This window comes from Dermochelys coriacea, chromosome 1, assembly GCF_009764565.3.
Source record: "Dermochelys coriacea isolate rDerCor1 chromosome 1, rDerCor1.pri.v4, whole genome shotgun sequence".
In the NCBI taxonomy this organism is placed as follows: domain Eukaryota; kingdom Metazoa; phylum Chordata; order Testudines; family Dermochelyidae; genus Dermochelys; species Dermochelys coriacea.
The window spans coordinates 157,792,553-157,858,634 of NC_050068.2; the positions used below are offsets into that span (position 1 = coordinate 157,792,553).

The window sequence follows — 66,082 nt, forward strand, 5'->3', positions numbered from 1 at the left end:
CAGGATGCCAAACATCCTCAGGCTCACTCTTTTTTACCTCTTCTCTTTCTCTTTGTGCTGCTTGTTCTGTTTCAACTGTCCTGTGACTGTTCTTGATGAACACCCCTTGCAAAGCCCAGAAGAAGGAAAGCACCATTAACAAAGCAGTCTGTTATTACTAAGTAATCACAAATGTGTTAAGAGCTATTTTTCAATTTATTTAAAATTATTCCATATTATTCACATTGAGGACAAAGTTTGAAATATGGCATGGGAACACAAAAAAAAAACCAAATCACAAAAAACATACACTGCAGCTTATTGAAAACCCAACAATTGGATCAACTGATTTGGCTGCCAGCCACAAATGATGTTATAGAAGATAACCAACAATTTGTGCTGAAGACAGCATCACAGAGAAGTTGGGGGTGTGTCTGCATTACATTCATGCAGGTAATGTATTCACATTCCACATTTTTGCAGGTATTTTCCTAATATTTTCTTCTTCAGAGATATGCAAATCCCTGTCAGAACTCAGAGGAAATCTTTTTGTTTAAAAAAAAATACGTTTCCCTCAATCTTATGACCTCTGCCTCCTTTTTCTGTCTTTTTTGTCCAAATTTGTCATTGGGTGCAAAAGCAGCCTTTGTAGATTGTATGTTTTTTAATTGCTTAAGTTATTAGAGAACATAAGTATTGAAAAGGGACATCAGGCAAAGGATTCAGATTTTTCGATAAACTTATTGCACATAATATAGCTGTGCCATTGTAGTTCGGTAGCACAGATGCTTCCTACATCAGTGGAAGGAGGTTTTCATTCCTCCGTTTTGAGTGGTGGTAGCTAGCTCAATGAAAGATCTAGCCATATTGATCTAGCCATGTCTGCCCCAAGCAGTTAGGTCAACCTAACTATGCTGTACAGAGCATGAAATTTTTCAGTGCCCTGAGGGATGTACTTAGAATCTAGTCTTAGATCAATCTAATTTTTAAGCAGAGACTAGGCCTTAGAAAGAGGTATTACAGGCAGTAAGATCTCTGTAAGCCCTTGGGGTTGTCCTTTGTTTGCTTTTGAAACCATGCATGAAAGATGACAGGTAACTGATTAGAACTTATCAAATAGAAATCTAGCCACCGATTCTGAAGGCCAGAAACCTCTTTGCCTCAACATTCAAACACGTTTTCTATTTGGTCTTCTGTGCAGATCTTACTGTTTGAAACAACCTTCATCTTTCTGCCTCACTCTTTTCTCATTTCAACTAGGATCATCTTTTTCTTCCCTTGCCCATCCTTTTATAATTTATCTCCTGCTGCCATTATTTAACTCTGATAACCTAAAGCCTCTTAGGAATTTACAATGGGTATGACAGAAGTTACCCAAACTACCTGCAATTTATTACAGGACTGGGGCATCAAGTTGCACTGTACAGAACAGGGATATAACAAAAGCAAAAAGTCTCAGCTGGGAGAGAGCAAATCCTATGTATTACAGCGCCTAGCACAAGGGGGTCCGGGTCCATGACTAAGGCTCCTAGGCGCTACAGAAATAGAAATAAAAACACTTTTCAAATCACCCCTCCACGCCAGAGCTCGAATTCCACTGGTTGCACTACGGCCCAGATGCTGGTCTAGCGGCTGGGCGCCTGCGCACTGGGAAGGGGACCGTGCTGGAATCAAAAAAGGAATCCTCGAGCGACGCACGAGCGCGGGAGGGAACGAGGACTGCGTGCGCCCAGCGCGTGCGGCTGCCCCGCTGCCGCCAGCCTCGCCCTTCCCGTGCGTTACTGCGCAGGCGCCGCCCCCTGGGCCCCCGCGGCAGAGGGGAGGAGTCCCCTCCACGTCACTAGCCAGCGCGCCTTGTGGTGTGACGTCCACGCCCCGCGTCGGCTACTGGGTAAACCGCGGTGCCCGCATGGAGACGGCAGCGGCGGGAGGTCGCGGCCCGGGGCTGGCGCTGTGCGGAGCCCTGATGGCTGCCCGCGGCGGGAGCCGCTTCCTGGCTGCTCGCTACCAGCAGGAGCCCAGGTCAGTGCGGGCCGCGGGGTCCCGGCGCTGCCCGGGGACGGGGGGGAGGCGGCCGAGAGGATGCTGAGCGCGGCTCGCCGTCCGGCAGCGGGAGAAGCCCGACCCGGGCAAGGCTCGTCCCCTCCCCTGGGGGGGGGGGCCGCGCCCGAGCGTGGAACGAGACGCGGCCTCCCGCTGCGCGTGGCGGGCTAGGGAGCCTGCGGGGTAACGTGTCCGGTCTTTAAACCCCGCCCCGTCCAATGAGATGTCTGCGTAAGGGCCTCCCCCTCTTCCCTGGGAGTTCAGCAGCATCCGCCTTGGCTCCAGGTGGCCTTTCAGTCCCTTTAAAGCCAGTTGAGGGCGAATTCCCGGGCCGAGTGCAGATGAACGTATCGTTATTAACTGTGTAACTTTATTTGACTACCCTGGATGTTGCTTATTTTTGCACCTTGCTAATTATACATATATCTGGGCATTGTTTACAGGGATACTGCTGACGTTACAGTAGCAGCTGTGTTAGTCTGTATCGTTAAAGAGGCGCTATCCGCTTGAAACTTAATCACTTTAAAAAATTGGTTATCGGTACTGTCGGGTGATAAAGTATCCTCTGACTCTGCTACTATTTTTGGTAGTTTTATATCACACTGCATCTTAAATGTTTTTCTGCTGTTGCTATGAGAGAGATACTTCTACAGCAGGGGAAATGGTGAAACTGATTATACGCACACTGTTGTCATGCTCAAGGTACATCCCTGATCCTGCAAATGTGTACACACACATGCTTAACTACATGTATCACGAAAGCTGATGCTCAAAGAAATGTGTTAGTCTCTAAGGTGCCACAAGTACTCCTTTTCTTTTTGCATATACAGACTAACAGAGCTGCTACTCTGATACATGTATATAATTAGTTTCACTGACTTCAGTGGGTACTATTCATGTCTATCCAATTAAGTCTGCACTCAAGTATTTGCAGGATTGGTATCTAAAACTGAAAAAGCAGTATTTTCCCTCTAATTTCTCAAATTTTAGGTATTACTTCTAACCATGAAAGGTTAAAAATTCCTACTTACCTCTTTTTTTAAAGTTGAAGGCATTTCTTTTAAAAGGCCCAAAATAAAACCTTGATAAGACTTAAACATGTTCTGAATAAGTATTATCCGTGCAACATTGTTACAATAACTACACCATTGGATTACCCAGCCACAACAGAGCCAGCATGCTTAGTTTGTTTGTGTGCTTTTTACACCATCCTTCAGTAGAAGGATCTTCTCCCAAGGGCTACGCAGATAGCATGGCAAGATGAGGTAAACAAGCATGCACATGTGAGACAAAGCAAGGCCTTGATTTCTCAATCTCCAGTCACAGGAGTATATGGATATTTGTTACACAAATTATTCATGTACAAAGAATAACATTTTAAACTTACCAGTTTTTATGATTCCTGGCAGCTTGTACAGAACGACGTTATGCTTGCAACATTGATTTCTGGAATCACAGTAAATGCCAAAACAGAGATTCAAAAGCAGATGGCAAATACAATTGAGAGACTAGTAGAAGTGTAAAATTCAGTTTTTCACCGGAAAAAAAATTGCAGTTGCTTTCCTATTGACTAATGGCTTCTGGTTGGTTTGCATGTGGGATATGAAGTGCCAGACTTCAACAACTGATGAGTACTCTGGGGATGCCTTTGAGGTGCCAGGGAGTGTTGGCAGCTGAGGCAAGGAGACATAATAAAGTATATAATTATGGTGCATTACAAATGAATCAGCACCCTTCATGGGAAAACAGTGATTTTTTTTTTGTTAACCCTTTTATTTCCAGTGTTGATGATCTCTTCATGTATGACTGCATCGCTGCAGGCAAGAAGTCTCAAGAAGACGGAGGGTGAGAGATTTTGTATAAACTCTTTATTACCTTTTCAGAGGATGCATCATTCCTCTGATGATGTGGTGTCAACTAGAATAAAGTGAATAAATTAGGAATGCCTAGTGATGTGAGATGACTGGCTTAATTTCTAGTTGTGTGTCATCTGTTTTGCTAACTTATGTATTTTGAGTCTTACTCTTGCTTAGAGAGGGTATGATGGTGAAAGATTGTTTAAAAGGAACATGGGCAACTTAATCAATGTTTCTATGTGATTTTATCTAAACCAGGGATCAGCAGCGTTTGGCATGCGTTTGATTACCTGTAGCATCTGCAGGTTTGGCCGATCGCAGCTCCCATTGGCCGCGGTTCGCAGTTCCAGGCCAGTGGGGGCTGTAGGAAGTGGTGTGGGCCAAAGGATGTGCATGCCAAAGGTTGCTGACCCCTGATCTAAACTTACAAGAATTGAAAAGAAATTAGGGTGGGGGAGAAATCTATCTTTCAGTTGTACTTGGAGCATTGGACAGTACTTTACCTATAGTCAGTTCCGATGTTTCCCCTGGATGCTTAGATTTTGATCCTACATCAAGGTCTGCCAGCACAGACCTCAGCACACATGTAAGCAGATATTGATGCAGGGACTGGACCCACAGTCTGTTTCCTCATGTTTCCTCAAGTCTTTTCCACAGAAACAGGAGAGAGAAACTTTCAAAATAGGAAAACCTGATTATAAAGCTACAAAACTGAAGGTAGATATTTAAGTGCAGGTACAGTGCTTCAAAGTCCTGTTTTAAAATTAGATTTCTACTTGACTATACCCCTCTAGATAGTGTTTTAATTATTTTCTTTTGAATAAGTGGAATTTAGATCTAACTTTCTAGATTTAGTTTAGGTGTTAGGGCAGTCAAGCAATTAAAAAAATTAATTGTGATTAATCAGGCGATTTATCGCGCTGTTAAACAGTAATAGAATACCATTTATTTAAATATTTTTGGATGTTTTCTACATTTTCAAATATATTGATTTTAATTACAATACAGAATACAAAATGTACAGTGCTCACTTTATATTTATTTTTATTACAAATATTTGCACTTTAAAAAAAAACAAAAGAAACAGTATTTTTCAGTTCCCCCATTACAGGTACTGTAGTGCAATCTCTTTAGCATGAAAGTGCAACTTACAAATGTAGATTTGTTGTTGTTGTTGTTGTTGTTATATATCTTCACTGAAAAATAAAACAGTGTAAAACTTTGGAGCCTACAAGTCTACTCAGTCCTACTTAAGACAGACATGTTTGTTTACATTTTGGGGGATATAATGCTGCTTGCTTCTTATTTACATCACCTAAAAGTGAGAACAGGCCTTCGCATGGCACTGTTATAGCCGGCATCGCACAATATTTCCATGCCAGATGTGCTAAAGATTTGTATGTCCTGTCATGCTTCAGCCACCATTCCAGAGGACATGCGTCCGTGCTGATGATGGGTTCTGCTCGATAACTATTCAAAACATGCGAACCAATGCATGTTCATTTTCATCATCTGAGTCAGATGCCACCGGTAGAAGATTGATTTTCTTTTTTGGTGGTTCGGGTTCTGTAGTTTCTGCATCGGAGTATTGCTCTTTTAAGACTAATGAAAGCATGCTCCACATCTTGTCCTTCTCAAATTTTGGAAGGCACTTCAGATTCTTAAACCTTGGGTCTAGTGCTGTAGCTATTTTTAGAAATCTCATATTGGTAACTTCTTTGTGTTTTGTCAAATCTGCAGTGAAAGTGTTCTTAAATTGAACAACATGTGCTGGGTCATCATCCGAGACCGCTATAACATGAAACATATGGCAGAATGCGAGTAAAACAGAGCAGGAGGTATACAATTCACCCCAAGGAGTTCAGTAACAAATTTAATTTACACATTATTTTTTTATGAGCATCATCAGCATGGAAGTTGAAATGGTGGCCAAAGCATGAAGGGGCATATGAATCATTTTGTAGCCAGCATTGCAAGGTATTTACATGCCAGATACGCTAAAGTGCTATGCAAATGCTTGTTCTCACTTTCAGGTGACATTGTAAATAAGAAGCAGGCAGTATTATCTCCCATAAATGTAAAGAAACTTGTTTGTCTTAGCGGTTGGCTGAACAAGAAGTAGGACTGAGTGGACTTGAAGGCTCTAAAGTTTTACCTTGTTTTGTTTTTCAGTGCAGTTATGTAACAGAAAAAAAAATCTACATTTGTAAATTGCACTTTCGTGATAAAGAGATTGCGCTACAGTACTTGTATTAGGTGAATTGAAAAAGATTATTTCTTTTGGTTTTTTACAGTGCAAATATAGTTTCAAAAAGAAACAAAGTGAGCACTGTATATTTTGAATTCTGTGTTGGAATTAGTCAATATATTTGAAACTGTAGAAAAACATTCAAAAATATTTAATACATTTCAATTTGGATTCTGTTATTTAACTGCGATTAAAACGGCGATTAATCGCCATTAACGCTGTTGGCATTTTGATAAGTTTCTCTTTTAAGTAAATATGTTTAAAGCTGTCTGTTCAGGAATAAACCATTTTCTCCTTTCTGTATTTTAGACAGGATGGACAGCCAGGAGTTAAAGCAAGTGATGATATTCTTGCTTTTGCCTTCTCCTCATCAGGAGGCTATTTTGCTTTGACTGATGACAACAAACGTCTGGTTCTTTTTCGTACTAAGCCTTGCTGGGAATGCCTGAGTGTCAGGTAAGGAAGCAGGATATTGAGTGTCCGTGTATTATAAATTGGAATGACTGCTGATATTTAGAGTGTTAAAATGGCAGAATTTGGGGCACAGCTGTTTGTTACTACTGGCTTCTCCTTCTTTCCTTTAACTTGCTTGAGTGAATTTAATGCTGGTGGAACTGAGGGCCTGTGTTAAGAGGTTAAGCTGGAAATGGTGTCTGTACTCTACAAGCTTCCCTCTAAAAGTTTTCAATTTTCCTCCATTTTGACTTTCATCCTCCCTCCCCCCCCCCCCCCACAAAAGCCCATTAACCACACTAGCTTTGGGAAGGCAAGCTTTTGTCCAAGGGTATAAGAAAAAAAAATCTCTTCACTTGTTACAAAAAGTATCTTTTGGATATTTAAAAACTGAGCCCCTTTCTGCTCTGTGTGAACACTAAATCTTAAAGAACCACACACTCATTAACCTGAGCACTACTCCAGCTACCGACGTAATCCAAGACAGGTTTGTGGGAAAGAAGATGTTAGGGAGCTTCTGGAGACTGTTCTAAAAATCTGTTCTTATGTACAAGTTATGCATTGCATGCTTTCTCTTCTCTAATCCCCTCCTTTTGAAAGAAGTACAATCTCTTGCTGTCCACTAGAGGTCCTCCTATAATAAATCTTTCTCTGTTGATTGTGATAGTTTTCTATATGAAGACACGTAGGACTTTTCAAAAGCAAAGTCTTGGCTAATGAAGTTTCCACTTTTATTGATCTCTGAAGAATGCTAGATTCTTATCCCATCTACAAAGCAGAATGGAACTATATTATTGGATTCCCCCCTCAGTTCTACCTGTAGATGATGGACCTTTAGTGTTTTGCCCAGTGTCATATAGGAAGTCTGTAGAAGATCTAGAAATAATAGAAAGGAACTCCTATTATTGTGCGTTAACCTCAAGGTCATCCTTCTTTTCTTGTGATTAGGGTTATATGCACCCTAATAAATTAAAGTAACATCAGCTTGCAGCAAAAAACAATCTTTTATAAAGGATTGAAGTAGTTTCAAGTACTACATCTGCCCTCGAGTCCCCTGCTATTGAGTCGACCTTGAGTCCCCGTCCCCCCCCACCCCCCCGAATCCAACTTCCTGTCTTCTGACAATCACATTTTCCCATTTTAAAAATATTTGTTCCCTCTTGCTGCATTGGAGACCTACACAAAGAAAAGGAGAAATGGAATAATTGCATGGTGCAGTCGTGCACAGGTAAACAAACAATGCTCTAATCTCTTTTGGTCAGTCTTATAAAAAGTAAATATACGCATTACAAATTGAGAAGTGATAAGTTGTTGAGATCCTGCATCACTTTCTGATCAGTACTTTTTCACTGTGGAAAACCATGGTCTCAGATATCTAATTAGCATCTCAGGGTATGTCTACACTGTGATTAAAAACCCGCAGCTGGCCTGTGCCAGCCGACTCAGGCTCATGGGGTTCGACCTAAGGGGCTGTTTATATTATGGTATTAAAATTTGGGCTCCAGCTGCAGCCTGAGCTCTGGGACCCGCACACCTCGCAGGGTCCTAGACCCCGGGCGCCAGCCTGAGCCCGAACGTCTACACTGCAATTAAACAGCCCCTTAGCCTAAGCTCTCTGAGCCCGAGTCAGCTGGCAAGGGCCAGCCGTGGATTTTTAATTGCAGTGTAGATATACCTTCAGAATCTGTGACTTTGTTGCTGGCACATAACTCTGCAGTTTTAAATTACATTTTACTGCGTGAATTTTGATTAATCTCACCACAGAGCCTACTTATCTCTTGTCGTTGTTTTAGAGTTTCTGCTTTAGCTCTGGTGAGAGTGATAACCATTCTATGCAAATATTGCTGCTGTTGTATGCAGTCAGACCCCAAGTCTAGGCTGACTTTAGCCAGAACTATTGTGATTTTTTATCTCTGTTTCCTCATGCATCCACTTCTTCTCACTGCCCCAAAGGAATAGTACAGTCCTCTGTCTTGTTTTTGTCTTCTTTAACTCTGAGGAGTACAGTATGATTCCTGGATTTTCAGTTTTCTGCTAGACTGTCAGCCTGGAACCCAGGTGGAGTTTGTCAGGAATTCTGAAACAGCACTTTCTTCCATTAGGAAACTGGGAATACCAAAAAAACCCAACAATCATTGCATGGGAAGATAACTCTAAAATAAATTTGAGCTCCACATTCTGGTGTGAGATGAAATCAATATTGGCTGTTTGTGGCTATATATATATATATATATATATATATATATATATATATATATATATATATATATATATATATAGCAAGCCTAATACAATGCTGGCACCTGCTGGAGAGTCATTTAAACCCAAGAACTTCTGTATCTGCTGCATAGCAATAAAGGTAGGGCCAAAAAAAAAAATCCCATATGTTGTAGTAAGTATCCAGCTAGTCAGCAAGCTAGAAAGTAACCTATTCCTATACTGGTACATCCTAAAGCTGTAATGAACTCATAGTTGGTAGCGTCTTATAAACCATAAGGATGTGAAAAACAGCTTACTTTAAAAATCCTAAAATGACAGTGGAGTATATTGACTTAAGCCCTATATAATGCTTTTTTCACCCTAGGGGTCATTGCATTTCAATAGTGGGTGAGGTCCTTATTTACCCAGGAGTCTTTAAGCATAAATTAATGCACAGTTGCACTGAGCAATTTGGATGAAAAGTCATCTAGAAATAAAAAAATAATAGCAGCAGTAATAATTATTAAACTATAAATACAGTTTTTAAAGCAAAATAACAGTGAAATCTGTTTTCAAACTCACCTGCCAATTATCAGGTAGTTGTCCATGATCTTATCTGCCTTGTGAAAGTTGACAAAATCATAATTAAGGCTACGATATAGTTACAGATGTTACAGATTCTGTGACTTTACTGGACCTCTATGACTTCTAGGGCTTCAGGAGGAGAAGACAGGACTGTGTGCCCCTGCTCTGCAACTGGAGCTGGCTGAAACCAGGACCCTGCTGCTCCATCCCTGTGGCTTCCACTGGGGGGCTGCAGCCGGGGCTGTGCGCCCCAGCTCCTTGGCATCCTATGCTTGGTGGGGACTGCAACTGGGGCTGCGTGCCTCAGCCCTACAGCGCCCCTCGCCTGGTGGGGACTGCAGAAGGGGGCCGCACATCCCTCGCCTGGTGGGACCTGCAGCCAAGGCTTAGCAGGGGCTGAGGTGGGGCTGCGCACCCCTGTCCTGCAACTGCAGCCAGCTCTGGAGCAAGGGCTGTGTGCGGCCCTTGCAGGCAGCATCCTCTCCTTCCCCCCCCCCTCCCCCCACCAACTCCATTCCTCCCCCTACCTAACCCTGCCCCCTGGTTATTTTTAGTAAAGTAATGGACAGGTCATGGGCTCCGTGAATTTTTGTTTATTGCCTATGACCTGTTTGTGACTTTTACTAAAAATAACCATGATAAAATCTTAACCTTAATCATAATCACAAATTAGTGATCCTGTATTGGGCTTAAGTGGCGATCAGCTGTTGCAAGGGAAACTCTGAACTTAAATCCTGGTGACTAAGTGTACTACAAGTGCATAGCTGAGCCCTTGTCTTATTTCTTGCAAATCTTCATAAGAACCTCATAAGGTGCAAAAGGGTGAGGGAGTCTGCTGTGTGTAAGGTTCATCTGAGTCTGCTCCCTTCTGTGCACCTTAAAACCTGCACAGATGGGGATGATGCATATTTATCTAGCTATGATGCTCCTAAGGCTCACATCAGAGGGGCTTCTCTTGCAGTAAGATGCATGAGACAGGGTGTTCTGGTGGTAGCTAGCCAAATAGCACCAGTACATGGAATTTACACGTTATTGACAAGATATTGCAAATCAGAAGAGCTTCCAAGTCTCTCTCCCCATAGTTTTTATGCACGTTTTATTTGTGTGGTTTTTATTTTATGTTAGGCAAGTCCATCCAGTTTTATTTGGAAAATAAGAACGGCCATACTGGGTCAGACCAATGGTCCATCTAGCCCAGTAACCTGTCTTTCGATGCTAGATGCTTCAAAGGGAATGAACAGAACCGCGCAATCATCAAGCGATCCATCCCCTGTTGTCCAGACCCAGCTTCTGGCAGTCAGAGGTTTAGGGATACCTAGAGCATTGGGGTTGCCTCCCTGACCATCTTGGCTAACAAGTTCCACAGGTTGATGGTGTGAAGAAGTACTTCCTTTTTGTTTGTTTTAATCCTGCTACCTTTTAATTTCATTGGTTCCTCTATTGTGTGAAGGCATAAATAAATAACACTTCCTTAGTCACTTTCTTCATATCATTCATGGTTTGGTAGACATCTACCATATCTCTCCTTGGTAGTCTTTTCTCTAGTTTGAATAGTCCCAGCCTCTTTAATCTCTCCGCATATGGAACAGCTTCCATACCCTTAATCATTTTTGTTGCCCTTCTCTGTACCTTTTTCCATTTATAATGTATCTCTTTTTTTGAGATGAGGTGACCAGAACTGCAGGCAATATTCAAGCTGTGAGCATACCATGGATTTATATAGTAGCACTTTGAAAGTTACTCTCTTATTATCTATTCCTTTCCTTTTGGTTCCTAAGATTCTGCCATTTTTGACTGCCGCTGCACAGTGAGCAGATGTTTTCAGAGAACTACCCCAATGACTCTACAATCTCTTTCTTGAGTGGTAACAGCTAATTTAGACTCTGTCATTTTGTATAAAGAAAAGGAGTACTTGTGGCACCTTAGAGACTAACAAATTTATTTGAGCATAAGCTTTCGTGAGCTACAGCTCACTTCATCGGATGCATTACTCACGAAAGCTTATGCTCTAATAAATTTGTTAGTCTCTAAGGTGCCACAAGTACTCCTTTTCTTTTTGCGAATACAGACTAACACGGCTGCTACTCTGAAATTTACCATTGTGTTGCTCAGTCACCCAGTTTTGTGAGATGCCTTTGGAGAACATTAAGCCTGCATAGTTAAACAAGGAAGTCAGGAAATGCCAAAATTAGGTTTACACATACAACTTTCATTATATCTCTTCATACACATGGTCATCCAATTCACTAAATGCCCCAATAACAATGTGGGTGAAACCAAAGTATCGCTATTCTCTCAAATGAAATCTCAAAGAAAAATAATAAGACGAAAACACCATTTCACCTGTGGGCGAACACATCACAAAACGATCATTCTGTATTTGACCTCTCAGTCCTCATCCTCAAAGGAAACCTGCACAACACTTTCAAAAGACAAGTATGAGAGCTTAATAACTTTAGTAGACACTAACAATTATGGTCTTAATAAAGACATTGGATTTATGGTTTATTACAATAAACTGTAACTCACTAATCCTTTTTTTTTCTTTTTTTTTTTAAGTCCTATGACTGCGGAGGTGTTAATAGGCCACTTCAGTTTGATGTTCTCTTACAATATGTGTTAACTACTTACCGTAAACAATCTGTTTCACTATTCTATTTAGCTGTGATACCAAGACCTTTTCCAGACATGAAGAAGATAGCTCAAAAGCTTGTTTCTTTCACCAACAGAAGTTAGTCCAAAAAAATATGATCTCATTCACCTTATGTCTCTGATCATACTGAATGTGGTCACAATATCTATCACAGTATCTGTGGGGACTATATCATATTAAATATGAGTGTTCTGTGTATCACTTGGCAAAGAATTGTGTTCAGTTCCATGTGGGAGGGTTTCCACAGCTCTTTCTGGAACTAAAAACAGCATGTGTGAGGGTGGGGGGGAGGCATGGTAGCATAGAAAGGAGTGATAATTGCCGTCCCTTGGATTGTAAACAGCTACAGAAAAGTGTCTCCCTCTGGGATGGTTTGCATATATTGCTTCAAACAGGTATCAGGTTTCAGAGTAGCAGCCCTGTTAGTCTGTATTTGCAAAAAGAAAAGGAGGACTTGTGGCACCTTAGAGACTAACAAATTTATTTGAGCATAAGCTTTCGTGAGCTACAGCTCACTTCATCGGATGCATTCAGTGGAAATACAGTGGGGAGATTTATATACGCACACAGAGAACACGAAACAATGGGTGTTACCATACACTCTGTAAGGAGAGTGATCACTTAAGATGAGCTATTACCAGCAGGTAGGGAGGGTGGGGGGGAGGAAGAAAACCTTTTGTGGTGATAATCAAGGTGGGCCATTTCCAGTAGTTGACGAGAATGTCTGAGGAACAGTGTGGGGGGGAAATAACATGGGGAAATAGTTTTACTTTGTGTAATGACCCATCCTCTCCCAGTCTCTATTCAAGCCTAAGTTAATTGTATCCAGTTTGCAAATTAATTCCAATTCAGCAGTCTCTCGTTGGAGTCTGTTTTTGAAGTTTTTTTGTTGAAGAATAGCCACTCTCAGGTCTGTAATCGAGTGACCAGAGAGATTGAAGTGTTCTCCAACTGGTTTTTGAATGTTATAATTCTTGACTTCTCATTTGTGTCCATTGATTCTTTTACGTAGAGACTGTCCAGTTTGACCAATGTACATGGCAGAGGGGCATTGCTGGCACATGATGGCATATATCACATTGGTAGATGCGCAGGTGAACGAGCCTCTGATAGTGTGGCTGATGTGATTAGGCCCTGTGATTGTGTCCCCTGAATAGATATGTGGACACAGTTGGCAAAGGGCTTTGTTGCAAGGACAGATTCCTGGGTTAGTGGTTCTGTTGTGTGGTGTATGGTTGCTGGTGAGTATTTGCTTCAGGTTGGGGGGCTGTCTGTAAGCAAGGACTGGCCTGTCTCCCAAGATCTGTGAGAGTGATGGGTCGTCCTTCAGGAAAGGTTGTAGATCCTTGATGATGCGTTGGAGAGGTTTTAGTTGGGGGCTGAAGGTGATGGCTAGTGGCGTTCTGTTATTTTCTTTGTTGGACCTGTCCTGTAGTAGGTGACTTCTGGGTACTCTTCTGGCTCTGTCAATCTGTTTCTTCACTTCAGCAGGTGGGTACTGTAGTTGTAAGAATGCTTGATAGAGATCTTGTAGGTGTTTGTCTCTGTCTGAGGGGTTGGAGCAAATGCGGTTATATCGTAGAGCTTGGCTGTAGACAATGGATCGTGTGGTGTGATCTGGGTAAAAGCTGGAGGCATGTAGGTAGGAATAGCGGTCAGTAGGTTTCTGGTATAGGGTGGTGGTTATGTAACCATCGCTTATTAGCACTGTAGTGTCCAGGAAGTGGATCTCTTGTGTGGGCTGGTCCAAGCTGAAGTTGATGGTGGGATGGAAACTGTTGAAATCGTGGTGGAATTCCTCAAGGGCTTCTTTTCCATGGGTCCAGATGATGAAGATGTCGTCAGTGTAGCGCAAGTAGAGTAGCGGCATTAGGGGACGAGAGCTGAGGAAGCGTTGTTCTAAGTCAGCCATAAAAATATCAGAATCCCAAGGGGGAAAAGTGTTTTTTATATAAAAGGCTGAGTTTAAACAGACTAAGGGGACTTTTTTGACTCAAATAACCTTTGGGCCAAAGGGTGACCCAACCTGCTGGAGTGTTAGACTGGAACCTACTGGGGTCTCTAGAGGACTGATGGGTGATCTCAGGTAAGTATTTAGTATGCATGTAGGTGTTTTGTAGTATGCATGTAGTAGCTGTGTGGTCACTGCTGGCTTATGCTGGTCATAGCCCTTGGAGAGAAAGCAAAGCACAGGGGCTGAATTGAGAGCTTGTCTGTAGTGAAGGTGCTACTATGCCAATAGGAGAGCTCCTCCCGTCAACATAGTTATTCTATCTCCATGAGAGGCAGTAACTGTGTCAGAGGGAGAAGCTGTCTACACAGGGGGTTAGGTTGGTATAACTACGGCACTCGGAGGTGTGGATTTTTCACACCTCTGCTTGACATAATTATACCAATATACATCTGTAGTGTAGACCTGGCCTCACTCAGACCTGCTTGCTGGGTAGAATTGCAGTGAACAGCAACCTAAAGCTCTGATATGGAAAAAGGAGGGACATGAGTTTCTGCTCAGAGAGGTAAAGGCTAGAGGCCTGAGATCTGGGGGGACATTTCTGGAACGGACCACGGAGAGGGGTTAAAGATGCTGTTATCTTGAAACTGATGTGGTGGAAGTGTGTGAGATCTATGGTGGTGTGAATTGGTGAGTGCCAACTGCAGTGAAAGCAAATGCTGTAGGAAAGGAATAGTGAAAAGAGAGAGAAGAAAATGAGTTGCGAACAGCTGAAGAATGCTCAGCAGTTGATCTTGTGTGCATAGCAGGGACTGACTTTTTCTGATCAGAAGAAATCTGAGTTGGCTGCACTCTTATGACTCAAGAGGAAGAGATACCTGTCGCAAACAGGGACCGAAAGGCCATGTCAAAATCTCTCTGAATATCTCTAATCATGACCATTTTTTTTTTCTTTCAGGTCTGTTGTTAGAAGATGCACTTCTCTGATTATTACAGCTGCAGAGGATAAGATTCTGGTTGCAGACAAGTCTGGTGATGTTTATTCTTATTCAATAACAGAACCACAAAAAGGAGGAAAGGTTGAGCTTGGGCACTTGTCCCTGCTCTTGGATGTGGTATGTTTGTTTGTTAACTGGGTTTTCACGCAACCTGTTTCTTTTCCCTTAAAGAAGTTTTAGCATTATGTTATTCATATGCTAAGTTCAGGACTTTCAAAAAAACCTCATTTCTTTGTATAAGCTAGACTGAAAAACAGCATCTTTTTCCCCTCTGAGTTCTTATCAGAACACAAACGCAGGAGGCAAGGAGAACAGTTTGCAGAGGGAATGCAGTGAGTAGATCTTCCGTTAGTGTAATTTTTAAGAGCTCTTGTTTTTATTATGGAATCATAGAATTTAGAGATGCAATTCACTTATGAGGTCTTCCAGTCTAGCCTGTCAATGTGGCACTGCAATATTTTAGTGCTTAGTCCATTTTTAAATGCAACAAGGCTTCCTTTGTGCGCCTTCTGGAGGTTATTGGCTTTGATAAACTCAACAATATTCCTGCCTTTGGCTACTGCTTCTTTACTACTTATCAAAAAGGCTTGGGGCTTGCATTCTAAATGTAAATTGTGGCTTTCTGCTTGCACGATACGTTCAAAATCATGAAACTAATGTATTTGGATTTATTGCTTAATCATTAGTTATAAAGCAGCACATCAAGAGACATCCTGAGCTGTCTGTGCTGTGTGCTTATTTTGTGCCAACAGGCGCTGAGTCCTGATGACCAGTATATCCTAACTGCGGACAGAGATGAGAAGATTCGAGTCAGTTTGACTAGAGCGCCACATAACATCGTATCTTTCTGTCTGGGGCACAGAGAGTAAGTTTGTAGAGCTGTCCGCTGTATTTAAGGGCTGGCTAGAGGAGAGCGGTTTCTGTTTGGAGCAATAACTAGATTCTGGGCTAAAGAAACTCCCCACGCTGTAGTGTTTTAGTCCAGGATACAGTTATAACTTAGTTTGTGGCAAGGACCATCTTTTTGTTGTGTGTTTGTGCAGCACCTAGCACAATGGGTTCCTGGTCCATGACTAAGGCTCCTAAGGAGCTACAGCAATAAATATAATAACTGAGTCAATATGCAAGGCAGAACATAGGGGGAGCTCACTGTAGGGAGAAGAGGATATAAGCAGGGTCTAAAGCAAGAGAGATTGCGGGGGAAGCACAAAGTAAAGGAGAATACAGGGAGCACATCTCCCTCTCCCCTGTTTAAAAGCAAAGCGAGAGTGCTCTTTCCTTTCCCTGATCTCCTCATTGAGTGTTGAGGTTAGGGACATGGGTACCTGAAGAGGAGAGCTGTAGAAGAAAGTGGTGCTTGGTTGGAGAGATTTTAGGGCTCCAATCCTTGCTATCTATTGGTGTCACAACAGTAGCATTAGATGGGGGACTTCCAATTAGGGTACTTTCTCTTCCCCTATCACCTTCTTTAGCTTACAGGAAGATTTGTGCTCCCTGCCCCAGCATCCCCTCTCCAGTCAGGAGGGAAGATAAATACCTGAATAGATTTTTATGGAAAATCTTCTGATATGCAGGAAATTGCAGTGGTATTTCAAAGCCTTCTTCAGAACACACTGCCTTCCCATTTAGATTTGTTTTGACGTTAACATACATTCTCCATCATGGTTAATAGAGGTTCTCCATTATTCTGGCCTTCGTAGGCATAGTACAGTGAGCACCAGAGAAATGCCCCTGCATAGCATTGCACGATGTCGTATGCTCACACACACACTTCTGCTTGTCTGGCTCTGGTGCTGCTTGGGGGCACACATATTTTCAAATGTTTTTCTTCACTTGTTCCCATTCACGTGCAATGAGGTATCAACACACATCATCAGGAACAGGAGTTAAAGGAGAGTGGTGCTCTATTGGATATGCTGCAGTTACCTCAGCCCAGTCTAATTTAACTGCAGTGGAGTTGCATCATACGCGCATTTAACTTATGCGAATTCAACTATACGCGCTCGGCAAAAAAAAAGAGAGAGAGAGAGAGAGAAAAAATAACAATTTAAATAGTGCAGGCTGAGCGGGGCCGGTGGCAGGTATCCCAGCCTGGCAGCAGGGCGAGCGGCTCAGCCCGCTTGCCAGTCTGGGGTTCCGTCCGCTGGCTCCTGCCGCTGGGGTCCCAGCCGCTGGCCCCGCTCAGCCCGCTGCTGGCTGAGTGAATGGAACCCCAGGCGGGCAGCAGGCTCAGCACGGTTGGCAGCGGGGACCTTAGGCCGGCAGCGGGCTGAGCCGTTCAGCCTGCTGCTGGTCTGGGGTTCATAGATAGATTCATAGATATTAAGGTCAGAAGGGACCATTATAATCATCCAGTCTGACCTCCTGCACAGTGCAGGCCACAGAATCTCACCCACCCACTCCTGCGATAAACCTCTCACCTATGTCTGAGCTATTGAAGTCATCAAATCATAGTTTAAAGACTTCAAGGAGCAGAGAATCCTGTAAGAAGTGACCCGTGCCCCATGCTACAGAGGAAGGCAAAAAACCTCCAGGGCCTCTTCCAATCTGCCCTGGAGGAAAATTCCTTCCTGACCCCAAATATGATGATCAGCTGAACCCTGAGCATATGGACAAGATTCACCAGCCAGATACCCAGGAAAGAATTCTCTGTAGTAACTCAGATCCCACCCCACCTAACATCCCATCACAGGCCACTGGGCCTATTTACCATGAATTTTTAAAGATCAATTAATTGCCAAAATCATGTTATCACCATCATACCATCTCCTCCATAAACTTATCGAGTTAAATCTTAAAGCCAGATAGGTCTTTTGCTCCCACTGCTTCCCTTGGAAGGCTATTCCAAAACTTCACTCCTCTGATGGTTAAAAACCTTCGTCTAATTTCAAGTCTAAACTTCCCGATGGCCAGTTTATATCCATTTGTTCTTGTGTCCACATTGGTACTGAACTTAAATAATTCCATCCGCTGGCTCCTGGCAGCCGGGATCCTGGCCGCCAGCCCCGCTCAGCCCGCTGCCGGTCTGGGGTTCCGTCCGCCAGCTCCTGCCAGTGGGGTCCCAGCCGCCAGCCCCGCTCAGCCCACTGCTGGCTGAGTGAACGGAACCCCAGGCCGGCAGCAGGCTCAACGCAGCTGGTGGCCGGTCTGGGGTTCCGTCTGCTGGCTCCTGGCAGCCGGGATCCTGGCTGCTGGTCCTGTTCAGTCCACTGCCGGCCTGGGGTTCTGCTCACCCAGGCCGGCAGGGGCCTGAGCTGGGCTGGCAGCCGGGACCTGTAGTGTGCTATTAAAAATGGGCTCATGTGCCACCTTTGGCACGCATGCTGTAGGTTGCCAACCCCTGTTCTAGTGTATGCTGTACTTTATGGGTGATTTGAGGGATTTTCAAGGGATATTTTGACATACGTAATTTTCATCTTACGTGCTGACCTTAGAACCTAACCCCCGCGTAAGATGTGACTCCACTATACTGAAACTTTTAATAAAGTGCTAACAATACAGTTAAATAAGATATTTAAATATCTTAATACTAATGTTAATTAATATCACTTTTGACTGTCGAATTTTTCCGCGTAGATTTTAGACATTTCTTTGGAAACTGCATAATTTTTAAATTAATGTCAAAGATCTTAAATAGCCTTGAACTCAAGGCTTTTGTTTTGTATTTACATTGTTGTGTTTGATCTCTGCTTATTGTATTAACAGTTGTATCTTTAATGAACATAAGAGTTTTGATGATCAAAAAAGACATTGCCTGTAAGTGGGAGTTAGTGTGCTTGGACAAACAACTCCATTAACAATTCCACAATAGAAAGGCATTTAATACAATTGGCGCGCACACTTCTAAAAATTCATTATTTAAATATGATAATGAATCAGTTGGGGATTCAGAGCTTTTCTCACTTGAGTTCTCCTGTTTTTGAATGGTGTGTATTTTTATTTAAATTTATTTTTGTAATTGAAATTGCAGCATTATGCCTCCATGCACCTGCAGTTACTGCTTTGTAACTAGCAAAATTCACTTGATATTTTAATTGGCTTTAAATTGTTTATTTTCAGAAGCAAGAGTTCCCCCTTTAAAAACAAAAACAAAACTCAAACGTATGTTCTAACCTGTGCAGTGCATTAACGGCAGCATTTTACGTTGGTGCACGTGACCCCTGGGTTAGTGAGGAACTTTGGACATTCTTTGTGGATTCATAAGGACTCTAAGGAGTATCCTGGTGGAAGTTGCAATATTATAAGCTCCTTAAAGTTACTGAGATTCCTAACTGGATGCAGCTAATCCTAGAAAGGACAGTGGGGAAATAGTTAAATGGATTGGTTGCCCTAAAGTTGAGTAGATGGTACTTTGGATGGTCCTCAGCTGCTATGAGGGAACCCTCATGCGCTGATGCTCCGACTTCACTAATTAAAAACAAAATCTATATTGTATGTGTTTTTTTTAATTTTGTTTATAATTGATCCATGAGCATGATACAAATATATTTGTAAATCTAATTCCGTGTGCATATTCTGATCTAAATGACTAAAAACATATTCACACAGGCAGCACTGTGTTCCCCAGTTAAAAGGAGATCAATAGAATTCCAAGAATTCAATAAAGTAAGCACTTCTTGTATTATGTGGAATATTTTTCCAGGAATATTAGTGATATCATGAATATACTATCTCTGTGTGCCAGTTAGTTTGAGGGGGAAAAGCTACCTTTTTTTTCCTGTAACTTACGTCTTTCTGTTGCCTTCTTAAAATATACGTAATGGATGACAGTGTAACCTTAAAATATGCTTACTATTATATTGGTACTCTGTTTACACTTACACTACACATAAATGTTGAACTCTTAACTTTTTTCCCTTTAGGTTTGTAAGCAGAATATTTGTAATACCAGACTATCCAGATCTTATGCTATCAGCTTCTGGGGTATGTATTCTGATCCTTCGAAAAAAGTGTCAATTTTATGAGTCAGACTTCAGTTGTCTGCTTGTTTTGCAAGGATTTGGTTTCTGTAGAGGTGGAAGACTTGCATTCAGTTCCACTCCCAACAACATTCTACTCTGGGTTTGATCTTTCTATTGTTAGTAAGATAGCGGTGATATGATCTCCGTTTACGGTAATGCCAATTGCTTATTAGGGAAAACATAGTTGGTTCTTAGTTCCCAGACAAGAACTGAAATTGAAATTTCTAATGATGGAAGCACTTTCACCATATCAGTTTTTTAATTAAAAGCGGAACTCCACTAACTCATAGAAATGTCAGGAATGCTCTGCAAGTTACGAATGCTGTGAACAGTGTAGTGACCTAAAATGTATTGAAATACTCATCTTGGTGTAGTGCTGAGGTTTGGGATGGAGGAAATATTGGCCTATCTGAATTTGGTTGCAGTTATGGTTAGCTGTCTCCATATTAGCTGGCCCTATCTCCTACTCTGAGTAGGAATCACATTCAAAGATGAGCACTGAGCGTTCTGAAGTGCTAAATGACAGTATCTAGAAGGTCCAATGGAACATGTTAAGCCTACTTTTAGTTTAAATTTAATGTTAATTTATAGTTACATGCATTTTAAATATTGTTAATTTTCAATATTTCTACTCTTTTTCTTCTTGCCATTGGTCTCCACTTTTAGTGTGACTCACCTTTTGTTTTCTATCCACTTCTGCTTTCTTTCTTTCTTTCTTTCTTTCTTTCTTTCTTTCTTTCTTTCTTTCACTTCTGAGGTTTTATTCTTTATAGAGATTTAAAAAAATAGCTGTACTGTATTTTTGTGTTCAGCTTCTGCACACTCAAGGTTTCTTTGTTCCAAGGCTTCTTTCTGTGAGGTTGTAGCATCAGCTTAATCTGTGCATTCTTCCTGCTTTTCACATGATTTCTAGTTCTTTGGGATGGAGAAATCACACAGTCCTCACCAATTCTTCAGGATTAACTCTTGCTTCAGAGTATTGACAAATTAATTATCAAGGGACTATTCAACAATTGAGGTAGATTAAACATTGGGTGGACCAGCCAGCCATGACAGTTAATGTCCCTCTAACAATTGATAAGCATTAGAATCCCGGATATTTTTCCTTAGAGCATTTAAGATGAACTAACGTGTTTGGAGTCTTAATCAAACTTCTCCTCCTTGCAAGACTTTCTGAATTGTAAGTCATGTGGTTGTAGAAAGAGCAAGAGTTGTTTTTATCAGTAGCACCACATGACAACTCCAGACCCAGAAAGAATGAACAATTGGAGGTGATTCCAGTCCTCTGAGAGGGGAAACAATATTCTCTATTAATGTGTATGCAGCTCAAACCTCTAGTCTAACTAATACTAATGAACTGCACAAGGGGGGAGAATACACTCCAGAACTGAAGTCTGTAATGTTGTGGTAACTGTGATATCTTTTTATTTGATTTCTTCCTATTGCATGCCCACAGGTCCTGTATTTTGTTCCCACGCAGTATCTTTCTGAGCAATTCCCATGTTAGTCCCTGGCTTTGTTATGTTCATAGGGAGGCAACTTCAGTGATATTTCTCAGAACAGAGTTTAATCTCAAAGATAACTAAATTCATTGAGGGCTTTCTCCATCACTAAATTTATAATCCAAAGAATTCGGGTACTGTACAAGGGTGGGTGAGGGAAAGAGCAACCTAAGAAGAGTGTCATTAAGATGGTGAGTGCGTAACACGCTTACTGTTGTGCTATTTATGAGACGCTCAAAATCCACTCATCCAGCAACCTAATTTCCACTACAAAGAAAAAATAACTTTTTTGTATGCTTGAATAACTTAGAATTGAGCTGAATTATGTTTTCATTAAAATGCCTTCATCTGCAATTTGAGAACGTTTAACCAGTTTCTTTGAGGGTTTAGAGTAGCAGCCGTGTTAGTCTGTATTCGCAAAAAGAAAAGGAGTACTTGTAGCACCTTAGAGACTAACAAATTGAAGTGAGCTGTAGCTCACGAAAGCTTATGCTCTAATAAATTTGTTAGTCTCTAAGGTGCCACAAGTACTCCTTTTCTTTTTGAGGGTTTAGAATCTCTTGCATGAAGTATCTCGAGGAGAAGTATGATTTAGCTAGCTTCTGAAGACCATGACTGGCTTCTCTGTGCCAGTGATTGTGTTAATCAACCTGTCCATTTGAATTTATTCAGGATTGTACTCTGAGACTTTGGGAATACAAAAGTGGGAAAGAAGTGCACTGCTGTCATCTAAACAGTTTGAATAAGACTGAGGCAACCAACAATGACAAGGTATGGGTATGTGATGAGTTGTGTGTGCTCCTGCTTTCATTGCACTCCTGAAACCCATGGCTTAAAAACATGTTCTGTTACTGCTTAGTATTATAACCAGCTCTTCTTTATGGTGGTGGGTGGGAGATCCTGTTTAAGTTGTAGAAACCACAGTTCATAAAGAGTGGTATTTAGGAACATAAATCTCACTGGAACTGAACAGAATTTGTGCTCCTAAGTCATGAAAGGGCTTGTCCACACAGCAATTTAGTGTGCTGCAAGCCAGGTTGTAAATCTGCAGCACTCTAGTTTGCTGTGCACTAACTGTCTGTGTGGATCCTGCTACTATACACTAAAAGTTCTATAGTGTGCTTTGACCTGCAAACATGGTAGGTCAAGCGCACTATGAAACTTTCAATGGATGGTAGTAGTCCTTGTTAGTTAGTTAGTGCACTGTAAGCAAGATCATCTGCTTTCTGTGCACTAAATTAACTTGTGGACAAGCTCTTAGGCACTTCTGAAAATGCCACCGTCTGCTTTGTGCAGTTATCCCAAAACTTGTGTTTGAAATTAAGATGAAGCTTTCAATTTGTCTGTGGTATACAAAACTTGCCCTTAAACCTAAAATTGTTAAGCAGAAACCTCTAGTGAAACTGAAAGTCTAGCATGAAGAGACTTTGAAACTAGTAAAATTATAGCTTTAACATCCCTTGAAGTTACATTTGAGCAGAAAGTTTCAAAATATTTGTAACAAATTACCAGGAGAAGTATTACCTTACTGAATTGAAACGCTGAAGTATATTTTAATTTGTACTGAAAACTCTTGGATCTGCTGGTATCCATTCTTGCCTCCACATATGATTTGTTCCATACTAGCAGCTGGAACAACACAGTATTGTCCTTACCATCTGCATTGAATCTGAGCCAGCTACCACTTAGCCTGTTCAGTCATCCATGTGTTGCGTGTCTGTGGGAAGCCATCTTTTGCTTGGTAGGTTTGTTTTTGGGTTTTGTTTTGTTTTTTTTTGTGACTGTCTAGCTCATGAGTCGGCAACCTTTCAGAAGTGGTGTGCCTAGTCTTCATTTATTCACTCTAATTTAAAAGTTTTGTGTGTCGATAATACATTTTAATGTTTTTAGATGGTCTCTTTCTATAAGTCTACAATATATAACTAAACTATTGTTGTATATAAAGTAAATAAGGTCTTTAAATGTTTAAGAAGCTTCATTTAAAATTAAATTAAAATGCAGAGCACCCCAGACCGGTGGGCAGGACTCGGGCAGCGTGAGTGCCACCGAAAATCAACTCGCATGCCGTAGGTTGCCTACCTCTGGTCTAGCTATTCTATCTTTCATTGAAACAACAAGGCTTGATCTCCTTCCGTATGAATCGGATAGGTGACACTTTTCCCTTTATTAGTTAATGTCCCGGTCTAGTTTTAGACATAGGTTTCTAGATAGTGACTTCAGGATAAAACTCGAGAGGGTTTTGCCACTTGTGGCCAATTACTCCTAAGGCACTCTTATCCCAGTGTCCAGGCTAGAATCCAAGTGCAGTATTCCATTCTGCGTTGCTAATAGTCCCCTATAGTTTCAGTTGGAGAAGGTATTCTTCACCCTCTCCCCACAGCTGAGTGCTAGCTCTCTTTAAAGGGTTTGCCATTTTCTAAGTGGTCTGTGTATGACCTCATCCTACAGGCCTGCATGTACATTCCCATCTACTTAACTGGGAGCTGAGCAGGTGGAAGGACTGTAGGATGAGGCCAAAACCTGTCAAGAGCTTTGGGATCTTTATTTGAAAAGTGATCTCTAAATGTTTTGAAAAGATTATTTAGCAAGTTCTTCTGTGTCAGAGGAATAGCGTGCAAGTCCTTCTCAAATCCACAGGTAAGCCCCCTCAGGCTGGTCCTCTGTATCGTAGAATCTAGTGCTCTGAACCTAGAATTTGCTTTTAATTGCATCCAGAGTCTCATTTCAGACAAACTTTAGAAAGCTCTTTTCCTCCCTCCACAGTAAGGAACTAGCAATTTGATGTTTTTAAACTGTCATGAAATATTAATGAAAGGAACCCTTGGAGACAGTTTTTGGACTAATACATCCTCCCGCAGACTGGTATAATTATTTACTCAGTTTGAAGGATCAGTAACACTGTTTCAGAACTATATATGCACAACCCTGAAGTCTGTAACTCATTTACTGCTACATGTAATGTTGAAAAGTACAATTAGTTTATTTTTTAAGTGGTAGTTTTCAGGAATAGTGTAACAGACTCTTGCTGTCACCTCATGTGATGTCACCTGAGTAAGTTGCTCCTCAAGAGCTGAGAGAAGCTTGGAATGGAGCACATTTACATTTCATTATGGTACCAGGAATCTACTCTTACTTTCTTTCTTACCAAGAAAAAAGTCCCAGAAAGCTTATCTGCAACATGTCACTATATCATTGCAAGCCAGCATTATTTTACAATTCTACTATACAGGTTGCATGGAAAAATAAACAGTGTCTACATCCAGATGGGTTTCTTCCAAGCCATCGTCACTTCAGGTTGAGCTCTTTCTTGAATCTGTGAGACCTCTGCTTATTACAAATTATTACAAATGAAGTAGCCTTTTTTTCCCATCTCCTCTAAAAAGCTAGCCTTGGATTGGCTCTATGTGTGTGGGATGATGGAGTCTGTCAATTAGCTTTCAAAGTTGGTGGTTTCAAATACTATTATATTGTTGCATTAATTATGTATGCTAATATACTGGTCAAACCAGACATCAGTTTTTGTTTCCAACTCTCAGTAGCACATCACAGCATTCAATACGCTATATTGCTAATATACCAAACCTTTGTTTTTTGTGTTTGCATGGCCATCAATGAATACACTGATATTAAACTCCTCACCTGCAGATTCTCAACATTCAATCAATCAGTCTCTTAGAGAATGTGTTCTCTAGTGTTAGCCCATGACTGAGGACCAGAAGAGAGCCCATGCTTCAGAAGTTTGACATTGCATTCAATGCCAGAAGTACTGAAGAAGTCACTGCTGTAACTTTGCCAGTTGTGGTATTTCCCTGTCTCATGGAGGCAACAGCTTCAGAGGATAGTGACTATCTTTGACCCATACTTCATTGTATTGTGTAAAGGAATGGTCTCACTTACTCTTGCCTTTAGAGAGTCTGCTTTTCCCGTCAGCACTTCGCAGACTGTAGTTAGTACATTAGCTACAAAGGCTTTGATTACAAGAGAGATCAGATGGGATGTCCTTGTTTTTTCTGCTGCTTCATCGGGCATTTTATAATTTTTGCTATTTGCTCACTGCGAATTCACTGAAGCTTGTGAGATGAGTGACTTGATTTGTCTTTTTATTATAATTATGCTTCATTGTAATGACAGTGTATATGAGCACAATTGATTTGTTTTCACCATCCATCAGGCCAAATAGACTTGTCTTGGGGAAATATATGGTTGTGCTGAAGTCATAGATCATCTCTTGTCATAGAATATCAGGGTTGGAAGGGACCTCAGGAGGTCATCTAGTCCAACCCCCTGCTCAAAGCAGGACTAATCCCCAATTTTTGCCCCAGATCCCTAAATGGCCCCCTCAAGGATTGAACTCACAACCCTAGGTTTAGCAGGCCAAGGCACAAACCACTGAGCTATCCTATACCTTGTGCAAAAATACAGAATCATAGAATATCAGGTTGGAAGGGACCTCAGGAGGTCATCTAGTCCAACCCGCTGCTCAGAGCGGGACCAATCCCCAATTTTTGCCTGAGATCCCTAAATGGCCCCCTCAAGAATTGAACTCACAACCCTGGGTTTAGCAGGCCAATGCTTAAACCACTGAGCTATCCCTCCCCCCTTTATGCAGTCTTTAAGCCCCTTTGTTTTTAGTTTAAACCTATTTTTACTGAAAAATCCCCAAGTTTCACATAAAGTATATTTTTTTTTTTCTATTTCCACCTTACTTTTGTATCATTTAAATATATAAATAACTTGTTTTATTAGGATAATACAATACATTGCATGAGATATATGTATTACAATAATACATAAATCTGTATATATGCAAAGCTGCCTGTTAAAGTAAGACTATGTATTAGTCTAGAAGACGCACACAATAAAGAGGCTCACACAGGCTTTGAAGTGCGTGCACACCTGAACATACTGATGAATCTCACATGCAAGCTGTTAAAGATCTGACACACTGAAATGGGAAGAAAATGAAAATCCGTATCAGAGTATGTTTCAGAACACAAGGAAGTATTCAAGCGTTTTTAAAAAACAAAAACAGGAGAAAAGGATGAAGTTGAGTGTATGCACTCTAAATGGTGTGGCCCAATTATTATATTTAAATATTTATAGACTAATAGTTCTAAGTCTACAACAGAAAACTTTATTCAAACAAATTTTATTTGGGGATTAGAGATGTGTTTTCTTAAACTCAGAGGAGCATGTTTTGAGTTCTGTTTTAGTTCTGCAGCAAACCACATTGATGAATGGAATTCAAAGCACTAATCTACTAAATACTTTTTTCACGCATCTTTCTGTCCACCAAAAAACCCCCGAGATGTACCCACAAAAATTATTAATAGTTTTTTGCACTATTTTCACCTGTTTCTGTTGTTGTGGTAATAAACACTGATAAATTCCCAGTAAAAATTAAATAAAATAAAAACTAAAAAAGAAGGGCCCTAGTAGTCTTAGAGCTCGTATATCTAGATTCACACATAGTATCTGTAGAAGTACTTCCACAGAACCTTGAAAAATCCTTTAACAGCAAGTTAGTTAAATTTGACACTGTACCGGATGCGAGTCTGAGCAACAAAAAACACATAGGAGAATTGTACAGAAAAATAAACAAGCCTTTCCATGGTTTTGGAGGGCTGGTAATGGCCCTTCCTTCAGGTCAGTATTAAACCCTTTGGGATGAGACATAAAAAAAAAAAAAAAAAAAAACAAAAACCACAAAACCCTGATCACTTATGGTCACAAATGTTTTGCAAGCAAGGCTACTCATAGGTTTTTGCAGTAACCTCTGCAAAACAGTTGTAGAACTCCCTGAAGCTCCTGCCATCAGGTATCCTCAGCTATGCACACCTTACCTCCCACAAGCTGGGTCTATCTGTTTTTACTTGTTTGAGACTCCATGGTCCGGTACCACTCCCTATGTGGATGGGGAAGCCAGGAAGTAGAACCAAAGTGCATCTCCCGCCACTTTAAAAAAATTGGGGAGTCTGGATGGCTTTAAGTGATGTAGAGCTGGTCTCAGGAGTAGTCATTTTAGCTGATGGTAGGGAACAAATCCCACAGTAGTGTGGGCATGGACTTCTAAGGTTATCTAGTCCAAGTTTTCACCTGATCTGATCCACTTTTCTAAAGGTCAAAACAGAAATTGTGCAACTCTACCCAGATACTTCAGTTGTGTTTCACAGGATCACTGCTTCTAACAGAATGTCAAAGGTTAATTTTAAGGTGATGGCTGGCTGAAGTAAAAGGAACGACACCTGTTTACCATGCATTGTTTTGTTAGAATTATCTTTTTACTAGGTTTAGTGGTCCCATGGGCTTGCCTAACCAAAAAAAAAAAAAAATGTTGAGTGCTTGCATTTTATTCCACAATTAAATAAGTTACTAGATCTCATTTCACATCCATTAAAAAAAGTGTCGACTGACAATTTAAGAGTTGAACTGTGCTGCTGGGCATTTAATACTAGTGTCCCTTCTAGACCTACATACAAAGTGTACCCTGCCTATTCCGTCTGTTAGCATCACTTATGCCATAAATTGTCTGATGGGAGTTGGTGCTGTAGGAGATCTAGAATACAACTTTGTTTTTCTAGAGAGCCCACTGCTGCTGTTTGTCAACAAGGGAAGCCATCATTTCTACAAAATCACAATGTAAATAGTTCTATTTACCCAACTGTGGAGCTATTCTTGGTAGCTGCAATAACTCTCTCATCAAACCCTTCACCCTCACTTTCTTTGATATCTTAAACCTTGAGTGATTTAGTATCCATGTATTGTATAGAAAGACTGGATCCCATCTGTAACCATGGAATAATTGTTTCTGCAGAGTAGCAACAGACCAATCCCATCTGTTCAAGTGCTCTGAAATTTATTTCTCTGTTGATAGTGACCTTTAGAAAGTGTTCCCCTCATGTCCAAACAGATGATTAGAGGAGGGAAGTATATGGTACCTGGTTTTTATTTTCAGCTTAGAGATGATATTACACAATGCATTCTTTCCTTCTCTGTAATTAAGATATTTTATATCACTTGTGGGGTGTAGATATGGATGGAAGCCACTGTGTAACTTTCTTTCCTGCTGTTCGTGTCTCTATATTTTTGTGGCTTATAAACCAAACCTACATGAATCTAATTCTCTGGGCAAGAGGGGTTACCGTCTTGCATTACACTCGCATCCCAGGGTGTCAAAAAGCAATGCAGCCCTTGCTTCCTCCCCAAATTACATGTCCAAACATTAGGCTTGGGACAATACCTGCATTCCAAACAACCAGCTCAAGAAGTAGGAACCCTGTGATTGCTCCTGAATTGAACTCACAGCCATAGTTAATTAAGGACTCTATGCAGTGACTGACCATTCACCCAGTGTTGTGCCAGCAGAGGTGCTCAAAAACCCCTTTTAAAATGTTGCCAGCATAGTGAAGGAAGGATTGGAATAATTTCCCTGTTCTGCTGGAGCTGAGCTGTTCCCTCCCCTCTGAATAGGGAAACTATTCCTTCCAGAGAGGACATCCCCAGGGCTTTTAAAAATACATAAAAGCAAGTTTTTGCCCCCCCCTTTTTTTTTTTTTTAAAAAAACCACCCCTGACAGCAGAATTCTTGCAGCCTTTTTAAAAACAAAACAACAACAGGTTCTTCATTACTATCCACCCTCAAATCAAACTTAATGCTGTGGTCCACAGGCAGTATATTCAGTAGTTTTCGGGCAGGAAGTACAATATTTCCAGCAAAGGAATTTAATAGTTTTGTCCAGTAAAGCTGCCTCCCTCCTTGGTTATCAGTGCTTCTGCTGAAATGAACCATTCCCCCCGTCCCACTCACCTTCCTTTTTACAGCACACATCCCACTGGAAGCCAGTTTATCAAAGGGTAAACTTTGAGACCACTTTCCGCTTTTTACATCAGACCTGGTAGCCATCATCTTCCTGTTATATGTAACCTATAAATCAATAGTGTGGCGTTCTGGCTAAGGACACTTAAAATATGTGAATGTTTCCGCTATAATTCATTTAGCCCTTAAAAGCTAAAATGATGCTGTCATCTCCTTTAGGCTGCACCTGCTTGTTTATTCGCTGGGAGTCTCTCAGTAGGCTCTGTGCTGACTTCATGTCTGGTTAAATTATTCAGATAGTTATGCTGACTATTTGTGGGAGTGGGAGGGGACACAGAAGGCAAAAATGATATTTTGGGGGGAAAGGACTACTGTCAAGCTATTAACTTAAGCTTGACTAAATTATGTTTTAAAATGGAGATCCCCATTACATTCCATAGATTAAGTGCTAAATTAAACCTAAATTTCCCCCCTAAGTGTTTAAGGTTATAATGACGTGTTTTTTCCCTCCTGTCAGAAATACGCCGTGTCGAGAATAGCCTATTGTTGTCAAGGAAATTACATTGCCATTTTATGCGACTGGTAAGAATAAAGGGGAACAGTTGCTAAAATTATAGCTATTTCAAGAAAGGGCAGGGGACAGTGAGACATCAATTGCTGGGAGTTTGACTTTCTCTAAATTTAAAGTGGCTGTCCTGTTGTGGACTCTTAAAGGATGGGTTTCATCATGGGCATGTCAGTGGATTTAGCATGAGGATCATGAGAGTCCTTAGTATCAATTCAAACAGAGGTGGCTCGAAAGTTGCTCGGTTTAGTAAACTCTGGCAGTGTTTTATAAAGTCTTTGTATACTCTAGCTCCTCTTGAGTTCAGGGCTCAGTGGAACAGCTCTCAAAGGCCAGGTTCTTTGGGTCTGAGCCCAGTCTTTATAGTGCTATAGGTCAGGAGTCAACGTAAGTCAGCAGAGATACCAGCGTAAAACAGCATTAAGAGCCACAGCTAAGGGGCTGTGCTGCCTGTTGGTCCCAAGGATATGGGCTCAGCCATACAGCAGATTATTAGTGAGCAGTGGGGCCAGGGAGTTGCTGATGAACCCAGCTCCCAAGCTGTTGTGACCTGTTAAGCCTAGCAAAATGCGTTCCATCTTGACACACAGGCTTGGGTACGGGGAGAAGGAGAACAGCATCCTAACTTGCCTGTGCTGTGAAGCTGGGAGCTCCACCAGGGAGACACTTTCTCCCTTTGGTGAACCTCTTGTTTGCCAGCCAGGAGCCTTGTTCCTATGAACTGAACCGAGATACCTGCTGCTGGGCTGAACAGGTCTCAGGAAGCTTTGTAGGTGGAGATCATGGATGCAGGGGAATAGATATTGGGCCTCCGTATTGCACACCAGCCCCAGTGCAGAGCCCATTTTCTTAGCCCTCGTTAGTTGCATGCTCCCCCCCACCCCGACTCCCCTTACCCTGTTATTTTTTGCTGATGCTCTTTAATTACCCTTCAAGCTATGAACTCTAATGTAAATTGCACTGTAAAACAATGCATGTAATTATGAAAAAACATTTTTAGTAGCACGTGGCTTATTATTTTTGCTAATCTTCCTTTTAAAATAGTCTAACCTTAGAAAAAACAGTTCAGAATGATTTTTCTTTAGTGTAACATGTGGAAAGAAAAATTAAAATTCTGTGGTGTCTGCAATTTACTTTGGCCTCTAGGGTTGTAAATAAAGTAGTTTTTAAGTATTGGAGTCAGTTTCTTTTTTTTTTTTTTTTTAGAGTTGTACTTGAAATACTACTGATTTTGCTCAAGTATTAATTTTGGAGTGAGTAGATGCAATTTACTATGTAGAAGTGATCACCCTAGGCAGGTGTGATAATGGTAATTCTACTTTATTTCTGTTTAAAGTATTCCCACAGTTTACATCTTCCAGTTTGATGCTGCTACCCAGCAGTTAAATTACAGACACCAAATCTCTTTGAAGCATAAAGGCTGGGACATTGCATTTGAGGAAACAGGTGGGCTCTGGATACTCCAGGAGAACAAAGCAGCATCACTTCTATTCTACAGGCCTGTGGATGGACATTGGCAGGTTAGATGTACTCTGATACAATTGCCAATATCTTGTATCTGCTCCAGTCCCCTCAGCAAAAGGCAGAATAACTGAATGAAAATTAAATGGTACAATTGCTTTAATGCATTATAGTTTTGAGCTGAGGTCAGATCTGGATCTGATCAGAGATGAGTTCATCCTACTTCCTTCATTTGTGCAAAACACAGAATTTAGCATGACTGGCAGTCTCAGCTCAGGAGATACCCAGGTCTGACCTAGAAGAGTCAGGATTGAGGTACCTGCACAATGGTTGGCAGCCTTAAACCTGGTTTAAACTAGCATCTCTGCTCTTAAACACAAATGTCACTTGATTTAAAAAAAAAAAAAAAATACCCGGTATGCTCCTCTTAAATCTGTACCTTCTCCAACATTTTTCTGGATGGGGGTCCCTCTGTAGCTCCCCACATCATCATCTTACCCTAACCCAGTGGTTAAACTAAAAGGGAGCATAGGGGAATATAGCTCCTCCTCCTCCCTAAAATCCCAGTGAGAGCTCACACTCCTCTATGGTTTTGAAAGACTGCTTCATTCCTAAGTGGCTGGTGATGAAGGCTTGCTGGGAGCAGGGATTTCAAATGGGAGCAGCAAGAGGAGCTGCCTGACTGAGGAGTATGAGATTCTCGACCTTCCTAGTAGTAGGCTGAGCAGCCATACTAGTTTCTTGGTCGTAATCTACCACCCTATCCTTGTCCCAGCAGCCAACTGACTCTACAGGACAAGTGTCAGCTTCCACATTGAAGAGTGTGACACACTGACATAGTGCTGCAGACCAGGAAAACCGCCTAGGCTCAATCCATCCCAGTGAGAAATGTGCTAGCTCCATTGCTAAAGTGTTTTTGGTGGTAGGGTGTAGATTCTGCTAGCGGCCTTCAAGAAGAGGGAGCTAAAAGGAAAATAAAGCATTGAGGAAAATGCTCCCTTCCCACCTTTTTCTGTACCTATCTCAAAAGGAACCTCTGTGAGGAAAGAAGAAACAGTGGTGGCCCTGTTGTTAGTATCTGTTGTTCCATTGAGAACTGAGTCACCAAAGCTGAAATGTGAGCTAGCAGATTCCCTATAGTAGCCATTAGATTTCCAGACAATAAATTCATCACCTTGTAAATCTAAGAGGAGTGGGATATAGTTGGAAAGTTATTTTAAATTTGTTTCATGGGAGTGTTCTTGGACCTTCACCTCTTCCCCAAGCTATTTCTTTACCTCATTGATTTCCAGAAAATTGATTCCCATTTTTCCTTCAAATCCTTGGGCAAGCTCTGTTTTCCAGGCTGCCTTAGGTAGAACATGGTGACCCCATGCCAGGCCTCAGTGATGAGTTTGTGGGAAGGAAAAGTGTTCTGTTAAGTCTCCTTTTCTTCATGGTCCTCAGATGAGGCTTTGCATTTCTCAGCGTGCTGGTCAGTGTAATGTGCTTTGTATGATTGCTGCTGTGGAGTGTAGTGAATAGGTGTTCTTTCCTTTCCCAGCCTGTTGCTGATGACAAAGGATTAATGAAAATGTCAAAGTACTTGCACGACAACTGGACAATGTTTGAAGGTGAGCAACTTTGTCGAAAGGGCCAGGGAACATGTTACAGAGGGTTAAAGCACAAGGGAAGGAGTCAAATCAGAGTTCTGTTCATGGCTCTCCTTCTGGCTATGGACAAATCACTTAGGGTATGTCTACACTGAAGTAGAGAGTGCGCTTGTCAATCTGGGTAAACAGACTTGTTAGTGGGGCTTGAGCTCACGCAAACTGAACACACAGTTGATGCCTGTATTGGCAGTTTCAGTGGAGATAGCAAGGATGGAGTAGCCACCAATGCTGAACTATTCCTTCAGCTTAAAGGCAGCCCCTGCATGTCTAAGTTAAAGCACTTTGGGAAGACAGTACAGGGAAGCTTGCCCTGCCACTCTGTGCTGTACCTGAAAATGAAAATATTAAACATCTATTCTGGTGGAGGTTTTGTTTATGGTTTTTGCCCTTGTTTTTTCTAGAAAAATGCCTTTTCTAGTTAGCCTGCAGGAACCAGACATTTTTAAACAAACTTAATTAGAATTGCCAAGACTGGTGGGGTAGGAGTCAATGGATGTCTTGTTATATAGTCAGGTGTGGCTTAACTCTGTGCATGATTGAGGCCTCATGCTAGGATGTTATGAAGCTTGTTTTAAAAGAAGGAAAAGAAACCCTAACTTCCATCCTTGCAGGGCCATAATTTTTCTGCATATATAATTATGCCATTTAATTTGGCAGAGTTGCTGGAAAATTAAATTAAATACCTTTATCTAATCTAGTGAATATTTTCTGTATGCCATTTCCATTAAAATTGGGCTCAATCTTTGAAGGTAGATTTCTGCATCCATTAGAAGAGTATATTTGTAATGTTTTATATAGCTCAGATATTTCAAGGAATATCCATGTTAAAAGCAGGGTCTCGAGTGAGAATGAGTAATACAGAAATATAGTGGAAAACAAGTCAATTCTGAGAGTTATTTTCCAGCATAGCTAATTACTGTTATGTATTATAATAGTCTCTGGGTATCTGCAGCTGGGAAAGGAGGACTGTTCAGAGCATAGTGATTATTGTAGCTAATTAATGAGGAGGCTCAGTTGATGAGCACCTATTTCAGCTGTGTAATTAGTGCTTTTACAGATTATGAACAAAGATACTTACCCTACTTGATAAAACAATGAGATTGCTTGTGTTGCTTCCTCCCTTAGACAGCTGGTGACCATAGAAACTGTAAGACCTCTTGTAAGGTCTAAGATTATGAAAGCAGAAATTGAATACTTACACCTTCAGTTGAATAAACTATTGCCTCTGAAAAGAGATTCTGCAAACCCTTAACATAGTCCAGTCTGGTGAAAATTACAATTGATATATAGCTTGATTGTTTACTCACTAATGTCTCTTCTTCCTGCCCACACCTGTCTGTTTCTCCTTTTACTTAAGGTTTTTTTTTTTTTTAGGTGAGGGAAGGGATGTGGGGGGAGAAGGAATCATTGATGGCAATTAGACCACCCACACTAACTAACTGCTTCTAGAAACACAATAACTCTAACCTGCCAGTTTTAGTCTATACTCCCCAGAGTAACCTTCCAATTATCTTCCTTGACTGTTCAGGCGTTTTACAGGAATGACAGATGTGTCATGCTCTAAGAGTACATTTAAACAGAATCTTTAAGGATGTACTGCAATAGGCTCACAAAGGAGTGGCGGGGGTCAGGGATCAGTGCTGGGAAGTTTATGTATGCTTATTTCATAATGTCCTGTCTGAATTTTCTAATGGTGTGTTTTATTTTGTTTTTTTAAAATGTAGGGAATACCAAACTAAACACAGTACTCTAACTGAAGCCCGTACAGTGTTTGAGCATTGTGGAATAATTCAGATTCTTTAATGCACTCCAAGGGGGTCTTTAGTGATATTACCAAGACCAAGATTTTCAAGAATAGAGCCCCTAGAGTTAGAATTTTTATATGCTCCTTTGCCCTCATTGATGTCAGTGTGAGCTGTTGGGTGCTCAGTACTCTTGAAAAGTCAGGCAGGCCTAAGTATTGATTTCAAATTCTAACTTTAGGCTGTTAAAAATCTTGGCCTTAGTATCTGAGTGTAATAGTAATACTTGTGAGTGCCTCACCACATTTAAACAGAATAAAAATGTTGTGTATTAAGATGTCTAGAATTATAGTGCAGGAGTCAGGATTATTTTGTTTAAAATTTCAGTGCAAGAAGTAGTTGGGAATAGTGATAAAAGCATCCACATTGTCTTGTTTTTTCTGCCACAGGTTCTGTTGGGACAGAAAGTTGCTACAGCAGTCTTTACAAGGCCTCATTCGACAACATGGCTGTTTATCTACAAAAGAAAGAGGAAAGGCTACAGCAGCAGAAGAAGAAAAGAAAAGGGCTGCAGCTCGAATCTAATAGACAAACTAAAAAGACCAGAACAAGAGAATCATCCTAACTATTACTAATCATTAACTTCACCATTTACTTGTAACTTCTACAACACTGAAACCAATCTAGGCACTGAACTTTTTTTTTTAAGCAAAGTGAATGACAAACATCAACGTTCAGTTTGCATGTCAGATAGGGAATGCCTTTAATGAATCAGGTTAATTTTCTTGTAATGACAATATCTTGCTTGCGACAGATATTGTATTTACTGTATATATTGTTCCTTGCCATTTGTTCTATCCCAGCAGTTGGAAAACTTAGTGCTGGTAATGCAGTTTTAGTAATCTGAAGCACAATATCTTCATATTGAGCTAGTGCTTTACTTGGAGAATGGGATTTGTCTTATCTACTGGACTCCACATATAACCTACATTTGGGCTGGTTTCCAAAAGAAGAAAGTGTGCTAATTAGAAGTTGACACCAAGTATTTTAGTTTTGTTTTAGACAGTTTAATATGGCAGCCTATAAAAAGATAATCATGAAAAATTAATCTTTTGAAAAAAAATTTTAAATACAATATATAAGGCTGTAACTGGCAGGCCTTTATCAATTTTTTTTATGATTAAATGACAGATTATGAATTCTGCATTAGTACTTAATTCAGCACTATTTACTCAGAGGAAACTCCCACTGGAAGCAGTGCGGGAATAGATTTTACATACTGTAAAGCAGCAAAAGGTGTCAACCAAACCCCAATGCCATGTGAAGACTGGTTTGCTGCATTCTGACTTTTCAGCTTATCTGTAGAAATGGTTTCAGAGGATCCAGTGCAATATTATCTTGTGTGTCCCGCTTTTTGCGACAAAAGTTTCATTTGATGCTAGCTAAGAAATAAAAATCTTGACTAACAGTTGAGATAATCTTATGGCATCAGTTGTTACTTCATCGCATATAGTTTTCCTCTGCCATTAAATAAACATATCAGAACTATAACAGAACACAACTTGTCTTCATGGAATATACTTCAGGTGGGATTGTACAGCTGGGTGTATAAATCTGTGTGATCCATTAAAAACATAACTATGAACTGAATCTATCCAGGTACTTATATGGTTCATCACTGTGGGATCTGAGCCTTTTTAGTTTTAAGTAGTAAAACTTTGCATGCAACTAATATACAAGAGATTGGTGAACTACAAAGGAAAACCTCTTCAGTTTATTTCTAGAGTATTAGCTGTTGATCATTAACAAAGCAGAACCCACTACTTATATCCACACACTTAAAATTGCATTATACTATTGCTCTTATTGTAGGACCCACTGTCAGGATCACTGGGGCCCTTTTGTGCTTATTGCTGTTGAATCAATTTTTTAAAAAGCCTTTTCATGAACACCTCATTTGAAAGTCCCACTTAAGATGGAAGCATTATATGCACTACCATAGAACCAGCAAATATTCCTAATTCATCTTAATGATCTAATCTGGATTTCTTTCCATATTGCTTTAGGAGTCTGCCTTGTGCCATGACAAAGCTTCCATTCATGTTGGAGTGTGATGCATCAATGTCATATGTTGGACATTCAGGGAAGGATTGTCCACCTGTTTGTTCAATGCCCTGTAGAATAGGACCTTTTATCCTGGTTGGGACCTGTGGGTACTATCCTAGTATAAAATGGTTCTATTAAACTTCAGTGCTATCAGGACTCAGATATTGCAGGAATGAAGGTAAATGTACAGCTGTTACTCCTAATAGTTCTCACAGGGAAGAGAAGTACAAGGTCTAAGCCTAAACCAAGTCTGCTGCAGTAATCACTGTTAGCCCAAGCCCTGGGTGGTAGTCTTTTTGTACTATATAGGAAGGTTTTGTGATTCCACCTGGAGCCAGGTGATGGTGAGAGGCCCAGGACCTGAAGGGGTGCACTTGACATGATTAGAAGGTGTCAGTGGTGAAGTGCATCCAATAACTGACCACACCCTGTATCTGACTCTGGCCTTCATTCCCCCCTTTGGGTTATTTGAAGTTCCATTCATCAGATTTTTGCACCATGTTTACAAACACAAACTCAAACAATTAGTACTTTCAGGAGAATGTAAATTTTTGGAGAGGAAACTAGAGACTGTGTATATTACAGAATTGAGAAATTATGGGGACTAAAGCTCTAGAGAGAGGTGTTACTGTCTCATGTACTGCATACTACGTAACAACATGAAAGGATTTCATGCTTGTAAACCTACACTGGCTACTTAAGTAAATATTTACAGAGACACTGCAACTGCGGTGAGCATTCTAGCTATATGTAGACAGGCTTGCTTCCTAGTGCTTCCTCTGCTCTCTTCACTCCTGCAACATGTTCTCCTCCCTCCATGTTCCATGCTGGTTGCTCCAGTTACGCTCTTTCTAAAGAATGGAAGATTTGGTAGCATAAGGAGTTTCTAAAGTAAGAAGGGAAGATGGATTCTTTTCGTCTATATTTAACATAAAGGGATTCAACTTTAACATTTCCAAAGCATCTTTTTTTTCAGTTCTTGTGAAGTGTCTAAGTTACCCTAGCTCTATCTGATATCCTATTGCAAACACAGGCTCTTCCTACAGTGACCCATGTTAGATTCCAACTATTGGAAGAGATTAATTAAAAACTTGCATTGTGATACAACTTAATATATGTAATGACTAATGGCAAATGATTCAGCTATACAAACGTTTGGTGTGCCTGATAATTTTTTGTCCTCTATTTCATCTTGTTTCTCTGTCGATCGAGACTACACTCATCACCTTGGTATCTCAACTACTTTAGCATGTTAAACTTGGGTGATTGATTTTTGTTTACATCTTGGCTTAGAATGCTTGGACTAAAGCATAACTTAATGCCCACCATAAATAGGGGCATGCCAAGAATGGCATAGTTTTCTAACAGAACCATTAATCCCTAGGAAGCATTAAAATGGCCTTTTATAGCTAAATATACCAGTACTGCGCTACTCCATTTTCATTCTCCATTCCAGCCCCTCTGTTCTCTTATGTGCTGATAACCAAAATAAACCTATCATAACTAAGTCCTTGCATTTCTGTACTCGACTAGAAGCTTTCCCTCAAAACTGTAGGTCAGTTCCTGTATTTATACTATGTTAAAGTCCTGAGTGTAGCCTGGATCACTGTTCTCAAGTAACTCAAAAAAAATCAAATACAGAAGAGGCAAAGCAGGACTTACTAGTGCATATATTGATCCCAAAGATCCTTTCAACACAAGATAGTCCTGCAACCTTCCACTGAAGTCAGACTCCAACATATTAAAAGGCAAACCTGCACCAGAATCCCAAACGCTGGAGTGTTTGAAATTTAGATCCAAATTTCACAGTTGAAACATCCTCACTGTATATCCCTGGCCAGATAGTCAAGTGTTTTTCCACCAGCCCTCAACCAGAGCAATAGGGGCTGCTGAAGGATACGTACTCTTAAAAATCTAGCCATCAGTGTGTCTTATTTACCCAATGGCACAAATAGTGGCATTTAGTTGTTTGCTGGACATTACTCTGCTTTTGTATCTCCTTCCCTGCTCCAACCCCTTTGTAAGCTCTGTGGGGCAGGGACTACTTACTACTCAGTTTGTGTAGTGTTTAGCACCATGGGACCCTGTTTCTTGGTTAGTCCCTAGATGCTACAGTAATAACTATTACAACTTGTCAACTTCACAGGGGAAAGGGACTTTTCTGTCCCATTCACAAGTCTGGAGCCATTATTTGTCAGTCTCCAAGTTACAAACGAGGCTTATGTTGAAAACTCATGGAGTATGTATAAATATCTGGAAGGAAAAAGCTGAAGAAATACCAAGTTTGACTTAATTTCCTCAGCATTTTAAAATAAAGTGTACATTTTTTGGCAAGCTCTTCAGAGTTCGCATAAGCATTGAAACACTCTACAGAGGTTCCCAAACTTTTCTTGCGTACTCCCTTCCAGGTCTAACACCTGCCTATGTATCCCTACCCTTCTCCTCCCTGATACTGTGTGTTCTTAATACAACCTGTCTTCAGACATCTCTCCATATTTCACTGTTACATACAGATTTAGTTATTATGCAAAGTATATAACCAAAAACCCTCAACTAAGTTCTGAGCTCAGTTAGACTGGACAGTTGCTGGGAAACTGAACCCATGCTGTATGGTGATTGAAGGCTCTCTGTATCTGTGTTCTCACTGGTACATCTTGGTGTAAGTTATCTACTGTATTTTATATAAAAATATATAAATAAATTTGTTATATAAATAATAAATTCCCTAGTTGCTCTGAAATAGTGGCTCTCAAACTTTTGTACTGATGCCCCCTTTCACACCCCAAGCTTCTGAGTGCAACCCCCTTTATAAATTAAAAACACTTTATGTTTAACACTATTATAAATGCTGGAGGCCAAGTAGGATTTGGCGGTGGAGGCTGACAGCCCCCCCTCCCACCATGTACTAACCTCATGACCACTTGAGGAGTCACGACCTGCAGTTTGAGAACCCTTGCTCTAAAACCAAGATGACAAAAAGTCATAAGTTTTGCTCACTTTCCTATAGAAGCTTTGATGTGAGAGGCTGACCTGCAGGGGTAAATCATGCATCCCTTACTCAGTAGTTTCACTGCTGTCTGCAAGACTACTGGTATGTGCCAGGCAAGAAGGATTTGACCTGAGGTAGGTTGTGACAGACTGACACTATACTCAAATATCCTGAATGAAATTTTAAGTTAAAACCTTACTGAATTAGGGTTAATACCTTATAGTATATTAGAAATGCAATTTTTTTTTATGTACTATTGTGAGATTTTATGGAATTTCTTTAGCAGAAGACAAAATGAATGCAATCTCATTCAGGACTTTGGAACTATACATGTGAAGTGGATTTTTCTAGAAAGCACCTTAAATGAGGGGAATGCAAAACCTTTTGATGCTATGCTCTGGGGAGGGAAACCCATTGTGTACTAATTACCTGCTTCAGAAAACTCTAGATCAAAGAACCCTGATTTGTATAAAGGGTCTTGGTCTGAGCTGAAGCTGTGATGAACTTGTAACCACACTGAATTGCCTGGTGTGGGGTTTGAAGGTAGGGTAACCAGATAGCAAGTGTGAAAAATCGGGACAGGGGGTGGGGAGGTAATAGGAGCCTATATAAGAAAAAGCCCCAAATATAAAATGATAAAATCAGGACATCTAGTCACCCTGTTTGAAGGACTGCTCCTGCCAGAATCAGTGTTCGGATGGGAGTGTTCCTGGTGAGCTTAGTAGCATGCATCTAGGTTCTTTTATTGTTTTTAATGTTCTCTCTGTAGTGCTTTTTACCTTAAGTATAAAGTAGGCTTATTTAGAAAGACATGGGTGGTACAGGTATCTGTTGACAATGCCAGTTATTCTCTGAAGAGAAAGGAAGCAAGTGTCCTAGGGCAAGCTGTCTATGGTGGGAAATACACAGTGAAGGCAGGAACCTGTACAACCTAGGATTACCCACCATGGTCACACAGGAGACACACCCAGGTTTCAACCTGGAAAGTCAATGTTTGGAGAGCTGGAAGCCGAGAGCAAGTGCCCTTGCTGAACCACCAAGGGGAAATACAACTGCCATTGTCCTAACCTGTGACTGTAGGTATTTTATAGATAGGGGAAAAGACAGGTAGAGAGGTTAAGGCCCAAAGCTACAAAGGAACTTAGGTGTTGCTATGCCTAACTTTTAGGTTGCTAGCCACCTAGTGGAATGCACAAAACCTGAGTTAGGTGACTAGTATAATGTATCGGGAAAGATAAGTGCTTAAGAATGGGACCCACAAAAGCCAGCACACTAGGCAGGGATTTGCCTTACATAGCCAGTAGCACATGCTGAAGAGGGATGTATCCTAAACTCTACCCCATATTGTTAGGCACTCTAAACCTGGCTGGAGGAAGATGCGGTCTCTGCTTGGGATCCACAGATAAGAGCCCTTTCTTGCAATGAGAAGCCTAAACCATTTCTTGCAAGAACAGAAGGGAAGAAAGAGACAGAAATGCAGGAGTGGCCCCAGGGATAGACAAGCTTGGAGAAAAGAGAGAGGAGATGGGGAAGATCCATTAGAGGTTGTATGTAAATCCTACCCATTCAAAATGATCAGATGATCATCTATCCCTAATGGTGAGGTTTGAAGTCCCCTAGGTGGATTACAAGTGTTCATGGGGAGAGTATGGGAGTTTGGGGACTGATTTATGTGCTATGTTGGTATTTTATTTTTGGATTTAAATAAGGGGAATGCCAGAAAGGGGAGGGACGCATGAGGGTTAAGGGAAAAAAGACTACAAGATATCGATATGGAAGCTGATAAACAGAAACTAAGCCATATTCAAGAACACAACATAATTAGAAATAAGGTAGACATTGACCACTCAGGGGTTCATGCCTTCACACAGCTAAAGAATCACAATAATTTCAAGTGTTTCAGTAAGATAAGTAGTTATTCTCAGTGGCTCTTCCTTTTAAATAGGGTTGGAAGGATTCGATTTTTATCAGTAAATGTTGGTAAACACCAATTTCATACTCCCCTCCAAACCTATGAAAAATGATTACCCTTGTGATAATTGAAATTTACAGACTGGCAAAGTAAGCAAATGCTGCTCGAGAACTTCTTAGAGTTTAATTTTAAAGATATTTTACTTTGTATATTTTGACACATGATGTTGACAATGTGTGTTTTGGAGGTTATAAAGCTTTAACATTTTGAATCACAATGTCTGTAATTAAATAATTATTGGCTGAGGGCCCCCCCCAATTTCCTGTAACTAAAATTTAAATAGCTAAAAATTAAAAATGCTTAAAAATAATCAATGTACCAAAATTAGAAAAAAAAATTGAATTCTGCCAAGTCTACTTTTAAAATGCCATCTTTGAATGTCAAAGGGCTAAATAATGTCATCAAAAGGGAAAAAAGCCCTAGCAGAATTTACAAAACCCACTCTCAGACTATTCCACTCTAAGAAACTGAGAAGCATCAAATTATGGGCATGAAAATGATTGCTTTCAGTAGACTTTCACTGCTGAATCATGATAAAGATTTTAACAAAAATACTAGATAGCCAATTGCAGTTCATGCTCTCAGTTTATATAAATCTAGCTCAAACAAAAATTAATTATGGATAGACAAATGTCAGACAGAATTTGGGGAGTACTTGGTATCACCTATCATGTCAGATCAAAAACAAACTATTTCTTTTATCACTACTTGACAAAGAGCAAGCTTTTGATACAATAGAGTGGAGCTTTCTTGTGTCAAGTCCTGTCCCGTATGAACTATGGGCCCCAGTTCCTTAAATGGATAACTGATCTTTACAACAGCCTAAGAGCAACTGTGTGAATTAATGGGGTTAAATCTCCTTTTGAACTACTCAGAGGGACTAAGAAGGGATGTCCATGGTCTCCTTTACAGTTTGCACTAGCCCTGGAGCCGTTCACACAGGATAAGAAACAATGAATCTTTCACAGAAATAAAACTTGAAGGAACACATCAGAAAATAGTGTTATAAGCAGATGTAATATTTTTATCTAAACCAAATATTTTCCTAAAATTAGTATCTAAAGACTTTGGGAGAGCATATGGATTTAGAGTAAATTATGCCAAAGTTGAAATGCTAGCTATAAATTTGCCAGAATCTGAGAAGTCATCCCTCCAGAAAACACTGGGTACAGATGGCAACAAATTTTATAAGATACCTGGGCATTCAAATCTCAAACAACCTAGAAGAGCTCTACGATTTAAATGTCAAACTACTACTTCAGCAAATGAAAAAAAAAGATCTTGAGTGCTGGAGGAAGTATGCAATTTCTTGGTTGGGAAGAATAGCTACAGTAAAAATGAACATGTTGCCAAGGATATTTTTCTTGTTACAAAATCTTTTCATGATCATAGCAGGAATGCGGAGGATGTTAGAATTTATATGGAAGAAGAAAAGAAAAACAAGATTGAATACACATACTATGGACACCCATTAAACAGGACAGACTGTTCCAAATATTCTATGGCAGGGGTGGGCAAACTTTTTGGCCTGAGGGCTACATTGGGGAATAGAAATTGTATGGCAAGCCATGAATGCTCACAAAATTGGGGCTGGGGTGCAGGAGGGGGTGAGGGCTCTGGTTGGGAGTGAGGGCTCTGGGGTGGGGCTTGGGATGAGGAGTTTGGGGTGTAGGAGGGTGCTCTGGGCTAGGACCAACGGGTTTGGAGAGTGGGATGGGGGAATCAGGGCTGGGGCAAGGAGTTGAGGCGTGGGGAAGAGGCTCAGGGGTACAGGCTCTGAGCGGCACTTACCTCAAGTGGCTCACGGAAGCAGTGGCATGTCCCTTCTCCAGCTCCTATGTGGAGGTGCGGCCAGGCGGCTCTGCACGCTGCCCCATCTGCAGGCACCGCCCCTGCAGCTCCCCTTGGAGCCCCAGAGGGGGCCACTGGAGCACGTAAGAGCTGGAGCGTGGCCATGCCACGACTTCTGGGAGCCGCGTGGTGCAGCCCCAGACACAGCGCCCCGGCTGGAGCGCCGGAGCAGGGCAAGTTCCAGCCTCTACTCCCCAGCGGGAGCTCAGGGCTGGCTTAAAACAGCTCGCTGGCCGGATCTGGCCCATGGGCCATAGTTTGCCCAGCCCTGTTCTATGGTATTATCAAGACAGCCAGCTCAAAGCAGTAGTGGACTAAGGGTGCAATAACCCAGTCAAATACTGGGTCTTTATTGCAAAGAAAATTATGGCATTATACACATCACTAGGCTACCATGGATTAATAACAAAATTCACACCCTCCAAACACTTATACATATTGTTGAGCAAAGGCTACTCTGTGGGTTTGGGATGGAACTAGATGCCTTATCTACACTACACAGTTTAATCAACAAAACAGTGGAGGAGTACACTCTGAAATGCTCCTCCTGCTGATGTAACTCCCCTGCTATGCAGACGTAATAAAACCACCTCAACGAGCAGCATAGAGCTTTTTGCAACATAGTTAGAGTGACACAGCAACAGTGTGGACACCTCATTTGGTTATGTTGCCCTAACTCAGCTCCAGGAGGTGTCCCACAATGCCCATCATGACCACTCTGCTCAGCAGTTTGAACTCTGCTGCCTGAAGGTACACAGGCATGCCTTCAAAGGCCCAGGAATTTTTGAAATTCTTTTCCTGTTAGCTTGGCCTACACAGTTCACACAGCATCTTCCCAGCTGACCGTGCCAGCTTTACGCAGCAGACATGCTCACATGTGGAGCACACCCAGAGGTGTTTGATCACACGAGTATATGGGGAGAGGAAGCTGTGCAGTCGCAGCTTTGCACCAGCCATAGGAATTTTGATACCTACAGGCTGATTGCTAGTGGCTTGCAGGAGAAGGGGCAACGAAAGGGATGCGCAGCAGTGTAGTGCTAAAGTCAAGGAGGCGAGGCGGGGTACCAGAAGGCAAGGGAGGACAACCATAGCTCTGGTGCAGCGCTGAAGACATGCCACTTTTATAAGGAGCTGCACACTATGCTCGGCGGCAACCCCACCTCCACCATCAAGAGCCATGTGGATACTTTGCGGGGGACTGGAGGCAGAAGCCAGCAGACTCAACCCCGATGAAGTGGTGGCCATCAATTATTTCCTGCACGTTACCAAGAGTCAGTCTTTAATAGCAGGAAGCAATTAATGGCCCTGCACACTTGCATCACTGCAACCCCCATGGTGGTCTTTCCAACTCCAAACTGATTTGTGATCGACTGGTAGCAGTCTGGAGTTGCCAGCTTCCACACAGCAATTGCCACTTGCTTTTCCACAGCGAGGGCAGCTCTCACCCTGGTAGCTCTCACTCTGGTGTCCTTGCAGAGCATAACTGAAGTCGACTTAACTCTATAGTGTAGACACAGGGTAAGAGGAGTTCTTTTCCCTTGCCAATGATACCCATTGCAAATAATCCAGATCTTAACTCAGATCACTAACCAGAGAGCTTTAAAGACTGGGAGAGCTATGGAATATACATGGTTGGCCAGCTATTCAGTAAAGAAAGTTTAACTTATTTAGAGATCAAAACTGACTTTAACTGGTCCTATTTCCCATAGTATCCATACCTTCAAATTAGACATTTCTCAGCTTTCTAGAAGAGCTGTTTTATACAGAATGCTAATTTTAATAGAAGTGATGGTATTTTGTCCGTTAAGAAACAAAAGTAATTATAAGTAATTTATATCAATCTTTTCAGACAACTATCCTAAAACAAAAAACAACCCCCAAAACAAAAAAAATCCATTATAAAAATCACAATAATTTCTATTTGCAATTTAACCAATACTTTCTTTACTATCCCTTTACATCAAAACAATTATAAATTTACTTTCACTTTTCAAACAACCCCAACTATGTTTTACCAAAATACCTACAAACTTAATACCACTATTATTTATTACACCCATGTAAACAAAATATAAAATAAAATTCCTAAAACAATATATTCTCCTATGTAAATATTTTAATTTATACCCAAACCAAACAAATTTAAAAATCCTAAACAAAATTACAAAAAAATCCAACCCCCCCAAATTTAAGATAGCCCCTCAAAAAACCAATTATGCTCACAAATAAAGTGACTTAAAATAAAAAAAATTCCCATAACTCTCAGCTCCCACAAATATAACCACACTCAAATCATTTCTAAAAATAATCTTTCCAACATTTTATTAAAAACTTTTAAAAAACCCCTCAACCCCACTACACAAACTTAAAATAAATAAATAAAACCAAAAAGCATTAAGCCAATTAAAACAAGTTTTTTAGCTCAAGCCCCAGCATTAACCTATCCAAAAATAAAACTGCCATTTATACTGGAATTAATGACAAAAAAAACAAAACAAAGCTAAATCAAAACCATAATACAAAGCTCCAGTCCATAATCTATGCCTCTAACCTTTAAATAAAAGAAAAATAATTCATTCCCTATTACAATAATCTTCGCGCTAATATAAACTCTGCAATGTTAAAAATATCTAATAAAATCAATCAATATTGCTACCTCCCTCCATAAAATATATACTCATTAGCAAAATGAGCAATCAATTTTTCTTATATCATGACCAACCCCTCCCACCCAAATCCTCATTTCACTGAAACTGTCACTGATGAGACAGCTTTATCATTTAGCTGTCAGTCATGGCAAAACATGAATCAGCCTTCATAGCTGCCCTCCACTTTGAAAGGTCTGCATGGAGAGTCTTGAGATTAGCTAAGCCAAGCTTTAAACTATTTTAAATCATGTATCAGTGTTGTTTTCTGAGAAGTATATGGAGCAGCACTTCAGAGTATGCCAGGGTCTCACTCTGGAGATATTTTTATTATATGACATATGACATAAGTAATTAGAAGCAAATTATGGAGCACATGGACAAGACAATGACTCAATGAAAGATGAGAAATGAAGAAATCATCCATTTGTTGCAAGGAAAGAGGAATCAGCTCTACAAGCCTCATTCATGAGTTTGTTCCTTCTCCAGTGCAGGTGAAGTCAATAGGATTTACTTAAGTAAATATTACTTGCATGGATAAAGGTTATTGGCTTCAGCTCTAAATTTATGTCACAGTGGAGCTCTCTGTTAAAAAAACAGTGCCCAAGAAAGCTGTGGGATCTGAAATGGAAGCAGTAAATGAAGTTCTCTGCCTATAAGATAAACAGAATGCAATCAGCAGCAGTGTAAGCTTCCACCTGCTCTCTCTCACTCCTGAGCTGAGAAGGTATTTAATTCTCCATACCCATTCAATCCCCAGGCCTTCTGCAGAGACTGTCAGCCAGCCTGCTAATTACTGTGGGATATTTTTGTGACCCAGCCACTTGTCTTATTCACTAAGAAGAGAGCCGAGTTCCTTGTATAACAGGATACTGATGGGAGAGTTAAAGTAACAAAGGCAAAAGGGTAGATTGCAGCCAGACCCTGAGCAGGATTCAAGGGGATGCCTGTTACTGCAATTCTTGTGCTCTCCTGAGCAGAAAGGCCGGGGCTAGCTACTCAAACCAGGCAAGGAGAAGTCGGTGCTATGGCTGGATGAGGATGGGAGCATACACTACACCCCCTTAAGGGATGCTGTGATCACACAGTCTCTCTTGTGAGTCAGTGAGACACAATGGGAGACATTTGTCTCTGCACTGCAGCCTCTTTGTGCCAGCTAGAAAATCCCCCCGGGGAAGATATTCCTGACAGTAGGATTCCTCAGCCTGACATTCATCAGCTCTGCACCCCAGCTCTCAACTCTATCCTGAAGACCTCAGTGCTTAGCACCTTCTAAGGCTGGCAGAAATGGGACTGATTTGTTTCTATGCCACGGCTGTTACCCAGCTGCAGAAGGCTCTTAAGGGCCATGGGCAGGGGTGCTGGAACAATCTGTATAATTGAGAGCTGAGAGCCATTGAACTGAACTGTAAACCTGTATATAATAGAAACCACTTCAAGCCAGAGGGTGCTGCTGCATCCCCTGCACTCCTAGTTCCAGCACCTCTAGTCATGGGCAGCCCCAGGTACAACTTCTAACCTGTATGGGTGGCTAGTTTAGTCCCAGAACTGAGTAGGTACGAGCCATTTTCCATCAATCCCAGGACCAGTGCAGGGAAGGGAAGAATCTGGCCCCAGCCTTCTGGGAGCTCCTGCTGGAGCAGTGAATATCTGCATCACCCCCAGCTGAGGACTGTACTTTAATGAGCCCTTACCTTACAGTTGAAGAGACCTGACCAAGAACAAAGGCATGGCCCTGTTATAATACAGTTCTGGCTCTCTCCTCCTCATTGCTATTTGTATAGTAACCATTGATTTCTAGGTCATCTGCTCATTGTTTAATTAGTTACACCCACGCTTACAGGCAAGCTACAGGAGGATCCTTTGTTGGGTGGAATAAAGGAACTACATTTTCACTTCACTGTACTTTGTTCTGTTTCATTATTAGTTCAGTGTTCTCTGTGTGGCTAATTGAACTGAGCATGACATTAAAAAGCTTAGAGGTTGCACTTGTAATGATTCTATAAAATTCAGCACAAAACATTATTAAAAGAGTTCTTGAAAATAGGTAAATTCAAGGCACAAAATTCATGGTGGATCCAATGGGGATATTTGGATTAGAGGTTTTGCTCCTTTAAGCAGGAAACCACCAATACATGCCAAGATGTCTGCTAAATTATCTAGCGGAGCTCCACTGACCAGAAAGCAGCTCCATCAGTTATTTAATCTGGTCAGTGCCTCAGACTGCAATATTAGGCAGGCAATCGCTCCTTCAACCGCAGGAGATGGAACATGCTGTGACCATCGTTGCCAAAGAGTGAGCCAGACCCTAGTGGAAATTCCAGGTGAAAAATTTCAATTGTTCCAACCAGCAACTAAGTTTTGGAGCAATGCAATAGGTCTTGTAGTCTAGGATTCCTTACGTGATCAGTTCCTGTAACTACCGCCACCTCTCCCCTTCATGACAGTCACCAAATAAACAAAGATCACACAACCCCTTCTCTCCACATCTAAACGAAAACAGGCATAATTTGTATTAAGAATGGAGGCAGAAAAACAAATTTACCAATTCAGCATCATCTAGATGCTTGCCTAGTCAGGAAACTATGTAATCTTTTACTGTAGCTCTTGTTCTCTCTCTCTCTTCCTATTGTTTGTTGAACTTATTTGCATGCCCTGTCCAGTGAAGCTGCAAGCTCTTTGGGGTGGGGACTGTGTTTCTCTTTATGTTTTCACAGTGCCTAACAAAACAACCCCTCTCCCCTCCCCCCCATCTCCAGTCCTCATTGAGGACCTTGGGTGTTACCATAAATACATATAATAATACTGTTCCTTCACTAGAAAGGTGGAGACAAGTAAAAATCAAGATACCTGCTGAGGGGTTCTAATGAAGCCTATTGGAATTTCCGCTTGGGGTCCAAGACAAATCCATTTTGTATATATAGTCTAAGATAGTTACTTTTACTTTTACCTTCAGAGCCTCTGCCTTCTAGATGAAGTGCAATTGTTCCTGGGCAAGGCTAGCTATATTCCAAAGTACTGTAATAGGCATCTAGTGAAATGCTACCATTCTATATGTTTTTGTAGGTAAATACTGTAGAAGAGTTCGTATTAGAGATAGGCCAGAGAGACAGTGTTTGGATCTAGAATAATTTTAGGCTAGAGTTAGAGGTTTGGGCCTGTGACATTTGAGTTCAAGATAGCGGTAATCTGCTACAATCAGCCATTTTAGTGAAATTGTTGCTATCTTCATCTGAATCTGAGTTGGATTCAGAAAATAGGCCTCATCTAGTTTGGGATTCATCCCAGCACCAAAATGGATGTCAGGCTTGGATCCAAGGATTTAAAAACTGGGCCCCACATGCGGTAGTTATGATTATAATAGTGTTTAAATCTTGCATGTTTTTGAGGAGAGTTGTGACTGGAAAACCACTAATAATTGAATTCTAATGACTGATGACTTGTCATTATCTCTGAGAAAATATTCTTGGCAGGGGAGTATATGAGGTGATAAATAGCTTTTGTGATTGTCAAATGCCTGCAAAAGCTCTTTATTGTAAACATAATCCAGTCCCGTGAAGGTCATCCCTATTTGGGGCCAAAAAATTAAGAAACCCACAAGCCAAGATATTTTGAACCAGGGACTATGAAAGTTTTGTGCTGCTTCCTTCTCTTGCTGTTCACGGATAATTGTTGAACACAGTATCTGTGTAGTAAGGGTAGTGAGGGAACTGGATGTAAATGATAGCCAATACAGATTTCAATGTCCTTTGTTAGATAACATAATGACCTAGTTAATGCACTGGACTTCTTATATATGCAAAGGACCTATGCTAGCTATTAGTCCCTTGTATTCATGAGAAGTAAGTTCACTTTTCCATGACATTTTAAACAGTGAGTAACAGACCTAAAAAGAATTGTAGGGTCCTGTATTTTGCTTGCTAATAGGTGCTGCTTTTACATAAAATTGCATGCATTTATTCATGTCATTTGGTAAAAAGGATCCTCTGGTGCTGTGTAACAGAGAATAAAAGAACCTTGAAAAGATAAAAAAATTGGAGAAGATGAGAGGCTTTCAAATTTGTTGCAGTATTGCAGCTTACTTTGGAAATGGATGGGGGCCTACACAAGTAGGATGATCTATATATGAACAGAAAAAGACATTACCACCTCTGAAGATAGAAAAATACACAGTATAGTCACCACATTGCCTAAAACAGCATGTATTTCTATCAGGACTAAATATCTGCTGCTTTGTATACAATGAATATTTAATTGGAATCCTTTTGTAGCAAGCAGCATTGGCAGAGGGAACAAGCAAGTTTGCCAGTTATGGGTTTTTTTTTTCCTTCTCTTCTGTTCCACGCTAATTGACACTAATTGACAGAGCTCCGGTACGAAACTGTGGAAAAACCTGAGTGTCTCTGGATTAAGTTTAGAAGTGTGTGCAACAAGAGTGATGTCATGGTGGGAGTCTGCTATAGACCACCGGACCAGGGGGATGAGGTGGATGAGGCTTTCTTCCGGCAACTCACGGAAGCTACTAGATCGCATGCCCTGATTCTCATGGGTGACTTTAATTTTCCTGATATCTGCTGGGAGAGCAATACAGCGGTGCATAGACAATCCAGGAAGTTTTTGGAAAGCGTAGGGGACAATTTCCTGGTGCAAGTGCTAGGGGAGCCAACTAGGGGGAGCGCTTTTCTCGACCTGCTGCTCACAAACCGGGTAGAATTAGTGGGGGAAGCAAAAGTGGATGGGAATCTGGGAGGCAGTGACCATGAGTTGGTTGAGTTCAGGATCCTGACGCAGGGAAGAAAGGTAAGCAGCAGGATACGGACCCTGGACTTCAGGAAAGCAGACTTTGACTCCCTCAGGGAACAGATGGCCAGGATCCCCTGGGGGACTAACATGAAAGGGAAGGGAGTCCAGGAGAGCTGGCTGTATTTCAAGGAATCCCTGTTGAGGTTACAGGGACAAACCATCCCGATGAGTCGAAAGAATAGTAAATATGGCAGGCGACCAGCTTGGCTTAATGGTGAAATCCTAGCGGATCTTAAACATAAAAAAGAAGCTTACAAGAAGTGGAAGGTTGGACATATGACCAGGGAAGAGTATAAAAATATTGCTCGGGCATGTAGGAAAGATATCAGGAGGGCCAAATCGCACCTGGAGCTGCAGCTAGCAAGAGATGTCAAGAGTAACAAGAAGGGTTTCTTCAGGTATGTTGGCAACAAGAAGAAAGCCAAGGAAAGTGTGGGCCCCTTACTGAATGAGGGAGGCAAGCTAGTGACAGAGGATGTGGAAAAAGCTAATGTACTCAATGCTTTTTTTGCCTCTGTTTTCACTAACAAGGTCAGCTCCCAGACTGCTGTGCTGGGCAACACAAAATGGGGAAGAGATGGCCAGCCCTCTGTAGAGATAGAGGTGGTTAGGGACTATTTAGAAAAGCTGGACGTGCACAAGTCCATGGGGCCGGACGAATTGCATCCGAGAGTGCTGAAGGAATTGGCGGCTGTGATTGCAGAGCCCTTGGCCATTATCTTTGAAAACTCGTGGCGAACGGGGGAAGTCCCGGATGACTGGAAAAAGGCTAATGTAGTGCCCATCTTTAAAAAAGGGAAGAAGGAGGATCCTGGGAACTACAGGCCAGTCAGCCTCACCTCAGTCCCTGGAAAAATCATGGAGCAGGTCCTCAAAGAATCAATCCTGAAGCACTTAGAGGAGAGGAAAGTGATCAGGAACAGTCAGCATGGATTCACCAAGGGAAGGTCATGCCTGACTAATCTAATCGCCTTTTATGATGAGATTACTGGTTCTGTGGATGAAGGGAAAGCAGTGGATGTATTGTTTCTTGACTTTAGCAAAGCTTTTGACACGGTCTCCCACAGCATTCTTGTCAGCAAGTTAAGGAAGTATGGGCTGGATGAATGCACTATAAGGTGGGTAGAAAGCTGGCTAGATTGTCGGGCTCAACGGGTAGTGATCAATGGCTCCATGTCTAGTTGGCAGCCGGTGTCAAGTGGAGTGCCCCAGGGGTCGGTCCTGGGGCCCGTTTTGTTCAATATCTTCATAAATGATCTGGAGGATGGTGTGGATTGCACTCTCAGCAAATTTGCGGATGATACTAAACTGGGAGGAGTGGTAGATACGCTGGAGGGGAGGGATAGGATACAGAAGGACCTAGACAAATTGGAGGATTGGGCCAAAAGAAATCTAATGAGGTTCAATAAGGATAAGTGCAGGGTCCTGCACTTAGGATGGAAGAATCCAATGCACCGCTACAGACTAGGGACCGAATGGCTCGGCAGCAGTTCTGCGGAAAAGGACCTAGGGGTGACAGTGGACGAGAAGCTGGATATGAGTCAGCAGTGTGCCCTTGTTGCCAAGAAGGCCAATGGCATTTTGGGATGTATAAGTAGGGGCATAGCGAGCAGATCGAGGGACGTGATCGTTCCCCTCTATTCGACACTGGTGAGGCCTCATCTGGAGTACTGTGTCCAGTTTTGGGCCCCACACTACAGGAAGGATGTGGATAAATTGGAAAGAGTACAACGAAGGGCAACGAAAATGATTAGGGGTCTAGAGCACATGACTTATGAGGAGAGGCTGAGGGAGCTGGGATTGTTTAGTCTGCAGAAGAGAAGAATGAGGGGGGATTTGATAGCTGCTTTCAACTACCTGAAAGGGGGTTTCAAAGAGGATGGCTCTAGACTGTTCTCAATGGTAGCAGATGACAGAACGAGGAGTAATGGTCTCAAGTTGCAATGGGGGAGGTTTAGATTGGATATTAGGAAAAACTTTTTCACTAAGAGGGTGGTGAAACACTGGAATGCGTTACCTAGGGAGGTGGTAGAATCTCCTTCCTTAGAGGTTTTTAAGGTCAGGCTTGACAAAGCCCTGGCTGGGATGATTTAACTGGGACTTGGTCCTGCTTTGAGCAGGGGGTTGGACTAGATGACCTTCTGGGGTCCCTTCCAACCCTGATATTCTATGATTCTATGATCTAATGTTCTTTAGACTTGGAGAATGAATTTTTAAAGGCAAAAAGTTTGGATGCAAATTTAAACAGCCAAGAGTATTTCTCAGATGCTATATTGTGACTTCAAAATAGCATTTAGCCAAGAGTTAGAATGACCAACTGTTTCTGGTTTTCTGGATTGGTTCCTTTCTGTTAGCATCTGTTCCTTAATTAGGTGCAATATGTTCCTTACTTTTACTCTTTTGGTTGCTAGTTTTAAGATGCAATGCTCAGTGACTGACACCAATTTCCTTTCACTCCCTGTCTACAAGGGACTTAATTAATTCTGAACAGGGAGGGGTATGTACGCTGCACAAACTTCCATTTGGACACACAGTAACGCTTCACAAAGCTGATATCCAGTTGCAACATTACTGCAAGTTACAGAGTGCATGGGCATGACTCACTCACACCTCCCTTTCCTGAGGCACAACCGTGTGCCACCTAGACGGTGTAGGCTCTTTTGATCTTGCCCAGCAGGTCACCTTAGTTCCGTAGGGATTTAGTATCCTCAGTGTGACAAATTGCAGAGCAGAGGCATCAGACACATTCTACCGGAGGTCCATATTTCATTTTGAAGAGGGGGCTAGCACCATGGCTACAAGTTTAGCATATGATATGACTCCCAGTACGCCAGAACTCACTGATGTCAATGGGAACTTTGCACAAGGACTGAGGGTAGAATGTGGCCTTTACATAGTTTCTATAGTTGTTGTACAGTAGACTCTGAGTGGGTGCTCAAGTGAGAAGGTGCAAGAAGCTTCTGGGTATAATCCCTCTAGGCACACCAGCACTATACCCTACTATCATCCTGTGGGTGCTAACTACCCAAAAGGGCCAAGGAAGAGTTCTCCTCCCCAATCTCACCTCAGTGCAGACTCCAGTGGGAAATCTTCCATGGAGAGCTGCCCAGACTCTGTGGTGGCTCTACCATAATGAATACTTTTCTCCTCCTCCACCTCTCTTAGAGCACTGACAGGTGGAGCATTTAAAAGGGAGGTGATTCAGAGACAGCTGCTCCTCACCAGCTGCACCAGTAGACTTCAGGGATTCACAGATTCCAAGGCCAGAAGGGACAATTGTAATAATCCAGTCTGATTTCTGTGCCTGTGTTACACAGGAGCTTTCCCAAAGTAATTAATTGAGAATAGCTTTTAGGAAAGCAGCCAATCTTAATTTAAAAATTGTCAGTTATGAAGAAACCACCACAGCCCATGGTAAATTGTTCCAGTGGTTAATTATCCCCATTGTCAAAAATTTATGCCTTATATCCAGGCTGAATTTGTCTAGCTTCAACTTCCAGCCATTGGATCATGTTATACCTTTCTCGGCTAGATTGAAGAGCCCATTATTAAATATTTGTGTTTCATGTAGATATTTATAGAATGTGATCAAGTTTTCAGAGACTGGTTGCAGATGACAGATGACCAGAGCTTAACCTACTCTTTGTTAAGCTAAATAGACTGAATTTCTTGAATCTCTCACCATAAGACATTTTTCTAATCCTTTAACCATTCTCATGGCTCTTCTCTGAACCCTCTCCAATTTATCAACCTCCTTCTTGAATTGTGGGCTCCAGAACGGACACAGTATTCCAGCAGAGGTTGCATAGTGCCAAATACAGAAGTAAAATAACCTCTCTACTCCTACTCGAGATTCCCCTGTTTATGCATCCCAGGATCGCATTAGCCCTTTTGGCCACAGAGTCACTGAGAACTCATGTTCAACTGATTATCCACGAAAACCCCGAAATCTTTGTCAGAGTCACTGCTTCTCAGGATAGAGTCCCAACCCTGTAAAAATGGCCTACATTCCTTGTTTACATTTAGCTGAATTAAAATGCACGTTGTTTGCTTGTGCCCAGTTTACAAAGCAATCCAGATCGCGTTGTGTCAGTAACCTGCCATCTTCATTATTTACCACTACCCAAATTTTTGAGTCATCTGCAAACTTTATCAGTGATGATTTTATGTTTTCTTCCAGGTCTCTCAGAAGCATGTTAAAGAGCTTAGGGCCAAGAACTGATCCCTGTGGATCCTACTGGAAATGCAGCCACTCAATGACAATTTCCCAATTACAATTACAATTTGACACCTGTGTGTGAGCCAGTTTTTAATCCATTTAATGTGTGCCATGTTAATTCTATATAATTATCATTTTTTAATTGAAGTGTCATGCCATACCAAGTCAAATGCCTTATAGAAGTCCAAGTATATTAATGCAATGCTATTACCTTTATCAACCAAATTTGTAATCTCATCAAAAAATATATCAAGTTAGTTTGACAGGAACTATTTTCTGTAAACCCATGTGATTTGCATTAATTAAATTATCTTTCTTTAATTCTTTATGAACTGAGTCCCATATTAGCTGCTCCGTGACCTTGCCTGAGCGCGATATCTGACTGACAGGCCAATAATTATATGGATCATCCCATTTACCCCTTTTAAAAATTGGCATAACATTAGCTTTCTTCCAGTCTTCTGGAACTTCCCCAGTGTTCCAATACTTATTGGAAAAAAAAATTAATGGTCCAGCGAGCTGCTCAGCCAGCTGTTTTAAAGCTCCTGGATGCAAGTTATCTGGACCCTCTGATTTTAAAAAGTTCAGCTTTAGTAGCTGTTGTTTAACATCCTCTAGAGATATTAATGGCATGGAAAAAGCATTATCGTCACGATATGATGCAACTATATAATCTGTTTCCCCTCCAAATACACAACAGAAATATTTATTGAACTCTTCTGCCTTTTCTGCATTATTACTGATAATTATATCATTTCCAACTAGTAATGGACCAATATCATTGTCAGGATTCTTTTTGTTCTAATTTTTTTTTTTTAAAAAAACCCTCTTCTTATTGTCCTTAACTCTGCCAGCCATAGATGTCTCCTCATGTTCCTTTGCTTCCCTTGTCAATTTTCTATAATTTCTAACTTCTGATTTATATTCATTACTCTCAACTTCCCCTTTCTTCCATTTATTATATATTATTTTGTTATTTTTTAAATAACTGCCTTCACTTTCCTTCTAAACCAAGTTGTTTTTTTAACCAGCATAGCCTTCTTCCTCAGTTGTGGGATTGTGGATTTTTGGGCATCTAGTAAGGTGTTCTTAAATGATTTCTAATTATGATTCATATTTTTCTAATTAAATTCTTCCTCTCAGCTGACTCTGCCCATAATTGTTTGCAGCTTTGTGAAACTGATCCTTTTAAAGTACCAAGTATAGAAACCAGTCATCCTGTTCCCTAGTGTTAGTTGGTGGTTGATACCAGGCACCAACTAATATCGGATCTTGTGCTTTATCTGCCAGGACACTGATCTATAAACATTCAAATCAATTTATTCTCAGTTATCAGTGACTCAGAAACAGATAATGACATTTCTGACAGAGGGGAGAGGGGCAGAAGTACAGGAGAAAAATGTTATTTTTATTCTTTCTCTTCTTCTGAACAGGGAGTGGGGAAGTCCAGCAGTAGTTGATTTATCTCCTCCCTGTTCAATCCTCTTGATAGGGACTGAGTCAGAAGGAAGGCGCAGGCACTAAGGCTCTGATCCTCAAAGTTTTTTAGGTGCCTAACTTCAGTGGGAGTTAGGTGCCTAAATACCTTTGAGGACCTTGGCCTGAGAGACTGGGACAGAAAAGATGGCGCCACGGAGCTAAGCACATTAGATGGGTGTTTCTGTTAAAATAATCACCAGTTAAACAGTTATCATTGTTGACGTTTATAACATTACCATTAGGCTTCAGAGCCAATGTAATGAACTGAAATGAATGGGGCCAAGTCACCCACTCTTTAGGGTGATTGGTTCAAAATGTCTGTCACTTGTCTCAGGAAGACTACATTGCATCAGTTCATATTGCAAAGTCTGTCTTTGCAACCAAGTGGGCTAATTTCTATGTTGTTTTTATTGGTAATAGTTTACATTTTACAGAACCCTAAAATGACACAGGGGTCAAATTAATACAGCAAGCAAGCTTCTTCTAACACACAGGCTTAGAGCTTGACCTCCACAACATGGAGAGTGAATCATCTCCTGTAACACTATGAAGAATTCTCCCCCTTTTGTAACAATGTGCAGTTATTCACTTTACAGCCTGTAAATACCATTCTTACTCAGCAAATGCTGAATTCCTCTTACAAGTCATTCCACAGAATTCCCCTCCCTGTGCAATATGTCTTCAAAGATAACTACTATCTCTCCAGTTAAACTTTAACAACGAGGGATGAGAAAAGAACTTTGTCCCAGAGATAAGTTTGGAGGTATTATAAGCTTATTACATTGTGAATAATATATTTAACTTAATTTATAAAAGAAGAAGAAGGAAAAAAGTAAGCTCGTTGAGGTCTCCTTTGATGATTGTTGTTTGGTATAAAGGGAAAGGAATAAATAGAATTTATTTTAATCAAATTTTAATACATTTTTGATGTGTTTGTAGAATTTTCTTTATTTGCATGTATTTAGGTCTAGGACATACACTGGGCCTGATTTCTGTAAAGGGACTCAGTGCAGATATACAAATGCCTACAATTCATTGAAGGTGCAAAATGGAAGGGGGGCATTATTTGAGGGTGCAACATTTCTCCCACAAAATTAAAGGATTAATTAAGCGATTAAGAAATAAACTGACTGGTTGCATAAAGTGCAAAAGAATAAACAAGGGGGAATGCCTGAACTTTTCAAATTTTCAAACTTTACTAAAATATGTGCTGCAAATGGGGATTCTCCCTCAATCCATTCCCACTTTCAGATTCCTTCCTTGACAAAAGCTGTGAAAACAAACCCTAACTTATCTGAAACTCTGCCACATTTGTTCAGAACAACTCGGCATTGTCAGTTTATATGTTAAACTGAGCTGGTGAGCTTGGTTCAAAGCCTAAAGTGAACACAGGTCCATATCACAAAAAATATCCTCACTACACAATTGTCACCTTGTTTGACCGTCTCAGCTGGGAGGACCAGACTGAATAGGCATGGTGAACGAAATAGCCTTTCACACCCAGTAGAGCTGCTTATGTGTCAGTTATGGCAGAATGAAGGGGCAGCATGTGGGAGCTTGCACAGCTACTGTACTTGTTATTTTAAAAAAAGGAACAATTCCTTTTGTTTGTTTTCTTCATTTTTCATGAGTTTTTTTAACCAACAATTTTTTGTCCCCCCTTTGTCCTTTTTCCATTTGGCCACTGAAAAAGGAGGAGATGGGGGGGAAATGGAGAGAGAAATATTTGAAAAAAAGAACAGCTTTTCATTTAGTCAAATGAATTATCTTGAAAAAAAAATCAACGGGCCTGATCGTCAGCAAACGTAAATCAGTTTATATCCATTGAAGACAACAGAGCTGGGCCTATACCCACTGAGGATCTGCCCCTTACTGTATAGGGAGTAACAACTATGACTAGGAAGCACAAAGTCCTTAAAAACAGCCTGGAAGAAGTAATATTTTAATTTACAACATGTGCCTATAAACCTAATGACCCTCCTGCAGGTACTTAGTGTTTTAGACTTTTTGTCTTATATGCTCTAGAAACTTATTTCTTTAGCTCTGGATGAGTTACATTGGACTCTCGTTGCCTCATGGAGCAGGTACAAAACATTTACGCTCATAAAGGTGCTCTAATCTAGCACTGTTTCTCCACCTTGGTTAACCTTATACACCACGGCAATATTTGTTCTAGCAACCTGAGTGGGTGGGCCTAACACTGAAGCTACCCACATGGGGGAGATCTGAGCAAAAGGTTGCAGAGTCGCCATGATCCTCTTAGCTCTGGTGGCTAGTTAAGGGACTACATGAATAGAATCAAAAGGAAACCATGGGCCTAAGGAGAGAGGAGGATTAAGAAGAGAGAAGATTGATGAGGATTGTCAGGGTCAAGTATCCTCTATAATGTCTAAAGCAAGGAACAGAGAGCTAAGGCTCCTGGCTTCTATTCCTGGTATTTGAATGGCTATGCTGCCTTGGGGAAGTCCCTTAATTTTTCTGTGCATCAGTTTACCAGTCTGTAAAAGAGAGGGGATAATCTTTCCCTAACTCACAGGGTATTGTGAGTTTTACTGAATGTTTGTAGAGCCCTCTGAGGTCCAGAGATGGAAAGGGCTGTATAAGGGCAAAGTATGTGTGTGAAGGATGACACAATAAATAGAGAATTGTAAATCATTGGGAGAAAATTAAATCAGAGATTAGTTTTACGTGGTCAATCTTAACTGGAACATACTATATAAATACCTGTCAGCGCACAGCAATACACACTTCATCACAGCGAGGTCTTAACTGCTCAACAGTCAAATCACCCATGAAAATACAAAGTAGTTATCGCCTTGGCTTCGGGAAAAGACTGTTGCAACTTCAGCTGAACTTTGATGCTGACTGTTGCAACTTCCTGAGCCTCCTTCAAGAAGTGAAGAATGAGCCATTCCTTCCCACTGAGCTGAACAAATGGCTCCGAGATCAAAGGCCAGATCTTGCCAGTCTTCTGTGAGCTGAACTCCTATTGAAAGCAATGGGAGTTCTGAACATGGAAGGTTTGCAAGATCAGGACCCAATTTAACCATCCTGAGCAAATCTTACTAGGTGATAATATAGACACAGTTTTCAGAGGTGCTGAGAACCCTCAACTCCTACCGACTTCAACTCAGCTCCTCTGAAAATCAGGCCCTTAGAGCCAGATCTAGAGGCAGCCTCAGTGCAGAGCACTCTAAGGGGAATAGACATAACTAGTTCTCATGGGATCGCTGCTGATTTTTTCCCATTAATTTATAAAAGTCTTAACTCTGCTGCCCTCCCCCTTATTAGTCTAACCATCCTGTTGTTGGGCTTCCTGAGCTTGTCAACAATCCAATAGAGGCAGCCGCAGCAACATCTGTTGTGAGCCAGCGCAAGAAAATGTTGGTAGTGTAAGAACCACAACTCTAAAGGTGGTACAGTGGACGAGCTCGTCAAGGCAGGATCCATGGACAGCTGTCCTAGAAAGAAGCTCATGTCACTGGAAGTTAGCAGGACCCATTTACATGGGAATTAAATTGATAGGTTTAGGACTTGAGTAGCAATGGGGTATTGGATGGGATTAAGGAGCATAGGCAGAGCTGTGTGGGAAAGCTTGCACAACAGCTGCTCATGCTATGCCCTGTTCAAGCCAAAGCTGTTAATCACCACTTTCCTGGCTACTAGATTTTTGTTTGTGAGTTCAGTAGCACTATACGGTAAGTGTACATGCCAGTTTACAGTAATTGAACTGTGCTAAACAAATAACAATATCCCTTGAGGACTGTTACCTTATAATTGTTAAACCTTGTTCTCAGAGGCTTGATCCTACACTCTGGAAGTTAATGGGAATTTTGCCATTGACTTCAGTGAGAGCTGGATCAAACTCTCAGGCCCAGATTTTCAAAAGCATTTTGGCATTGAGATGCTCAGCGTGGCAGCAATTTCGAAGTCTCAATCTCGTTTTCAAAATGGATTTACGTACTGACTGTCCAGGGCATTTTGGTTCATAAGTGCCTAAATCCCTTTTGAAAATGTGATTTAGGCATGTACATCAGTTAGGTGTTGCAATGTTGAGTGCTGCAACGTCTAAACACCTTTACAAATCTGGGCCTCAGTCATCAGATGTTTCTTGTGCAACCAGAGGCCCACAGCTCTGCCTACAATAGCCCTGGTCGGAGAGGACCCTTCCGTGCATGCTCTTTTTACCACGCATCCTTAGTGGGGCCACCTCCAGACCTTTTTTTCCTTACCTTTTCTTCAGTGTCAAAGGTTTCTTTCACTTCGCGAGGACACTTTGGTGAAATTTCCAAACATCAGTCTAGAACCACAGAGTCCAGTAGAATAAGCCTGATTAGCAATAAGCAGCCAAAAAGATCAGATAACCAAAAGGGGAAGCAGCATGTATCAGCTGATCAGGGTCAGATGACACAGAAATAAAAATGCCCTAGTCTTGCTTACACAACAGCTTCCATCATTCCTAATGCCGGCAGAGCTGCAATGGTGAAGAATTGCAGCTATGGAGATGGCAAAGCCTACGTGTGTGAGACAGACTGAACAAGGAGTGCACAAGGAGTGAGCAGGAGAAGCGAATGGATGGGAAGTAAGGAGTGAGGGGGGCTGTGTAGGTGAGAAATTTGATTTTTTAAAAAAGCGATTACGCGAAGGGTTTCAGGTTAATTGCATTCAAAATTTAATTTTAAGAAAGAATTGCAACCTTAAGTGATCCTTTCCACAGCCTGAGTTATAAAGCCCCAACTACAAGGCTTTTTACAATGGAAAGGCAGATAGACCCGCCAGTGCTAATGATAGCAGGATCCAAACACTGCCACTAGACTAGATTGTCAGCCTGCTGATTTGAAAAGCAGACTGAACTCTTTCCATAGCCAGCTGGAAATTTGTTGAAAAACACCACAAAAGAATTGGAAACATTGGAATGAGCAAAACCAGTTTAAGACCCAAGATGGGAAAGGAAAATGTTAGCAGCTTTCCCGCTGCATTGAGTTGGCAATTTATTTGCATGTGCTTAGAACCCTTCTAGTGACTGCTATTCAACTTAGTGATACCTGCTGAGCACTCCAGCCAGCGTGACCTGAACTTGGGCCATCAGGCATTTATTATGTATCCCCATGTCACTTTTCATCATGTGGGACTTTTTAACTGCTCTCTAGCTAATGTTAGTTAAGTCCAAACAGGAAATGTTAGGCAGGCTAACAGCAGATGAACAGTTGGCCAGTGTGCCTGGTTGTGAACTATCCAGAGCCCAAACACTGTGGTTTGCAGTGGGTCAGCCTGTCAGGTGGAGGATGTGTGTCTAAAAGGGCACCTTGGCTCAGCATTAGTTAAGGGCACTTTGAAAGCACCCCTCACTCCGCTGCTGTGACTGGCAGGCTTTGCAGGTCTCTGCTGGAATGAGCACTATAGTGTGGAGCAATATGGCTGGAGCAGCTGACCCCATATGGACTGGTTGCCTGGGAAAGTATTCTGTTGTTAGCAGCTGTGCTCTGAGCACACAGACTAGGGTACATATATTTTACTTTGATTTTATTTTTGCTGACTGTAGAAATGCCCCAGCTATCTTATTAGCAGAATTATCACTGATGGTCTGACAGCAAATTGATTTACTTGAGAGAGAAATATAGCTATTCCAAATTCTTACTATTTAGCAGCTCCCCTTTGGGGAAGATCTGCCATCTATCATACAGGGCAGCAAACATGGAGCAACAAAATTTGGAAGGGAAAGATTTTTCTTTCAAAAGAAGAATTATAGCGAGTTTTGGCTGAGACAGAATCAGTTCATATTTGCCAAACCCTCCCAATTCCAAGTTTCCCTTGTAACAGAGAAAGTTCAGCATTATAAAAACATCTACAGATAGCAAGTGTGTGTGTGTGAGGCCTGTACACATGCCAGTATAAGCATCACAGGTCCAGGTCCAGCTGGAAATATAACCTAGGGACCCTGATATCCAGCCCCCAACTAGAACCTCAAGCCTCCCATCTAGGGATTATGCCTTTTCATTCAAACTTTATATATTTTTTTCAGCTATGTAATAGGATTATCAGGCTATTCTTAATTATAAATAGAATATATACATACATTAATGTATTAATATATCATGTATGTATAAATAGGATATATACATACATGATATATGCATACATTAATATATTATTATTATTAATGTGAGTGTATATAATTAGAAGGAACAGAAATAAAACAAGGCATGACATAGGTTATACCAAATAAGAACGAGCATAAAAATGGTAAACCAGGCATTGCTGTTTACCCTTCATCATGCTACAAGAATGAGGGGCCAATCAACAAAACTGAAAGGCAGCAAAGGGAATATATTTTCACCGAACATATAACTCACCTGGGGTACTCAACGAGGACCAGATGCTAGGGAAGTACAGGGACTGACCCTGGAGTCACAAGACATCCCAGAAATGCCGGGGAGGAGATGGGAGCATAATCTCCTCCCCTCACTCCTAGTGTACTGGCCTGCTGAGCTGACTGGACAAGGTGACTTGAGCATGCTGAAGGGACGGTGCATCATCCACTGTCCCTGTGTGGCTGGGTCTCCGTCCCACAGCTCCCCTGGGGCAGAGGATCAGGATTTTGACTTAACAGAACAATTGAGCCCTAAGCACGTGACACTTATTGGATACTAGCTGGGAAGAATTTCACTCTCATGCCAACAAAACCACTGGGAGGTGAGATCGTGAGTCAGACTCCTATGCATAACTGCACCACATACCAACCCCCATTTCTTGCATTCAGTTTAGTAGGGGCAGAATGCAATGTGACAGGAAGCTATACTGACACTTTTGCAGCTCTGATTGTTGAAGGTTTTTGGTAAGCTTTTTATTTTTGTTAAATGAGGGGTGCAGAGAAATGTTATAAATTTAACTATATTTTAAGGAAGGGGAGGGCACGTTTATGGCTGTTGGCCTTTCTCCTGTGATAGGTGCACTTATTGCTTGCATTCTAGTGCAGTTCTGCGAGCCCAGTCACTAACTTTTACTGTGCACTTTCCTGTGGGATTGAGAACAGACCTTCCCACCCACTTCTTTGTTGCCTGGGAAAACATTAACAATGTTTTAAACACAGCAGGCCTTGATTCACCAGCATGTGGAGAAGACTTTGCCAGCAAAAAACAGCCCTACCCAGCAGATCTAGACACAGGAGTATTCCCCACGCATTGGGGAATCTTTAGGTGATATAGAGCCTTGTATGCCACTCTTTCTGGATGTGGCCAGAGAACGGGGGGATGGGGGAGAGGGGTACATGTCATGGCCAAGGTTACCTTATTCCTGCCCGATTCCCAGCTGCGCAAACAACCCCTGGGGGCCTCTAGAAACCAGTGTTTATTTTGAGGACCAGTCCGCCACAAGGACCCCAGGATCAGAGGTGTATAATTTTTGCAGTCTCCCTCCAGCCTTGAGTTAAGTGCCTCTAATGTTACACCAGAGAATCAGTGGCAGCTAGCTTCATTCTGCCCCATCTTACCCTCCCACCCCCATCCAACCCCAATGAAATCAATGAGATGACATGGGGTATAAGCAAGCTAGGGAAGATTTTGCCCAACTCTGTGGAAAATTTGTTCCAGAATTAGTGTATTTCTCCTGAAATCTTTTATTATTTTTATTATTTATTAATTATTATAACAAAACAATGAGATTAGGATTGTAATAAAAAGTGTATGCATTTTTAATATTACAACTCAGGCACAAAGACTGTCTCTAGCTTCCAATGTTTCTGGAGCAGAGAGGCAGGGTTGGAACAATAGCCCATGATTTAAATGGGAAAATTAAATACTGTCTGACATTTCTTTCCACGATGGGTTCATCCTCAGTTCCAGTATTGTGCTTCACTGTCATAGGGAACAGATGCTATTATTATTACACCGCAGAGGCAACTCTGTTATTAACAATTTCCACGTACAGATATTTATTTGGCATTACATAGTCCATGTATTTAACATACACTAAACTTTCCTTTAAAATTGGCTGCTGTGGAGTATTCAAGTTTTTAAAGCTGTCTCTTTCCCAGCTACGTAGTTATGATATATGACCTTACTTTGATCTGATTAGAAATGCTCTGCGCAAGAGTGAAGTGTGTACAGGACTCGGGGGAAATCTCTCTATTTAAAAACAAAACAGAGCCCTAGCTTGGTTTCCCAAGCCAAAAATGTGAAACAGATATAAATGCTTTTGTATTTGCCTATGATTCTAAGGATAATAGTAAAAATACTGGGCTGGAATGCATTCAGGATAATAATGATGCCCAAAGGATATGAACAGCAGACAGCGTAACATTTTGTAAGGCACATATCACAGAGTCAAAAAAAATATTACAATATAACATTCATAGATATATACTTGACTGGGTTAGAAAAAAATGATTAAATCACACTTCAGATGCCTGTCTGTATGTCTCCAAAAGCTCCATTTTTATGCTAAGTATAGATTTCAAATGTCAGACTGAAAATGCATGACAATTGAAAGGGTTGATTGCCAGGATTTATCAAATCAATTCATTTACATATAAATCACAATAGCCAATATTATGGAAAGACAGGTGAAACCTAGAATTAAGAGAGGATGCCTTCCAATCCTCATGTTTAAACATAAATTGGACAGGGACTGCTTGGAAAACACTACAAATACGGAGGGGGCAAAATATATCAGTAGCTGGTTAATAAAACAAGGGGTCTTGTTTTCATTTTGTCTAAACAGCTCCCTGCACTTTGCATGTTCCTTTAGTAAACTGCAGTATATGTTACAAGAGCCTGACAGGTATTAGCATATGCTTGAGTACATAAGAGCCAAATTCTCCTCAATAATACTGATGCACCTCCATTAAAGCCAAAAGGGTTGCATCAGTGTCCTTTATAGTAATCTGCCTTCAGAAGTAAATCAGAGATTTCAGGCTACCCTTAAACATGATGGGGAATTAGCTTGGTCCCACTGAAGTCAATTACAAAACTCTCATTGATTTCAATGGGAGAAGGCTCAAGCTCATGATGAGCCCTGATCCTGAACACACTTATGCACATGCTTAACTTTATGCAGGTGTGGAGTTCCATTAATGTCTTGAGACTATCATGTGTGTAAAGTTAAGCAAATGCTTGGAGAATCAGAGCTTTGGTTTGCTGAAGAGCCTTTCAGTTGAAATGAAACCTATGAGGTAACACAACATAATAATGCATGAAGTGAGCTGTAGCTCACGAAAGCTTATGCTCAAATAAATTTGTTAGTCTCTAAGGTGCCACAAGTACTCCTTTTCTTTTAACATAATAATAAACACTCAAAAATCTTTATTATGAGTGGGGGGAGGTGGTCTTATTACCAGAGATTTTCTCATTTAATGCT

The 66,082-nt window shown here is 41.2% G+C and overlaps 1 protein-coding gene across 3 annotated transcripts; it reads left to right on the top strand.

Annotated features, from left to right (window-relative positions):
* Positions 1–1,580: 1,580 nt before the first annotated feature.
* WDR4 (WD repeat domain 4) lies at positions 1,581–36,132 on the top strand. Of its 3 annotated transcripts, XM_038389599.2 has the most exons (11): positions 1,681–2,001; positions 3,805–3,867; positions 6,436–6,582; positions 14,926–15,082; positions 15,718–15,830; positions 19,828–19,888; positions 22,101–22,199; positions 29,762–29,826; positions 31,146–31,329; positions 32,814–32,883; positions 35,114–36,132. In XM_038389599.2, exons 1-11 carry the CDS (start codon positions 1,889–1,891, stop codon positions 35,287–35,289), a joined length of 1,248 nt encoding a protein of 415 aa, XP_038245527.1. In that variant the 5' UTR covers positions 1,681–1,888; the 3' UTR covers positions 35,290–36,132. The 3 variants fall into 3 exon arrangements, with proteins under 3 accessions (XP_043362843.1, XP_038245527.1, XP_043362846.1); XM_043506908.1 differs by lacking the exon at positions 3,805–3,867 and having other exon boundaries at positions 1,581–2,001; XM_043506911.1 differs by lacking the exons at positions 1,681–2,001; positions 3,805–3,867 and adding an exon at positions 5,803–5,855.
* The last annotated feature ends 29,950 nt before the right edge of the window (positions 36,133–66,082 follow it).

What these genes read in the sequence shown, in the direction of transcription:
- WDR4 (XM_038389599.2), top strand. Translation starts at nt 1,889, where the DNA reads ATGGAGACGGCAGCGGCGGGAGGTCGCGGCCCGGGGCTGGCGCTGTGC. An exon ending in TTATGCTATCAGCTTCTGGG is followed by an intron (nt 19,889 to 22,100) that starts GTATGTATTCTG and finishes GAATTTATTCAG; the next exon opens with GATTGTACTCTGAGACTTTG. An exon ending in CTGTGGATGGACATTGGCAG is followed by an intron (nt 31,330 to 32,813) that starts GTTAGATGTACT and finishes TTCCTTTCCCAG; the next exon opens with CCTGTTGCTGATGACAAAGG.